Here is a 72,089-nt window from a genome sequence, read left to right as displayed (position 1 = left end):
GACTTGTAATTTACATTTGTAAAAAAAAAAAAAAAAAAAAAAGGAGGAAGGCTGGAACCAGGAAAGAAGGGTTTTTTTACATTCCTAAAAGAAACAATTTCACACATCATGGGGGATGAAACAAAAGGTAGCGGCCTGTGTTTGGAGACAGGATTGCTCCCCCTCCCGCCCCAAATCTGGCTAGAGAGATAGCAAAAACAGGATGGGAGTAGAGATATGGGCTAGTCTATGGATCAAAGGACCTGCCGCGGACTTAGTCAGGGTAAGAACTCAGCATACTGGGGTTCTGTGGTATTTTCCATTCGGATTGCCCCCCTGTGCCCATCTTCGGCACAGGGCTGTAACTATATCCTATATTTCTATCTTTTTAATAAGCTTCTTTAAATCTTCAGCAGCTGTCCAAGCGATGAATATTTATTCTTAGCTTAGGACAAGAATCCACAGTTTTTCTGTTTGTTTGTTTGTGTGGTGGGGGGGAATTACTCCCCCCCCCACACACACACACCAAACACATTTCATCCGCAACACAAACCTTAAACTTTTTGGCCAGTCAGGGATATAAAGTGTCAAAATCCAAGACCCTACTCATACAACAAAAAAAATCACTTATTTGGAAAAGATAATAACACCTGGAAAGAGGATGTCATTCCCCAGAAAGACTACAGGGCATCCTACAGCTGCCCTCACTAGGCACACCAACAGCTCAAGGGCTATTGTTGACTATGGATATTAGGTTATGGGGAAATAGCTAAACTTTTGTATGAATCCTATAATGGAGGAAAGAAAATGGGGCCCTTAGTGTGGGAAAAAGAATAGTAAGAAGCCTTTATTAAACTCAATCACTCTCCAAGTCCCAGCCCTTGCTTTACCTCAAATGGATAAGCCTTTCCAAATATACACAGAAGAGCAGAAAGGAGCTGCACCGAGAATGTTGATCCAATGCCTTGGACTGACAAAATACCCTATAGAATACTTATCTATAGGGTTAGAGTCTGTGACTCTGGGCTAGCCTTGTTGTCTAGGAGCCATAACTCCAATGGCACTCCTAGTGAAAGAGGTCTTTAAGATAATACTAGGAAGTCCCCTTGAGGTATATACCCCCACCAATCATGTGGCTTCTTTTCTGCAACTTAAAGGACTAACTGCAGGTTACTAAGATACCAAACCTTATTGCTTGAAAGCCAGATGTAACTTTGCATAGGTGCACCTATTTATTTATTTATTTATTTATTTATTTATTTATTTATTTTTGATGGTAATGAGGGTGGAACCCAGAGGCTTTCTACCTTTGGGCTATACTCCCAGACCTATTCTATATTTTATTTGGAAACAGGGTCTCACCAAGTTGCTGAGGGCCTCACTAAGTAGCTGAGGCTGGCTTCAAACCTGCACAATCCTCCTGTCCCAGCCTCCCAAGCACTGGGATTACAAGCATGCACCACCACACCTGGCTAGGTGCACCTTTTTAAATCCAGCCCTCTCCTCCTTCTTCCAGAGGATGACTCTATACTCCATCAACACTCCTGTGAAGAATTCCTAAGCCTCCCGCATGCCAGCAGAGAGGACCTCAGGGATCAGGCCTTACTTAGACAATCCTGACTTTGTTTGGTTTTACTGATGGCAGTTCTTTTGTGGATGAGGGAGTTAGCAAAGCTGACTATGACGTGGTATCAACCTCAGAAATAATTGAAGCTAAACCCCCCTCCCATCAGGAACAAAAATATGCACAACTGGCAGAGATAATAGCCTTTATATCAAGCAAAGAGAAGTGGGTAACCAGTTTTACAGATTCCAAGTATACCATACTGCTATTTAATACCCTTGCCTTCATCTGGGAAGAAAGAGGCTATTTAACCTCCCCAAATAGCCCAATTAAGTATGTCCCTCAGATACTAGAACTTCGCAAAGTGGTAAAGCTTCCCCAAGAAATTACAGTGGTTCACTGAAAAGAACAATGAAAAAGAACCAGTCAGGTCATACAGGGCAACCAGGCTGCTGATAAGGTAACCAAGAGGGCAGCCAAATAAGTCAACATGGAGCTGGCCTCAATTCTCTCCACACCCCCTGCCATATATTTCCCCACTTATATCTCTGAGGTAATGTTGTGGGTCAAGGAACAGGGATATATCCAAGAGGCAGATGGATGGCTCCAATTGGGTGCCATTATACATCTCCCACAAGCAATACAGTGGAATATTCTAAAGGGCCTACATGACTTTTGTCACTTTGGGAGGGATCACCTCTTCCCCCTTAGCCAAAGGCTATTTACTGGAAAGGGACTATATAAGACTTTATAAAGAGGTGTACAGACCTGTAAGACTGGTGCCATTAACAATCCCCAAGGAAGGAGGCCACCTCCCTTGAGCACAAACAAAGACATCCAGAACATACTCAGAGGAAGATTTGCTGGTAGACTTCACTCAACTACCCCTCCTTCCAGGGATTCAGGTATTTGTTGGTATTTGCGGATACTTTCACAAGCTGGGTAGAAGCATTTCCTATAAGGACAGAAAAGCCTGCTGAAGTGGCTAAGGCCCTTCTCCAGAAGATCATCCCCAGATTAGGACTTCCCCTGTCCCTTCAAAGTGACAATGAGCCATCTTTTGTCTCTGAGGTAACCCAACAAGTTGATGAAGCCCTGGGGATTAAATATTATCTACACCCCTCCTGGAGGCCCCGATCCTCAGACAAAGTGAAAAGAGCAAACCAGATATAAAAATACATCTTAAAAAGCTCGTCAGAAACAGTCTAACTGTGGAAAAAAGTATTTCCTTTGGTGCTCTTGTGGGTAAGGGTCTCATCAACAGCAACATTAAACCTTAGCCCTTATGAGACTATATAGTTGACCTTTCCTCTGGTGAGACCTCTTCCTAGATGAGGAACAGGTTACACTTATTCAGTATGTTATGGCCCTTGGTCAATACGAACAACAGGAACTTCACCTGGGAGTTCCTCAACTAAACCCCTCTACCAACCAGGGTCCAAGTACTAATTAGAACCTACTATGATAGCCAGCCAAGTTATCAACTGGCCCCACTTTGGAAAGAACCCTTCCTTGTTCTTGTGTCCACTCCTATAGCCATCAAGGAACCTGGAACTGCCAGTTGGATCCACCACACCAGGGTCAAGCATTGGACTACACCAGATAAAGCTGTTCATTCCTCAGAATTGCCCACAAATAGCTATACCTGTATACCCATAGAAAACCTCAGATTCCTTTTCAAAAAAACAAATGGATAAGTAGATCTTCTTAAATATAACATCCCTTGATTCTATCGTCCTTGTCTTCTTATAACACAAGCAGCTCAAAGGCTAATACAAGCTGTTAACGCCTCCTTTGCCTATGCCTGTTGGCTTTGATTAAATCATGAGCACTGGACATGCTTACAGCGGCCAAAGGGGGGGTATGCATTATGCTTCAGAAAAAACATGCTGCTTTTATGTCAACAGATCAGGTCAGGTACAGGAAAGTATCTGGCACTTAACAAAATGGGCATTCAACCTGAGGAAGCAAGCTACTCAAGGATGATTATCATGGAAAAAAAAGAAAACAACCTAGTCCTTATTTTCTTGGCTCTTCCCCTTCATGGAGCCTTTAGTCACGATATTCCTAATCTTACTCTTTGGTCCTTGTCTCCTAAACCTGTTAATGAAGTTTGTTTCTTTTCTACTCCAGCCTGTCAAATATCAAATGAGACTCAGTCTTGGCTGCCAACTCCTCTCTACAGTAGATGCTGACTACTGTCAGGGACCCCTGGACCAACACACCTTCCAGGAGATTATCCTGTCCCAACAGGCCCTTCCCTGACAGGCAACAAGGACAGGAGGTCCTGACATGTCTACATCCCTATCCAGCTTGAAGAAACTACAGAAAATGGACCATTGACTCTGTTCCCTAAATGATTTCAGGGCTTCTAGCTGTTGAGGGGGGAATATTAGGTAGATAGCCATAAAAGAGCAGGACATGGAAAAGAAATGGGATAGGGAGGAGCCTTCCTGAGAAGAAATATGGAGATTTCCCCTCCAGTTGTGGTCAGAGGCTCTCAGCCTATTACATTTCAGCTTTAGAATCCCATATGACACAGTTGTGCGCAGTTACACTAAGCTGTGGCATGAAACCTAAAAGTAATCATCCCAAATTACTATGCATTCAGAAAAGTGGGATTTCTGGGTAGTATTAAAAACTCACCATGCAGCAGATTCTCCCCTTCTCTTAGCTCCAGGTCCAGCCAGCTCTGTGACCTTCCTGTTGAACCATCCAATAAAGCCCTTTATGCTCACCCTATGTGTGTCCCCCAAATAAAATCTTTCTTTTGAGGAGAAAAGAATTGAGGGAAATTCACAGGCCCGTGACACCCACCATGAAAGCAAACATGGAAAGAATGAAAAGAAAAAGTGATCCTGGACCCCAAAGCTCTTATGAGTAATTCTATCAAACCTCTATGCCACATACCACTTTCGTGTTATTTAAATTATTCTATGGCATAGAAAACAACTGATTCCCAACCATGATTTCAGGAGCCATAACCATGATGCCCAAACCAAGCAGAAAACATAAAAGATCAATGTTTTCTAATGTGTTTCTCATTGAACAGTTGTCATTAAAAATGTTCCAGAAAATATAGGTGAATTTTGCCATATGAGTTGAGGGGATACTGTATACAATTGTCTCAACAGAGAGCTCCAATATATAAATCTAGTCCAATACAGCAATTTTCCAAATGTATTTGATTGAAGATGTTTCCAGCCTCCATATTCCTCTTAATTTCCAGAGAATACATTTCTGGAAATAATATTAGCCAATGTCAAACATGCATATGAATGCAGGCATCCTAAAATATTAGTAAATAAAAGAGCAGTTATTTTAAGGTATACCAAGAGTCAGGCATGATGGTGCACATCTGTAATCCCAGTACTTAGGAGGATGAGACAGGAGGATCTCAGATTGGAAGTCAGCTTCAACAAAAGTGAGGCCCTTAGCAACTTAGTGAGACCCTATTTCAAAATAAAAATAAAAGGGGGCCAGGTGTGGTAGCACATGTTTGTAATCCCAGTACTTGGGAGGCTGAGACAGGAGGATCCAGGTTCACAAATAGTCTTGGCTATTTAGTGAGGCTATCTGCAACTTAGTGAAACCCTGTTTTAAAATAAATAATAAAAAATAATAGGTTTTGAGGTATGGCTTGGAGGTAGAATGCCCCTGGGTTCAATCCCAAGTACTGCAAAAAAGAGGGGCCTGAGAAAAACACCCCTGATTTCCATTCCCAGTCCCATGAACACATACACACACAAAAATCAACTAGAAACAAGTAGAGTTTGTCCTAGCAATGTGAAGGAATATGGTTAAACATAAACAGATTTATTAATGTAATTAATTTTAATAGGTTAAGAGAAGAAAAACATTTCAATTTTTAAAGGTAACCAAAAAGTTATTTGAGAATATGCAACATTTGTCCTAAAAGCAATTCGTAAAATAGTAATACAGTGAAAAGGTCCATCACAGCCTATTAGAGATAACTTAAGGTTAAAATGCTAGAAGAAGGAATAAACAAAGACACTTACTATCACTAGTTTATTTACCATTTTACTCAAAAGTTCTGAAAGTCAGTGTAAATAAATGAGAAAAAATAAAATACAAATATTAGAAAGACAAAGCATTATCATTATTTATAGATTATGCTATCTACCTGGAAAACAGAAAAGAGCATTATAAAGATATTTCAAATAATAAGAGAGATTAGTAAGATATCTGGTTACAAGATATTAAAAAATGACTGGGCTTGGTGGCATATGCCTGATCCCAGTACTTGGGAGGGTGAGACAGGATAATCTTATGTTCAAAGCCAGTCTGGACAATTTAGCAAGACCTTGTCTGAAAAAAACTTTTTAAATGAGTGTAGAGGTGCATATCTGTAATCCCAATACTTGGGAGGCTGAGAAAGAAGGCTCTTTCATTGCCACCCTCAACAATTTAGTGAGGCCCTCCTTAACTTGGTGAGACCCTGTTTCCAAGTAAAAGAATAAAATAGATTTGGAAGGTTCAATACCCAGTATGATAAATAAATAAGCAAGCAAATAAATAAATAAATAAATAAATAAATAAATAAATAAATAAATAAATGGGCTGGGGGTATAGTTCAGTGGTATCACACCCCCAAGGGTTCAATCCATAGTACTGCAAAAATAAATATGAATAAATTTAAACAAATGTGTAGATTTCTTGCACATTAGCAATGACAAATTAAAACATATAATGAGAAAAAGAACCCACTCAAATAATAGCAGATGTTATAAAGTGTCTATGAATAAACATAAAATGGCTAAACTTGTAATAAAATTATAAAAATTTACTGGCAATAAGTGATCAAAATAATGGAATGACATATTATGTGTAAATTGTAAAGATGTTTGTTTCTACTATATATCTGTTGGTAAATTAATGCAATTTCAATCAAAGTCCTAAGCCTACCTCATGGGATATGATATTTATTCTCAAGTTGTAATATACTGCAAAAGAATAGCAAAGACAATTATTTTTTGCAGTACTGGGAATGGAATCCAGGGGCATTCTCCCTCCAAGCTACACCCCAGCCCTATTATTTTATTCTCTTTTTTGAAACAGGGTCTCACTGAGTTGCAAATGACCTCACTAAGTAGCGGTGACTGTCCATGAACCACAATACTCCTGTCTCAGCCTCCCAAACGCTGGGATTACAAGCGTGCGCCACCACGCCCACTTAGCACAGACAATTTTGAAGAGACAAAAGATAATACAAACATACTACAGAGTTACCATAAGAAAAACAATGCAGTACTAGGGCAGGAGTAGAAAAGCAGATTAATCAACTAAAATAACCAAATATTTGAAAAGAGTAGAATTTCCAATCATTAAGGAAAAGGGTAGTTTATTTTACTGATGGTTCATGGACAAACAGATGTTTGGGAAAAATAGATGTTATCCATACCTCCACATACAATTAATTTAAAGGAATCCCAAGTTCGTTATAGGAAATCATAGGCAAACAATTTTTTAGGTTGGGGACAAAAAACCTATGTAAACCTAATGCTGTTGCCACAAAACAGTAAGACAACATACTGTATGAGAAGAATGATGTAAGGTACATGGTACAAAAATCAAACCCTGAGCCAGGAAGATCACAGGCCAGTGATCTCATCTCAGCAACTTAGCGAGACCCTCAGCAATTTAGTGAAAACATGTTTTAAAATAAAAAATAAAATTAGGCTGGAGCTGCAGCTTGGAGTTATAATGTCCAGAATCCCCAGTAACACACACACACACACACACACACACACACACACACACACACACACACACATCAAATGGCGGAAAAGCTTATCCAGTGAAAATATGTCTTCTTCAAACTGTATTCTCTAGTCACTCAGTTACCCAATTCTGAAAAAAAGACTGTTTCCAGTTTCTTTTTTTTAATCATAGATTCGATCACTAAGAATTAGGGACTTTATTGCCCAAAACAAGAAAATTCCAAAGGTCAGAAAGGCTGAAAAATATTTGTAATGTATGTGATGAATGAAGAACTTATTTCCATATATAAGGAAATCTTACTAATAAGAAAAATGTCACCACTATCTTATTAGGAATACTTTCACCTGTATGCAATAGAAAAACACTAAAGATATGCACATTTAAAATATCAATGTATTATTCATCTCTCAAGAGTTAAAATTAGTAATAATATCTAGTGAAGACATTATTATACACTCTTCACGAGTGTTCTAGTAAAACTTTTCTGAAAAACAATCTAATCAGTTTTATCAAATATTTAAATGTGTATACTTTTATTGTGTGGCACTGGGGATTGAACCCAGGGGCATTCTGCTTCCAAGCTATATCCCCAGCTCTCCTTTTTTCATTAATTTGAAACAGAGCCTCACTAAGCTGCTGAGCCTGGCTTTCAAACTTGTGATCCTCCTGTCTAAGCATCCCAAGTATTGGGATGACCGGTGTGCATCACTACTAAATGTGCATACTTTTTGATTCATAAATTCCATTTATCTGATCTTGACTTGAGGATATAATTGGTCCAATACACAAAGATATATCTGCATTGTGGAATTGCAAAAGCAATTTATAACAGTGAAAATATTATGAGGGTTGATTAAATAACTTATTGTATAAACATACAGTGGAATGCCATTATATTACTTGGCAGAGTTTCAGCTACAAGTGGGTAAAAACAACCTAAAAAGGAACTTATTATCTCCTTACAAGGAGTCTTAATATAGGGTGGCTCCAGCATAGTTAAATCTATAGCTCAATGATATCATTAAAGACATAGTTTTCTTCAGTATGTCAACTAACTCCTCCTGATCGCATTCACTGAATACATACAGGCACTGGCTGATTTTAGTTATATAATGATTCATGGGGGGGCATGCATCAACCCTAACCTCATGTGTTTACCAAAAAAAAATTGTATGTAAAAAGGTAACAGCACAGTTTGTGTTACATGATAGCATTTATTTAAAATATTCATTTTAAACTTTCTCTGTTACTCCAAAACCCATACTCATATTCATTCTGTTAAACAAACATTTGAAAAGCGAAATAAATCTAGAAGGAGCTGGGTGTGGTAGTGCATGCCTGTGATTCCAGTACTTGGGAGTCTGAGACAGGAGGATCATAGGTTCATGACCAATCTCAGAAAAGTAGCAAGACTCTCAGTAACCTAGTAAGACACTGTTTCAAAGCAAAAAAATTCAAAAGTGCTAAAGGTGTAGCTTGGAGGTAGAATGTGCCTGGGTTTAATCCCAAGTCTCTCTCTCTCTCTCTCTCTCTCTCTCTCTCTCTCTCTCTCTCTCTCTCTCTCTCCTCTCCCTCTCCCTCTCCCTCTCCCTCTCCCTCTCCCCCTCCCCTTCCCCCCCACAGACACAGAAAAGAAGGAAATAGATCAAACTTTTAATAATAATTTTCTTTAGGGGATTGAAGGTAGAATCCAGTTGGCTACAAAATGTAAGAAAAGAAGAGAAAGAAACAAAGTCAACAGCTACCTTGGTAGACTGGCAATGAGCAATATGGTTGATTGTCTGCAGATACTAAAGAAATTTATAACAGGGCTCATGGAAGACAACGGACAACCAGAGCATGTGATCAGAGCAATCTTCAGAGGCTGTATAAAATTTGATAAATGCTTCAGGACAGAGCCATTTTTATTTTACTGAAGCAACGAGTCAAGGTCATTGTGCTAAAGTAGGGCAAGAAAATATTTCATGTGTGTATTTATTGATTATTCAAGCTCATATCTATCATATATGTTGGAGCAAGAGTCCTACTTTTATAGAACTCACAGGTGGCAAGGCCAGATAATGAAGGGCCTTGTAGCCATGTTAAGAATTATAAGATTCATTTGAATTTTATCCAAAATGTAATGAGAAGCCACTTACATAGTAAAAAAAAACACTTTGGTTGTTATGTTGGAACAATATCTTGGATATGGGAAGAAGAGCCAAAATGGGAAGATGAGGTAATAAAATATTGAAGTACTTCAGGTAAGAGTTGATAGTGGTGTGGACAAAGGTGATAGTAATGAAGATAGAAAAATAGTGGGCAGATTAATCTGCATTGAACAAGGCTGTGAATGATAAGAGAGGGGAATAGAAGTGAGGAAGACTGAAGTAGAGGAAGCACAATTTGATAGCTGTTGATTTTGGCATTGGATAATTGGGCTTGACAAATTGTGCGTTGTGTGTAGTAGGCAAATGGGCTATAAACTTTGTTGTTCTCCAGGAAAGACTATAGAGCAAGACTCCAACTTGATCTGTCAGTAGTGACTTCTGGAGCTATAGCTTCTCTAGGATTTGGAACTTGTTGGCTTCGGAACTTGATGGATGTGAGGGAGAAACCCATGCAGATATGTCAGGAAAGATAATTATAAACAGAGGGAAGAGTAAGTGCAAAAGCCCTAACATGGGAAAAGTGTTTGGTGTGTTTGAAGGACAAGAGAGGAAACTGTAGCTGGGATGAAACAAAACAAGAAATATGCAGTATGAAATGAGGTTTACAGAGTAAATGGGATGGATTTGGGAGGACAAGGGTGGCTTCAGAGAGACCAACCATCACAATAACTCAAATAAGATATGATGGTGGCCAATACCAGTGTTAGCAATGAACTTGTTGAAAAGATTATGTTTATATTTTTAAGGCGGAGCCAGCATAATTTCCGGATGTATTAGATGTATGAAAGAAAGGAGTCAAGGGTGAATGGCTCCAAGTTTCTTTGCAGGAATGTATGGAAGGATGTTATTGCCATTGCCATTTACTGAGAAGAGGAAGGCTATTTGAGGAACAGATTTGTCAGGAATATTAGAGACCTGATTTGGGACATGTTAAATTTGTGATACTTAATAAACTTTCAAATATTCAAATGGATATGTCAGATAAGCAGTTAGTTTTAAGGGTCTGAGGTCTATAGGAAAGATACTAGCTGGATATAAAAATTTAGGACTTACTGGCTTACAGATGGTACTGACAGTCATGCAACTTAATGAAGTCAGCAAGGGAATTAATATAAGTGAAGATGATCGAGCCCTGGGGAGCATTTTAAGAAGAAAGAGAAGCCAGGCATGGTGACGCACACCTGTAATCCCAGTACTTGGGAGGAGAGAGAGAGAGAGAGAGAGAGAGAGAGAGAGAGAGAGAGAGAGAGAGAGAGAGAGAGAGAGAGATTATATCAAGTATAGTTTTTTATCTTTCCTTCCTCCTTCCCTCTCTCCCTCCTTCCACTCATGACTATAAAAATAATAAAACTGTGAAGAACTTAGGCTACCCATAACTAGACTCAAAATCAAACATAATTTCATTTTATCACCCCCCACACATACATGTGTATTTTTAATCCTGGGAAGTGTCCTAAACTATTGTGCTCCAATCTGGGTCCCATACTCCAATTGATCCTGACATGTGAAGCATACCATAGTAGGATTTGAAAAGGGTGAGGTAATTTAGCCTGGAGAAAAGAAGATTTTTCATGGAAGACAGTAATTGCAATTGACTGCCTGGCAACAGAATTGAGGTCCTTGATTAAAAATTGCAATGATGAAGTTTTAGTCTTGATGGAAACAACTTTTCCCACAGTAGCATGGGACAGCAGAAAGGAAGGTTTTGTGACTTTTGACATGATGGTCATAAAACTTTCAAAAGACATGTTCTCTTTCTGGCTTTGAGATACCGGTAAATAGTGTGCAAAGGATATGTCATATCTTATGGATATCCTTGCAGTGGTTGCTGTGCTGAAGTGACAAATTCTGGAAATAGCTACAACACACACTTGGAATCTCGCAGTCACATAATCAACCATTTTACTAAATACAAGCATATTTTCATTCACATACAACTAAATAAGGAATTTTTCACATTTCATTACAGTGCACAACAAAATGAGGAAAAGTATACAGTACATTTTATTTTGGAATATAAGACAATCTAATCCAACATGCAGTTGTGGTCTTTGTTACAAGTTAGTTTATCTTTTCTTTACCTATGTAGTAAAATAGCTTCTAGAGCTTTATCCTTAGTATTATATTAACACCTGATTTTTCACACTTATTTTCTAAAACCCACTTATTGCAGTGACAATAGCACTGAATTCTACTAAAATGATTTTAAAGTTTCTAGAACTTGTTTAAGCAATTAAATTCAGCCACCTCTGCTGGATCTATGCTGAGTATTTTTAAACCTGCTTTTAAAATTCCAGGAATGGGAACGTATACACATATTGTGATTTAGTCAAGAAAATTGTAGAGAAGTTTTGTTTCTATTTTTTTAACTGACAAGAATCCAGTCAACTCTCATTTATCCACTGGATAATCTTGCTTTGGGATCTTCTAAACATAAGTATAGTAGTTGAAATTTTGTGTTAAACCAATTAACCATCTTTTATTTATTCACCTTCTACAAAAGAATCTGACAATTTACTTTGCCCAAGCCAGGTTGTGTGAAATGAATACAGTGAAAATTATCAGTTCACTTGTAGTTGGTGCTGCAAATTGGTCCAAGATGGTTTTCTCATCCAAGTTGTAGCACAAGTAGCAGAATGATCTTTCATAATTTCATCATTTGGCTTCATGATTCTGGCTGAAGAATATTCCCAAACTTTTAAATTCAGTCACATTCATACTGGAGTTAAATATATCTCAATGTGATTTGCCATCCTTAGGCTTTCTTACCACAATGGATATAAGAAACCTGATTCTAACCAGAATTGTGTTCTTACTCTGAAAAGTATGGCTTTTGCCTAACTGAACTGGCTACAATCCAAAACATAATTAAAGCATCACCTCTCTTCAGGAAGATAATGGAATCGTCGAGCCAGCCATTCCAATTTGCTGATGTACTTAGCTATCTGTTCACCTGAGAATTAAAGAGATGACTTTCTAGAGTAGACAGGAACCAGTGTAAATATATGGCAGACAGATGGCCAAGGTCATTGTGGGGCGATTATTTTCTCCTCATCCCACTACCCATTGCTGTATTTTGTTCCTTTCAATAAAATATCCATTGTGTTTCAGTGCTAAGAACACTTATAGCCCACACAATTGTAATGTGTTTTCAGTTGTGCAATTAGTCACTTGTTTAAAGACCTCTTGTCAATACCTGAATAGGCTTTATCTTTGTATTTTCCCCCAGGTTCCCTCAGAATTATAGCTGAGTTATAATTAATAAGGAAAACATCCTAACATGAAGAGAACATTTATTTACAGTCATGTCTTCCAAAATAAACAAATTATAATTGTGTATGCATCTGTCAGATACAGTGAAATGAACTAGGAGCCAGGAGTCCTTGATCTTGGCCAAGTGAGTATCCTAGCTCTTAGTTTACTATTCTGAAAAATGGAAACAAAAACCTCACAGGGCTATTATGATGATCAAACAAAGAGTCTAAGTGACTGTAATGTGTTTGTAAGGGTTAACAGTGCCTCCTGTTGAGCAGGTATTCAGTACAGGTTTGACAAGCTAGGGTTTGCCTCAGGGCACTTTTCACAGGCAATCCCTCAGCATCACTCTCAGATTCCTGAAGAAGCAGGCAGATTGTTTACTTCCAGATTGCAGTTGCCAATGCAGTGAAATCCCACGTATGGTCAGGCGTGAAAGAGGCCATGTTGTTTGAGTTACTGTGTTTTCTGTTCTATTTAAATGGCAATTGGCATAGAATAATTTCTTTGACACAACTGGTAACTCTATCACAAGGCTGTACATTTCGTCAAATGTATAATAAGTGTGTAAATGACCTCCTTTTTCATACTCACATCATTTTTCCTAAAACACCAGACCTTGAAAAGGCCTTAACAAACAGCTGGTCCATGTCTCTCATTTTACAATTGAGTTGTTAAAACCCAAATGGCACCTTTGAACCAAACCTAGCACACATATTTGGCATAAAATATTCTCATTGAATAAGGTCATCTCATCTTCTTTTTAGTTATGTTAGTTGTTCCCAATATGATACTTTCTTCTCTTCAAATCATTTTTTTTAGTTTGTTTTCATGACCTATGACCACGTTAAATGCCAAGGAACAGTGGTCCTCTCTTTAAGTATGTTTCCTAGGACCTAGATCCCTAGGACCTAGATTCCAAACCCTGGGCTTTTAACACATGGTCCACAAAGGGCACACAGAGTAGCCATCATCAACATGAGCTACCAAACCCTGTCTAGCCCAGCCCATGACAGCAATTTAGTCCCTCAGTCACAGCACCCAGGTGTTCCAGACACCCTCACATGAGTCTGCCAGCCCCCCCACCCATTCCCCAAGAAGGAAGCTCACTTGGTATCCAAAAGTTGAGTTCTCTTCAGTCACATAAAGATTCTATTTGTTTTCATTACGTTTAAGTTCAAATGAGAAAGCATGTTTTGGAAATAAAAGGGCCAACTAGCACAAACATCTCCTCTCTGATTTGACAACCTCTTCTGAAGAGTGAACCACGTTTGGTACAAATCCACTCTTCACCCCTTCCCAACCCTCCTGGATTGTGATCTCCCCTCGTTTAACCAGCTCGTATATGTCTCTGGTCAGGTCTGTGAAGGCTTTTTCCACATTAATGGCATCTCGGGCTGACGTCTCAATGTACTTCATGCCGTATGCAGCAGCCAGTTTCTCGGCCTCGTGGCGAGTCACTTGCCTCTGTGTATCCAGGTCACACTTGTGACCCACCAGAACAAATACAATTTGGTAGGGCTGAACGTGTACTTTGGTCTCTTCTAACCACTCATGGACATTCTGGAAGGACCTGCGGTTGGTAATGTCAAATAAGAGGAGACCACCTACTGAGTTCCTGTAGTAGGCGCGAGTGATGGATCTAAAACACAAGAAAGAAGTAAAGAATAAAGGTTGTGCCCAAACGTCCGCACTCCAAAGAACTCAGTGTACTCTAAGGTATATGGTTACTGATACAGTCCTTTAGTAAAAATTCCTTTTTAACAACAGTATACAAATGTCATTCCATAATAATGACAAAAGAGTTTTCAATTTGATTAAATTTGGAGATAGCATTTTCTATAAATGAATGTTTATGGTCTTTCAAACATTTTCCCTTGATCTGGCCTTGGGAAATGACCCTGGGAGGTGACTGAATTCTACTTCCTGCCTTCAGGCAGAACCACAACTAACTCTTCCACTTTCAGATATGAATAACTGACAGAGACTTCCTCTTCTGCAAAATAGGATACCTAGGTCACAGGGTCATTTCAAGCAAAACGAAATAATGGGTGCTGAAGCATTCTGTAACACGAAGAGGTCATTACAAATGTTAGTAGCTGAAACAGGATTTTTCAAGGATAAAAACAAATTTATGATAGCTAATAGGAATGATTTATAACTATATAGATATCTTGCTCAGCTGAAAATAACTGCATAAATAGTGAAAGCTTCTCCTTAACATTACATTATTTATTTAAATCATTGTACTTTAAATACTCCAAAAACCTGTTATACATTTGTTGTACTTCTTTTTTTTTTTTTTGAGGTACTGGGGTTGGAACCCAGGGTCATTCTACCTTCAAGCTACACCCCCAGGCCTATTTTAATTTTTTATTTTGAAACAGGGTCTCACTAAGTTGCAGAGGGCCTAATTAGCTGAAGCTGGCCTCAAACCTGGGATCTCCCTGTCTCAGCCTCCTGGTTTGTACTGGGGTTACAAGTGTGCACCACCACAGTTGGCTTACTGTACTTCTTTATTTTTTTGTGTGTGTGGTACTGGGGGTGGAACCCAGGGGCTTTTCTACCTCCAGGCTATACGATCAGACCTATTTTATACTTTATTTGGAAACAATGTCTCACTAAGTTGCAAAGGGCCTCACTAAGTAGTAGCTGAGGCTGGCTTCAACCTGTGAGATCCTCCTGTCTCAGCCTCCCAAGCGCTAGGATTACAAGTGTGGGCCACCACACCCAGCTCTACTGTACTTCTTAAACAGAAGAAACCTCAGATTTTGACTTTTTAATTTGATCAACCTCATGATCAATACACATTATAATACTTTGCTTACTGTGTATGAGCTTATTATATGGTATATAACCATCTGCTTCTAAAATCACTTGCTTTAGATTACTGTGATTTTTTTGTGTGTGGTACTAGGGATGAAACCCAGGGGGCATAGTACCTCTGAGCTACACCCCAGTCCTATTTTTAGTCTTTTTTATTTTTGAAACTGGGTCTCACTGAGTTGGGAAAGACTTCGCTAAGTAGCCGACACTGTCCTCTGGTCTCAGCCTCCGGAATGATTACTGTGATTTTTTAAATTTAGGAATATTCATAGGTTTTCTGTCTTCTTGAATAAGGAAGATAAACAATGAAAGACTAGCTTAAAGCTGAGGGGAAATGGCTCAATGTTATTAGAACAAACATTGTTCAGGCAATTATGGTCCAAGGTGATGGTGAGGGCAGACCTTACAAATGAGTTCAAGTCTCCAGAATCAGGCAAAGCATCCTTGGGAAATGAAAACATTTCTAATTGCCTTATATTCGAGAATTCATGGAGGATAATAAGTATACCAGAAAATTAGACATGATCAAAGGTTCTGATTTGTAAAAAACTTAATAAAAAAATAAGCAAGCTATAGATGCCTGTCAAAATGATACAATCTAGCTGAACATAGTGGCGCACACTTACAATCTCAGTACTTGGGAGGCTGAGACAGGAGGTTTGCAGATTCGCGGCCAGCCTCAGCTACATAGTGAGGCTCTCTACAACTCAGCGAGACTCTGTTTCAAAATAAAGAATAAAAAATAGGAACGAGGTATAGCTCAGAGGTAGAATGGCCTTAGGTTCAATCCCCAGTTCCACACAAAAAATCTACAATCTATTATTGGTGATTTGTATTTAACAAAGAAATTTACAAAATACTTTCTAAGCACAACATGAGGCTATATAACTTAAAATCTTCCCTAAAATCTTAAAGTGAAGCAATAAACAACGAACTGGAAAATATCTTACAACATACATAACAAAAAGGGGTTAAGTTTCTTAATATGTAAAGTGCTCTTACAGATTGATATTCCCCAGTAAACAATGAGCAGTAAATATGAAACAGGCTGTCCATACAGAAATTCCAACAAACATATACAAGTTACCTTTCTTTTTATGTGTGAGAAATGCAATTAAAAGTTTAAAGTGAATTTTTACAAGAATATTTGCCACAGTGTTGTTTTTAGACATGGGAAACAAGAGACAATTTAAGTATTATAATTATCTCTTCACTCTACCCCTCTACAGTTACCTAACCAGTACCTTCTATGCTCAACTAGTGTTTAGTAGGTAAATAAAATAATTATAAACATGGTATATTGAAGCCTTTAGATCTGGTTCCTGCTGCTCTACCTGACTAGTTCAAATTGTTCTCTGCAAAGTTTTATGTAGACATGTGTTCTCTCTCACTTCTGCCTTTATATATCCTGTTTCCTATCCCTGGGCATTTCCTGTCTTTGCTTGGGCCTTATCTTCTCCAGTTAACCTTCCCTCTTCTGCATTCATACAAGTAGTATGTGCTACAAAGGAAAAGCAAAGGGTTGTGAAAGAGAATTAAATGTATTCATTGATTGCTCATCATGAACCAAGTATTACAGTAGGGAGTGGCATACAAATACAAACAAGACACCTTTCTATGAAATTTCTGATTATTTTCCCCCACTATGCTAGCACAGAAGTTCCAAGAGGCCAGGGCTATGTTTTTATTACATAGCATTCTCTTGTGTGAGTCTCCTCACACTGTTTCCCAAAAACAAGTCCAATATCTGGTACGTAGTATATGATCACTAAATGCTTGCTGCTGCAAGAAAAATCAATCAATTCATCAGTATCGATTTTCTTTATATTAGGACATATATATCAGCACACAAACACACAAGCACACATACATATACAAACAGATATAGAAATAAGACATTATCTATCATCTATCTATCTATCTATAGCTGTCAGTTATGTTAAGATGATCTAGGAACATTTTTGAATGTCTGTTACATAGGACAGGTTAATGGAGTTATGGTGTAAGCAATATGTGTTACTGACTGGCCTTTCCTGCACGAACTCCTGGCTAGCTGAAGGTGGGCTGGAAGAGAACCCCCAGAACCTTGGCGGTCACCCCTGCCCACGATTAAAAACAGGAAGTCCTCTCTCCCCAGGGGCTATGCAAGCCCCAAAGACCCTCCCACTGCTAGCAGGCCCGGACTGCGTTCCCACCTGAACCTCTCTTGACCCGCGGTATCCCAGATCTGGAGCTTGATGCGTTTTCCTGGCTCGATCTCCACCAAGCGAGAGAAAAAATCCACCCCCACTGTGGGGTCTGAAACTTGGGCAAAGCGGCCCTCGGTGAAGCGGCGGATCAGGCAGGACTTGCCCACCGTGGAATCCCCGATGACAATGAGCCGGAACTGGTACAGCCAGATGGCCTCCATAGCCGCGACTTGACAAGTCTCCTTGGCCCGGGCGGGGGCGGCGTGACGGGGTGCCCCGCCGAGGCCTGGGAGAGCGCGGCTTGGTCCGGACCTAGCTCGGCCCGGAGCGCATCGCTGGCCTGGGAGCCCTTTGCGAGGTAGGCCCAGGCGCAGAGAGAGCGGAGGATGGATGCTGCGCTCGCAAAGGTGATGAAATGGCAGCAGCATCAGCACCACGCACTCTGACTCATCACTGACAACCGGGTTACTGTAATCTCTCTTGTAGACGCGAAGCTTGGGCCACCGCACTCTCTCTAAGAGGAGCGCACACAAAACGAACTGGGGAACAGCACGTTCCCTTCCTTTGTAATTATACAATTTTCTCTATCGTTCAAATTGAAAATCATAGGATGCCTAAAATAATGCAAACAAATGTTCTTTTATGCATTTCTGGCTAGAATTTAAATTACTAAATATTTTTGGAAAATATAATACTCATAATTTTCTCTCTCTCTCTCTCTCTCTCTCTCTCTCTCTCTCTCTCTCTCTCTGGATTGAACCCCTAGGGGCATTCTACCTTTGAGCTAAATCCTCAGCCATTTTCTATTTTTATTTTGAAACAGAGTCTTAACTTGCTGAGGCTGCTCTCAAACCTGCAATCCTCTTCTCTTAGCCTTCAAAGTACTGGCATTACAGGTGCCCAGCTCTGACCTCTCTTTTAAAACTAGCTCATAGGAATAAAGTATGAGCAGCAGTACTTAAAAGAATTTTTATTGCAACATTGTTATTGTAAAAGGAACATGAGTTGAGAATGGAGAGATGTCTGTGGAGTTTTTTTAATTGTAAAAAACAAATTTCAGAGTGTCCAGTTTGATCCAATTTTAGCCAAATCAAACACCAATAAATGTTTTCATGGAAATATATGTAGTAAAACATGCACTTAGGGACCTTTGTGTGCATTTTTGAAATGTGTTGTAGTTTCAGTGAAAGAGGCTTTTTCTTAGTTTTTGCCAATCTGCTATAATGAGGTCAATACCCTGTCTTGTGAATTGACTATTTGCATTTCTTTATATCCTTTCTGACTTTATATGCAATTCCTTAACTTTGCCATATATATATACATTTGTGTGCGTGTGTGTGTGTGTGTGTGTGTGTGTGTGTGTGTGTGTGTGTGTTACTGTGTTTTGAACCCAAGGGTGTTCTACATCTGGGTTACACTTTCTATTTTTTACTTAAAAACAGGGTCTTGCTAAGTTTCTGAGCATCTTGCTAAATTGCTGAGACTGGTCTGCTACCTGTGATCCTCCTGTCTCAGCTTCCCAAATGCTGGCATTACAGGCATGTGCCACCACATCTAGCTAACCCCCAATTTTTATTTTGCAGTACTGGGGGTTGAACCCAGGGGCATTCTACGTCCAGGATCCACCCCCAGCCCAATTTTTATTCTTTGTTTTGAAACAAGGTCTCACTAAGTTGTGAAGAGCCTCACTAAGTAGCTGAGGCTGACCACAAACCTGTGATCCTCCTGTCTTAGCCTTCCAAGTACTGGGATTACAAGTGTGCGCCACCACATCTGGTTTAACCCAAACTTTTAAGCCACCATTCCATCTATCTTGCTTCCCTCTAGCCTCATGGAAACCTCTAATGAGCCTAATGGAAACCACTAATTTACTTTCTGTCTCTATAGATTTCCCCATTCTGGGTATTTCATTTGAATGGAGTTATATAGCATGTAGGATTTTATGACTGGCTACTTTCAGTTTCTTCATGTCTTCAAGATTCATCCACTTTGCAGCATGTGCCAGTACAGTCAGACCTCTGTATCTGTAGCATGAATGGTAATAATGGTATTTGCATTCTTGTCAATCTTCTCTAACCAATGTAGCATCACAAACAATTTAAAAAGAATTTACCTTATATGTGGCATTATAATCTAGAGATGATTTTACCTATATGGGGCAATATACATTGGACTTTTCCATCTTTTAGCCATTGTAAATAGGTCGGCTATAAACATCCATGCACAAGTTTTGCTTGAACACGTGTCATGAGTTCCAATGGCAACTCTGTTTATTGCTTTGAGGAAATGTTGGCTGTTGTTCACAATGTTTGTACCATTTTACACTCCCATTTGCAGTTGTATGAAAGTTCCAATTTCTCCGCATATACTCAGATACTTGTTATTATCTGACTTTTCTCTTTTGCTATTTGAGTCATATCTTGAGTTTGCGGCACTATCTCATTTTAGTTCAATTTGCATTTCCCTAATAACTGATGATGTCAAGAATATTTTCATATTCTTATTGGTCATTGGTATATTTTCCTTGGAGAAATGTTGACTATGGATGTTCATCAAGTTACAGTGGAGTTATGTTCCAATAAGCCCGTCAGAAATTAAAAGTATCACCCCCAGTGTGGTGATGCATGCTTGTGTTCCTAGTACTTGGGGGCTGAAACAGGAGGAGCACAGGTTTGTGGCCAGTCTCAACTTCTTAGTGAGGCCTTCTACTTCTTAGTGAGGCCCTATTTTAAAATATGGCTGGGATATAGCTCAGAGGTAGAATGCCCCTGAGTTCAATCCCCAGTACCACACACATACAAAAAAAAAAAAAAAAAAAAAAAAAGAACTGGTGATTTAGCTCAATGGTAGAATGCCCCTGAGTCCCATCCTCAGTACTGCAAAAAAAAAAAAAATTCATTGTCCATGTGAAGTGATAAGAAAAGGCTCCTTGGAGGAGATGACAATTGAAATTAGGTTTACAGAGTAAAGAGTGCTACAGGCTATGCTATGGAATGGAGACATGAATAAAGTTATGAAGTAGCTGGGCGTGGTGTTGCATGCTTGTAATCTCAGTACTTTGGAGGCTGAGACAGGATGATCATGGTTCATGGACAGCCTCAGCTACTTAGCGAGGCCCTTTGAAACTCAGTGAGACCCTGTTTCCAAATGAAGAATTAAAAACTAGGGCTGGGGCTCGGAGGTAGAATGCCCCTGGGTTCAGTCCCCAGCACCACACACAAAAAAAAGAAATTGAATATATCCTAAGTTAAAAAATGAACAGAATGCACCTAACCTACTTAACATCATAAAACACAATATATGACTTCCGGGAAGATGGCGACTGAGAAAAGCAGCATTTAGAAGTCCTGCTAAAACTCGATCTCTATTGCCACAAAATGAGCGCTTTTCATAGCCAGAAAACACTAACAACAGAGAAATAAAAAATGTAAACACAAGGGACAGAGAAAAAAAAAGATTAGAAGAACAACCAGAGACCAGAAAAGAAATCAAGCCAGAAATGCGGCAGCGGAACCACACCAGCACCATCTTCCCTCACAGCACCAGGCTCTAGAGAGGAAAGGTAAACAAGGAGCTGAAGAGAGAAGCTGCGGACCATTCAGGCGTAATTTGGCAGTTCTATCAGTGCAAAGAATGCCTAAAACTCCCAGTGGCCAAGCTCATCACGCCTTCCAGGGACTCAGAACGGAGCTCAAAACCAGAAAAGAAATATGTCAGCCTCACGGCTGAGGGCATGGCAGCGGTGCCATATTGCCAGCAGTGCCAGCCTCACGGCCGAGGAAATGGCAGTGGCACCATATTGCCAGCAGCGACAGCGAGTTAACCATGCCCGCGACAGCTCCTGATCAGCACGCACAATAACGGTGAGTAAAATTGCGGCCCCTAAAGGAGAAATCCCTGTACTGCATGCCCAGGGACTTGCAGAGCTTTGATAATCTCCTTGGGTCTGAGATTTTGCAGTCCAACCCAGTGAAGGAGTAGCGGTGGCAGAGATATCACATCCTAGTCACAGCTGCCCGTGGGAAAGCGCCCAGCCTGGCACCCCCACGGTCTCGCGCAGCCTCGATTAACTTCCTGGGTCTGACACTTTGCGATACAACCTAGTAAAGGAGTAGTGGCGGCTGAGATTACCACAGACTTGAGATACAGAGCACCCTAAGTGAAGTCATACTGGCCCAGAGAAGGCACAAAATTCTGAAATCATGGGAAAGAGGAACAACAATAGAACAATGAATGCCCACAACCCCATATTATCAGAACCTGATAACCCAGAAATTCAGAGATCTCCAGAAGATCAAATCAAGGATATAACTGTAGAAATAATACAGGACCTTCAAAAAGAATTTAGAGAGAGTCTAAAAGATATAAAGGATGCAATCATTGAGGTAAAGGCCTCAATTCAAAGTATAAACAATAGATTAGACCACATGGAGAATAGAATCTCACTCCTAGAAGATGATCACTCCAAAAACGAACGCATAATTTATAACTTAGAAAAAAATCAGACAGCAGGAATCTGACATTGAAGAAATATGGGTCCATTTTAAGAGAGCTAACCTAAGAATAATCGGAATAGAGGAGGGAAAAAAAGGTGAAACCAAAGGAATCAAATAATAGCAGAAAATTTTCCAAACATAGAGCAAGAGGTCAATACACAGGTCCAGGAAACTTATAGAACTCCCTTTAGACACGATCAGAGAAAAGTTCCCCACGCCACATAATTGTCAAGATGACCAATGTAGAAGCCAAGCAGAAAATCTTAAAGGCAACAAAAACAAAGGGCCAAGTGACATTCAGAGGCAAGCCAATTAGAATCACTCCAGACTTCCCAAACCAAGTCATGAGAGCCAGAAGGGCTTGGAGTAAAATATTCCAAACTCTGAAAGAAAACAACTTCCAGCCAAAAATTTTCTACCCAGCAAAACTTTCTATCAAATTAGATGGAAAAATAAGAAGCTTCCATGACAAACAGAAACTGAAGGAATTTATGTCTTCAAAACCAGCACTAGAGAAAATACTCAAAGAGATTAACTACAAAGAAGAAATAGGTAACACACACCAGAACCAGAGAAACAAGATTTTCCATCCAACAAACAACTAAGATTGGTTATCTGTGGAGATTCATTATTTATGTTAGTCTTTTACCTATCTCTAAAGGGTATTGTTTGCCTTTATTGTTGTTAATTTTTAGGATTTCTAGTTGGAACATCAATATACCTTCAGATAGAGCATTTGGAAATATTTTATCCAATTCTATTAGTAACTTTTAACTCTGTTTACATTGTCTTTGGATATACAATATTTTTTTATTTTTTAGGGAGTTTGTATACTCTTCTGTTGCCTGTGCCATTGAAATCATATCCAAGAAATCAATGCCAATTTCAGTGTTGTGAAGTTTTATGACCCAGGTTTTATTCTAAAAGTTTATAGTCTTAAGATTTACATTTACGCTTTTTATCTATTTTGAGTTAATATTTGTATATGGTATTAGGTAAGGATCCAATTTTATTCTTTTTCATGTAATTATTATTTTTCAACAATATTTAGTGAAAAGATTATCATTTCCTTCACCAAATGTTCTTGGAAACTTTTTCAAAAATAACCTGACCCTATATGGAAGAATTTATTTCCAGGCTTTTATTTTACTCCACTGGTTTATATATCTGCCTTTATAGCAGTACTACACTGTTTCAATTATTGTAGCTTTATATGGTTTGAAATCAGAAAATGTACATCTTCTAGCTTTGTTCTTTTTCGAGATTGTTTGGGGTATTTAGAGTTCATATTTCATGTTAGGATAGATTTTTTATGAAAAAAGTAAATGCATAATAGTTTCACCTTTTAAAAAAAGGGAAAAAATCCTCTTGTAAGAAAGAAAGAAAAAAGAAATATTGAAATGTTATCTCTAAGTTATCAAAAGCTTGATATCAGACAAATGAATCTGTTATATGAGATTATCATTGTTAATTTCGGATAAAGTGCTATAATATTGGATTTCAACCACTAAGCCAATCATGGGAAGGAGGGATGGGGAGAAAATGGGGTGGGGATTGGATAGGGACTAATTGGGTGATGTGTGCATGTATGTCTACACAAGTTTTTTGTCCCATTATGATGTATACAGTGCACCAATAAAAAAATTAAAAAACACAATATACAGTAGAGATCATTATTTCCCTTTATGATTCTGTGACTAAATGGAAGCTGCGCTTCACTCTCATTGCATAGCATTGTGATAGAGTAGTCATATTACATTTTTCAAGCCCAGGAAAAGATTAAACTGCAAAATTCAAAATATTCCTGTTGCACCACCATAAAGAAAAAAATAAGCTCAACCATAGTAAGTTGGGATCATATATAGATTAATTGTACTTCATCAAAATTTAAAGTTTTGTTTTTCAAAAGACCGCCTCAAAAAAGTGAAGAAGTCAGGTGTGGTGGCTCACACTTGTAATTCCAGTATTTAGAAGGCTGAGACTGGAGGATTGTGGGTTCCCGGTCAGCCTCAGCTGCTTAGTGAGGCCCTCTGCAACTTACACCCTGTTTCAAAATAAAGAGTAACAAAAAGGGCTGGGGTGTAGCTTGTAGGTAGAATACCCCTGGGTCCCATCCCCAGTACCACAAAAAAAAATGAAGAAAGGACATGTAAAATGGAAGAAAATATTCGAAAGTCTGATAAAAACACTTTTATTTAGTATACATAACTCTTGCAATTCAATAATACATTTAAGTCTGATTCATTTTGAGGCTTGGGAGTTGGATTTTTGTTGTTGTTGTTTTCTTGGACCTGGGTTGAATCACCCAGGATCATTCTACCTCTCTGCTACACCCTCAGCCTTTGTTATTTTTGAAACAGAGTCTTGTTAAGTTGCTGAGGCTGGCCCTAACCCTGTGATCCTTCTGTCTCAGCCTCCCAAGTACAGAGATTACAAGTATGTGCTATTAGCCTTTTTTGGTGGTACTAGAGATTGAACTTTGGGGCATTCTACTTCCGAGTTACACCTCCGAGCCTATGTTTTATTATTTATTTTTAAAAAGGGTTTCACTAAGTTTAGGTGGCTCTCACTTAGTAACTGAGGCTGTCCATGAACCTGCAATCCTGCCAAGTACTCGAATTACAAGCATACAACAACACACTCAGCTTGAGAATTGCCTTTAAAAATAGGAACAAGACAATGTTGCCCACAATCACCATTCCTTTTCAATATAGTACTTGAGGCAAGAGAAATAAATAAAAGAAATACAAATAAGAAAAGAACTGAAAATATCCCCATTTGAAGATCACATTATATCTAGAAGAATCAAAAAAGTCAACCAAAAGACTTCTAGAGCTGATACACAAATTCAGCAGAGTCAGGCATGTTGGCATACGTTTGTAATCCCAGCATTTGGAAAGCTGAGACAGTAGGATCCAGGTTCACAGACAGCCTCAACTACTTAGTGAGGCTCTTTTTAACTCAATGAGACCCTGTTTCAAAATAAAAGATATAAAAAATAGGACTGGGGGAATAGCTTAGAAGTAAAATGCACCTGGGTTCAATCCTCAGTACTGCAAAAAAAAAAAAAATCAGCAATGTAGCAGGATACAAAATCCATCCAAAAAAATCAGTAGTGTTTCTATATGCCAACCATGCCATTAAAAAAGAAATCCAAAAAACAATTACATTCACAATAACCTCAAAAACAATAAAATAAGCCAGGTGTGGTGGCACATGCTTGTAATACCAGTATTTGGGAGGCTGAGACAGAAGGATTGTAGTTCAAAGACAGCCTCAGTTACTTAGTGAGGCCCTTTGCAACTCAGTGAGACCCCGTTTCAAAATAAAGAATTAAAAAAATAGGTCTGAGCCGGGCGTGGTGGCGCATGCTTGTAATCCCCGCGCTTGGGAGGCAGAGACAGGAGGATCGCGCAGGTTCGAAGCCAGCCGTGCGCGCTGGCTTAGGAGACCCTGTTTCCAAATAAAAATATAAAAATAGGTCTGGGAGTGTAGCCCGGAGGTAAAAGGGCTTCCAGGAACCACAGTACCACCAAAAAAAAAAAAAATAGGTCTGGAGGTGTAGCTCAGAGGTAAAATGTCCCTGGGTTCCATCCTTGGTACCAAAAAAAAAAAAAAACCCAATAAATAAGCTGGGTATGGTGGTGCACATATGTTATCCCTGTACTTGACAGGCTGAGGCAGGAGGATTGCAGGTTTGAGGACAGCCTCAGTAAATTGTGAGATTGTCATTAACCTAAAGAGATCCTGTTTCAAAATAAAATAAAATAAAATAAAATAAAATAGGGTTGGGGGTATATCCTAGTGGAGAATTTCCCTGGGTTCAATCCCCAGTGTCACCAAAAACATCAATAAAATACCTAGGAATAGCTGGGCACGGTGGCACTCGCTTGTAATCCCAACATTCAGAAGGCAGAGACTGGAGGATCACAGTTCATGGAAAGCCTCACCTATTTCGTGAGGCCCTTCGCAACTCAGTAAGACCCTGCTTCAAAAATGAAAAGACTAGAAAGATCAGGGGCCAAGATGGCAGCAACCACTGTCGCAGCAACAATAGCTGGCAGCAGCCAAATAGGACATGTATTCCTCTGAGAAACCCTGGACATCAGATTTTGGTTTAATATCTGATTGGGACAACAAATAGAGACATTGATAGCCATGATTTCCTACCTAAAATATAAGAGAAAAGACAGACCTAGATGGCAGAGATGGCAGCGGTGGTGGCGGCGGCCAATATTCTGGAGAGGTAGATAAATCCAATCCAACCTGCCTTGAACTGTTGAAGAAATCTCCCCCAAAAAAGACTGTTCCTGCCCCACATGCCCAGGAATTCTGGACAACATACTATGTAAGAAAAATGCTCGGGAGGAGGGCCAAGATGGCGGTGGCGGCAATGGCCAATATCAGGGAGAGGCAGGGAGAGTCATTCTAATCCACCCTGAACTTTTCAGGAAATCTCCCCAAAAGTAGACTGCACCCACATGCTCAGGAACTCTGGACAACATACTATGTAAGAAAAATGTTTCAGGCGCCTCAGGTGGAGCCCGCATAAGTGGGTCAACCGGTGCCCTGCATACCTGGAGCCAAGGGCACTCCTGGCCACCATGCTCCTCTGTGCAATGCTGGGGCTGGGTGTGCTCAGAGCAGCAGAACCTGCTCTCCATTGTGAAGCTGTGGGCCTCCGCTCTTGACTGAGAGATAAAACATATTGCTACTAAGTACTTGGGCCCCCAAATCCTGCAAAAGACACATACTATTTTCTTTTATTAAAAAATATTGAAGAGGAAGGAAGATGGCAGCTGTAGCGGCAACTATGGCCAAAGCGGTGTAGGTTGGCAGCAGCTGAATAGGACATGCATTCCTGTGAGAAACCCTGGACAACAGATTTTGATTTAATAGCTGATTGGGACAATACACAGAAACATTTCCAGTCATGACTTCCAATCTGAAATAGAGGAGAGAGAATGGAAAATGGCAGAATTAGAGAAAGACTGCAGCGTGGCACCACAACTGCAAGAAAAGTAATTTTTTGAGGGACATTTCAGAAGAGATCAGAAAGCAGACTGCTCCTGCCACAGAAAGTAGACTGCTTCTGCCACACATGTACAGAAACACTTAACAAAAACATACTCTAGGAAAGACCAAGAAGGTGGTGGCGGCAGCCAGTATTCAGGAGAGGCAGACAGATCCAACCAAATCCACTTTGAATTTTTGAAGAAATCTCCTCCAAAGTAGACTGTTCCTGCCCCCACATGCTCAGGAACTCTGGACAACATACTATGTAAAAAAAGTTTCACGGAGATGGACCAAGATGGCAGTGGCCAGTATTCAGGTGATGCAGACAGATTCAATCCAATCCACCTTGAATTTTTGAAGAAATCTTCCCCAGAGTAGAATGCTCCTGCCGCACATGCGCAGGAATTCTGGACAACATACTATGTAAGAAAAATGTCTGGGGGCAAGTCAGAGGGAGGCCTGCCTGTATTGCTGGGCCAGATCGCTGTGCCGGGAATCCCGGGAGACCTCAGCTCATGGCCACCGCGCTCATCTGTGCTGTGCTGGGGGCCAGGGTGTGCTTAGAGCAGCAGATCCTGCTTTCTATGGTGAGGCTGGGAGCCTCCACTTTCAGTGGGGAGATAAAATCCATTGCTGCTAAAGAATTGGGCTCCCAGCTTCTGCAAATGACACGTGTTGTTTTCTCCTACTTAAAGAAATATATATAAGCTGGGTGTGGTTGTGCACACTTGGAATCTCCGCGCTTGGAAGGCTGAGACAGGAGGACTGCGCAGGTTCGAAGCCAGCCTCAGCTACTTAGTGAGGCTCTCAGGAAATTAGCGAGACTCTGTTTCCAAATAAAATATAAAAAATAGGTCTGGGAGTATAGCCCAGAGGTATAAGGCCCCTGGATTCCACCCCAGTACCACCAAACAACAAAAAAATTAAAAGAAAAAAAAATATCTGTAAACGTCCTGCCCACAGTGACAGGGACTGGAGCCCGCTACGGGGCAAGGCTGGGTCTGGAGCCAGTGAGGCTGGGCCAGGAGCCTGCCACACAGCGAGGCCGGGTCTGGAGCCAGCGTGGCCAGGCCTGGAGCCCACTGCACAGTGAGGCCAGGTCTGGAGCCAGCGAGGCCAGGCCCAGAGCCTGCTGCACAGTGAGGCTAGGTCTGGAGCCAGCGCGGCCAGGCCCAGAGCCCGCTGCACAGTGAGGCCAGGTCTGGAGCCAGCGAGGCCAGGCCCGGAGCCTGTTGCATGGCAGGCCTGGAACTGAGGCCTGCTCCACAGCATAGGGACAGCAGGTTTCTTCAGCTGCATAGCCAGGAAGCACTAGAAGCTGCCACTGACTCACCTAGTCTCTCAGCAGATTTCCAGATCCAAGTGACCTCTGTTAAAAAAAAAAAGTGGTTGTGAGTAGATCATCTTGTCAAAGTTACTCACCTTCTGGCTTCAAGATTTCAGTAGGTGGGGATAAGTGTGGAAAAATAGAAGCTATAATATATTGTTGGTGGGATTGCAAATTGGTGCAACCACTTTGGAGAATAGTATAGAATATCCTCAGAAGAAGGAAAACGAACTTACCATATGATCCAGCAATACCACCTCTGGGTATCTACCAAAAAGAATGAAAACCAAAATACCAAACTAATGCATGAACAACCATGTTCATAGCTGCACAGTTCACCATTGTCAAACTGTGAAAACAACCAAGATGTCCTTCAATGGATGAGTGGATTTCAAAACTATGGGATATGTACACAATGGAATTTTGCCCAGCCATAAGGGGAAAAAAATTATGGCATTTACAGTGAAATGTCACACAAAAAAGAAATCAGATGCTTTTCTTAATGTGCAAAATATTAGGGAGAAATGGGTAACAGGAGGAACTCTAGATGAAGAAGGGACCCTATAGAGGAGTAATTAAAGTGACATATCTGAGGGGATAATAGGATGGATAAGGGAAACTCTTTAAAGCACATGATGTACTTAAACATATCAAAGTCAATCAGGAAGCCAAGCATGGGTAGGAGGGAGGGGGAGGGAAGGGGTTAAATATTGGGTAGGGGCTGATTGGGTGATGTGTGCATGTATATCTCCACAAGTTTTTTATCCCATTGAGATGTATGACTACAATGCACCAATAAAAATTTTATTAAAAATAAAATAAATTATTTGTAAAATAAATAAAAATAAAAAGACTAAAAACTAGAGTTTGGTGTGTAGCTTGGAAGTATAATGTCCCTGGGTTCCATCCCCAGTACTGCAAAAAAAAAAAAGAAAAGAAAAGAAAAGAAAAGAAAAGAAAAGAAAAAAAAACACCTAGGAATAAAGCTAACCAAAGATGTAAAAGACCACTATAATGAAAATTATAAAACACTAAAGAAAGAAATTGAAGATATTAGAAGATGGATAGATCTCCCTTGCTCTTAGATAGGCAAAATATATTTTATCAAAATGACCATTCTATTGAAAGTGACCTAAAGAGTCAATGCAATCCCTATCAAAATACCAATGTCATTCTTCTCAGATCAAGAAAAATCAGTCCTAAAATTTATATGGAGAAACAAAGGGCTCAGAATAAAGTAGTTTTCAGCAATAAGAACCATGCAGAAGGTACCACAAATCCTGATTTCAAGTTATACTACAGAGCTATGGTAATAAAAACAGTGTGGCATTGACACAAAAGACAGACCAATGGAAGAGAAAAGAAGGTACAGAAAAAAATGCATACACCCATAGTCAATTAATTTTTCACAAAGGTGCCAAACACATACATTGGGGAAAACAGTCTTTTCAACAAATGGCATTGGGAAAACTAGTTACCAAGTTGCAAATAAACATAACTAAATCATTACCTGTCACCCTCCACAGGAGTCAATTCAGAATGGATCAAAGACATTATACCAGAATCTTTGAAGCTATTAGAGAAGAGCATAGGACTAATTCTTCTACATATAGACACAGGTAGAAACTTCCTTAACAAGAACCCCCCATAAATCAGGAAATTAAAACAATAATTAATAAATAGAATGCATTAAAATTAAAAAGTTAAGCTGGGAATGGTGGCACACACTTGTAATCCCAGTACTTGGGAGGCTGAGACAAGAGGATCACAGTTTGGCAGCCAGCCTCAGCTACTTAGACACTCTACAACTTAGTGAGACCCTGTTTCAAAATAAAGAATAAAAAATGGGGATAAGGGTAGAGCTTTGAAGTAGAATGTCCCTGGGTTCAATTTCCAGTACCACAAAAACAAACTAAAAAGTTTTTGCTCATCAAGAGTCTTAAAGAGAAAATCTACAGAATGAGAGATCTCTGCCAGTTATCTCTCTCTTAGAGGACTAATATCTAGAATATCTAATATCTAGAATATACAAAGAACTTAAAAAAACAAATAACCCAATTAAAAACGGTCAATTCAGCTAAAGAGACACTTCACAAAAGAAGAGATACAAATAGCCACTAAATAAATAAAAAGTGCTCAACATTCTCATCGTGGTAGTACACACTTATAATCCCAGTATTTTGGAGGCTGAGATGGGAGAATAGCAGTTCGAGGACAGCCTCAGCTATTACTTAGGCCCCTTTGCAACTCAGTGAGACCCTGTTTAAAAATAAAAAATAATTTAAAAATAGAGCTGGGAGTGTAGCTTGGAAGTAGAATGCCCCTGGGTTCCACCCCCAGTATCACAAAAAAAGTGCTCAACATTATTAGCAATCAGGGAGATGCAAATCAAAAAATACACTGAGATTCCATCTAACTCCAATCAGAATGGCAATCATTAAGGAGTCAAAATATAATAAATACTGGGGAGGATGTGGAGAAATTGGAACTCTTCTACTCTGTTGGTGGGAGTGCAAACTAGTTCAGCCGCTTTGGAGGTCAGTGTGGAGATTCCTTAAAAAACTGGGAATGGATCCACCATATGATCCAGCTATATCACTCCTGGGTATCTTTCCAAAGAGGCTGAAACAGAACTACAGTAATGTATACATATCCATGTTCATAACAGCACAATTCACAATAACCAAAATATGAAATCAGCTTAACCCAGGTGTCCATTAATAGATGAATGGATTACAAAATATTGGGATATAAAGATGATGGAATTCCACTCAGCAATCAAGAAGAACAAAATTATGTCATTTGTAAGAAAATGGAAGGACTTGGAGAACATTAGGTTGAATGAGATTAGCCAGTCACAGAAAGTGAAGGGTCATATGTTTCCTCTAATATACAGAAGCTAGAAAGTAATTAGAATACAAAAGGGGTTCCAGATCATGGAGGAGAAACCTTAGTGGAGCCAGGGAGGTGTTATAGAAGAAGTGAAGGGGAAAGAGTGAGGATCATAGGCTTAATGTACATTTGTGAAAATACTAATTTCAATCTTAATATTTCTGTATGGGGAAAAAGGAATGGGGAGAGATCTAAGAGATGGAGACCACCAAGTAGTGTCTTACTGTCAACATAATTTACATTATGATGTGAGACTATAATATGCCAATAAAAGCATATGAAAAATAAATATACTATTGACTTTTGCATATTAATTTTATATCATCAAACTTTGCTGAACTTGGCCATTAGTTCTAATAGTTTAAGTCTGTCTTTATGATCCTGTCAAATGCCTTTCTTCATACAAACTATCATGTGATTTTTAAATTATATTAATTTGATGTATTATATTAATTGAATTTTGGATATTGAACCAAACTTGCATTTCTGGAATAAATTCTATTTGGTTATGACATATAACTAACTTTTAAATTTTTTGTGGGATACTGGTGATTGAACCCAGGGGGGCTCAATGCCCCAGGGGGCATTCTACCTCAGAGTTATATCACCAGTGTTATCTTACTTTTTTGTTTTGAAATGGTCTCACAGAGTTTCTGAGAATCTCACTATGTTGCTGAAGTTGTCATCTAACCTGCAATCCCCCTGTCTCAGCCTCCCAAAACTAGGATAATAGGTGCACCACCACACTGAGCTAAAAATGTTTTTAATTAAGGTTTCTTAATTTGTTTGAGGATGTTTGAATCTATAGTAAAAAAAAAAATTGTTGATCTGTCATTTTCTTTTATTGGGGACTCTTTGATTTTATTACCAGGGTAATATTGGCCTTATAAAATCAATGGGAATTATTTCTGAAGAACTGGTGTATCTATCTCTCTTTCCTTCACATAGAATATATATGTATATGTTCTCAACTTAATCTCTGCAGCATGTAGATGAGGACAGGATGAGAAATTATGCCATACATCTCCCACAATTGGGAGCTGAGGAGACACAGAGCTGCAGCATCTGGAATTGTTTCATTATCTGGTTGAGTGGGAAAGGGTGAGAGTAAGTATTGTTTCAAATATCACAGACTATTTCCTTCCTTACCAATTTTTAAATGGTTGTTTTTGTTTTTGTTTTTGTTTTGCAATACAGGGGATGGAACCCAGGGACATTCTACCTTCGAGCTACACCTCCAGCCTTATTTTTTATTCTTTATTTTGAAACAGAGTCTCACTGAGTTGCAAAAGGCCTAAGTAGTAGCTGATGCTAACTGTGATCCTCCTGTCTCAGCCTTCCAAATGCTGGGATTACAAGAATGCACCACCATGCCCAGCAGTTTTCTGTTTTGTTTACTAGCTTGTTTATTTATTTTACTGCTGGAGATCAAACCCTGGGACCCATACATGCTAGGCAAGTGTTCCACCACTGAGTTAAACTCCCATTCTTTAAATAATTGTTTTATTTTTTTATGGTACCAGGTGTGGAACCAGGGGCTTTCTAACCCAGGCTATACATCCAGACCTATTTTATATTTTATTTGGAAACAGGGTCTCACTAAGTAGCTGAGGCTGGCTTCAAACCTGTGTGATCCTCCTGTCTCAGCCTCCCAAGCACTGAGATTACAAGTGTGTGTCACCATGCCCGGCTCCTTAAATGGTTGTTTATTAACAATGACTTGCAGCAGTTTCAATGTGAAGCAGGTCATCAAAGCATAGAAAAGTGATTCAACTAAATATTTGCTGAACAATTTCTAAACCTTGGGGAAAATATGGACATCCAGGTCCAGGAAGATCAAAGAATTGCTAATAGATTTGAACAAAAGCAGTCCTCTCTGAGCCATAACACATTCATTCAGGAGAAAAAGACTTCTAAAAACAGTAAGAGAAAATCATCAAATCAATTAAAAGGTAATCCTTATTAGACTACCAGTAGACTTCTCTGAAGAACCTTTACTGGCCAGGAGGGAATGAAATGATGTTCTGAATAAAAAGAAAAATTGCCAACCAAGGACAGTATACTCAGAAAAGCTACTTTCAAAATTTATGGAGAAATAAAGATTTTCAAGAAAAAAATCCTGAGAAATTGGTAACCACCATACCAGCTCTACAAGAAATACTTAAGTCCCAGATTAGAAGTGAAAGTATGATGAATACAATTGTGAAAACACGTGAACATCAAACACTCACTACTAGAGCAAATACACAAAAAAGAAAAAGAAAATGAAAATCTATCAATACATAAAACCAGGAGGACTTCCGGGAAGATGGCGACCGAGAAAAGCGAGGCTTAAGAGCCCCGCTAACAACCAATCTCCATTACCACAAAATCAGCGCCTTTCATAGCCAGAAAACACCATCACCAGAGAAACAAAAATATCACCAGACTCCAGAGAGAAAGCGTTCTGAGAACAGAGCTCAGAGCCACAGAGGAGATACACCGGCCTCACGCCCGAGGACACGGCAGCAGTGCTATACCGCTGGCGGCAGCGGCAACTTCACCGGACGGCTACAGCAAGCTGAGGTGAGCCGCTGCGGAACACCCAGGCAGGATTTTTCAGCGCAGGAAGCATCTAAAGCTCCCAGTGGCTGAGCTCAGCACACGCTGCAGGGACTCAGAGTGGAACTCAAAACCAAGAAGAAATAAGCCAGCCTCACGGCCAAGGGCGTAGCAGCGGCGCCATATTGCCACTGAAGGAATTTATGTCTTCAAAACCAGCACTAGAGAAAATACTCAAAGAGATTAACTAGAAAGAAGAAATAGGTAACACACACCAGAACAAGAGAAACAAGATTCTCCATCCAACAAACAACTAAGATTGGTTATCTGTGGAGATTCATTATTTATGTTAGTCTTTTACCTATCTCTAAAGGGTATTGTTTGCCTTTATTGTTGTTAATTTTTAGGATTTCTAGTTGGAACATCAATATACCTTCAGATAGAGCATTTGGAAATATTTTATCCAATTCTATTAGTAACTTTTAACTCTGTTTACATTGTCTTTGGATATACAATATTTTTTTTATTTTTTAGGGAGTTTGTATACTCTTCTGTTGCCTGTGCCATTGAAATCATATCCAAGAAATCACTGCCAATTTCAATGTTGTGAGGTTTTATGACCCAGATTTTCTTCTAAAAGTTTATAGTCTTAAGATTTATATTTACGTCTTTTATCTATTTTGAGTTAATACTTGTATATGGGATTAGGTAAGGGTCCAATTTTATTCTTTTCCATGTAATTATTATTTTTCAACAATATTTAGTTAAAAGATTATTATTTCCTCCACCAAATGTTCGTGGAAACCTTGTCAAAAATAACTTGACAATATAGGGAAGAATTTAGCTCTAGGGTTGTATTTAACTCCAATGGTTTATATATCTGCCTTTAGAACAGCACTACACTGTTTCAATTATTGTGCCTTTATATGTTTTGAAATCAGAAAATATATATCTTCTAGCTTTGTTCTTTGTCAATATCGTTTTGGATATCTAGAATCCATATTCCATATTAGGATAGATTTTTTTCTGAAAAATAAACATATAAATATATGATAGTTTCACCTAAGAAATAGAAAAAAAATATTCTCTGGTAAGAAAGAAAGCAAAAATAAATACTGAAATGTTATCTTTAAGTCATCAAAAGCTTGGTATCAGACAAATGAAACTGTTATGTGAGATTATCATTTTTAATTTTGGATAAATTGCTATAATACTAGATGTCAACCACTAAGCCAAGCATGGGAAGGAGGGATGGGGAGAGAATGGGGTGGGGATCAGTTGGGGGCTGACTGGGTGATGTGTGCATGTATGTCTACAAAAGTTTGTATCCCACTATGATGTATGAATACAGTGCACCAATAAAAAATTTAAAAAAATAAATAAAAAAATGCATAAAACCACCAAACCACAAAAATTTGAAAAAAGGGATATAAAAATAACCAGAAAAAAAATCAGCAGACTGAGAGGAGCGGGTCTTATCAATAATGCTACAGTTTGTATCTAATATGTCTCCCCAACCTCATATGTTGAAAGCATTGTCCTCAATGCAGCAAGGTTTAGAGGTGAGGTTTTAGGGTAATGATTGGCTTGTGAGGGTTATGACTGCACCATTGATTGATGAATGGACTACTAGTAGTCGAACCTAACTGGAGAAAGTAGGTCACTGGAGTCATTCCGGAAGGGCTTTTTTTTTTTTTGTCTCTGTTCCCTTGTTCTCTTCTTTGCTTCCTGGCTGCTATGGGTTGAGCAACTTTCCTCCACTATGCTCTTGTACTGTGAAGCTCTGCCTCACCTCAGGCCGAGTGATTTAGCCAGTTGACCATGGACTGACATCTCTGAAACCAAGTTGTTCTTGTCCAGCATTTTGGTCACAAAAGGTGACTAATACAAATAATAGTCTTGAATGTAAATGGATTAAATACCCTCATTGAAAGATATAGACTAGAACTAAATAGATAAGAAAATCAAACCTGATGATATGGCCTACAAAAAATTCACTCTGCCAGTAAGGATACACAATGACTCAAAGTTAAGGGGTGTAAAAAATATACTATGCAAACAGAACCAAAACTAGGCAGAAGGCACTATACTTATTTCAGATAAAACAGATTTTAAATAAAAAATTGCAAAAGAGACAAAAAGGTCACTTTATAAAAATAAAGGGATCAATTCAACAAGAAGAAATAATAATTATAAATATGTATTCACCCAATACTGGAGAACTCAGTTACATAATGCAAACATTATTAGATCTAACAGGAAAAATAGACTCCAATATAATAACAGGGACTTCAGGACCCTAATTATGCTTTTGTCTAAGAGGATAATTCTGATCTGTGTTAGTATTTACTTGTTACAAATGCCCATCTACTTTTATGCTGAAAATTAGTAGTGGCATACTTTTTCTTTAAAACTCTAAAAATTGCTTTGGTTAATAAATATATGTTTTCTGTCATATACAGAAGCTATGGAGTAATGGGGATACCAGAGAAACTTTAGATAATGAAAGAGAAACCCCAGTAGAGTGAGGGAGGTGGTTTAGGGAAGGGTGGGGAAGGAAGAATTAACGAAGGAGACATTTCAATTGATTCTATCTACATATGTGAGAATACCAATGCCAATCTCAATATCCTTGTATGGAAAAAGGGCAGGAGTGGGGAGGAAGCTGGGGAGAAGCTCACCAAGTGCTCTGTGCATGTATGTCCTTATCACCATGAACCACATTATGACCTGAGACTACAGTGTACCCATAAAAGTATATAAAAATCATTTTTCTTGAACAAAATTTACTCTTTGAAATCATCTTAATAAAATGGAAAGATTTGAACTGCTCAGAAAAGCTAAAACACAAATTGGCAAAGAAGGCATATCACATACATTTATCTTGACTCTGTGCCTAGACTTGATTGTAAGTCTTTACTCATTATCTTTACTTTGAATCTATTAAACATTCTTTTGTTTAAATTTTATCTAAACTCCATCCTTTGCTCAGAACCTATGCTATAACCCTGTGTTTTCCTTTTCTGGAGATGCACTTTTGCTTGTTTTTCTTCTTTAAAAGAGCAAGAATTAAGCTTGACTTTTGTTTCCAGATGTGAATAATTCAAGAGTATTTTAGCAAGTGACATATACATTTGTGAATCTCAATGCATATAGTTCATGTTCAGTTCCATAGTTTTGCGATTATCCTCTAAGAACTGAGTACTCTCACAGACAGCAACAAGACCTTTTGGTCAGTCAACATTCTTCCTTTCCTTCTTATTTATTTTCTTCCTTTTTTCCATCTTTTTTTTTTAACTTGGAATTGAACCCAGGGGTATACTACCTCCAAATTACACTCCCTGTCCTTTTAATATTTTATTTTGAAACAGGGTCTCACTAGGTTGCTGCAAGCCTTGCTAAGTTTCTGCAGCTAGCTTGGAACTTCCTAGGTCAATCCTCCTGTCTCAGCCTCCACATATTGTTATTACAGGTGTGAGCACCACGCCCAGATTCCTTCTTACTTCTCTGGAAAAAATCCAACAGATTTTGCAGCTTTCCTATGCATTTGCTTCTGATCTTGTTTTTAAATCATGTTTTATCAAATGAATATTTGTTTATTTAACAATAATGTAATCTAGTCACAAAAGTTCATTTTTATGAGGTTATCACATTTCTAGGTGTTGAATACTATTCTGAGACCAACTTGTCTTGATCTCTTTAATGATTTTACAAATTCATTATTTTAGAATTTGCTTCTCTGATATTTTCACTCTCTGATTTCATTATTCATATAAGAAATTAACTCATGTATGTATTAACAAAAATGTAAAATTATTTTGATTATTTTGATGGAATTGTTTCTAAGGAGCAGTTTGACAGTATGGTTCTACTTATGTAATTTGTAACTTCAGACATCTGTTCAGCTCATACATTATGCGTTCTAGAAACTAGTATGAAGGGCAAAAGATTTTGAGACTTTCCATGCCATTCAGGGTTGCAGTAGTTTGCCATAGGAATAAAGATGATGAACTGAAAATATGAAGATCTGTTAAATACACAGTGAACAGATTGTTTATGATTACCAAGATATAGAAAATACTGGGTTTGTTTTCATAAATGACTTGGATAGAGAAAACATTATTTTCCATATTCTTATATCCAAAAATTTCCTAATATGGTAGAAATTGAAATCTGATAACAAGTGCTGTTCTAGCTCTTCTGTTTAGCCACACTTGCATAGGTATTTTCAATTTCTTTGTCTTCAGGGCATGTGTGGGTAAATTCTTCACGGGCATAGGCATTGTGGAGATAGCGCCAGACTCCTGAGAATTCTGCTGGAATGTCAAAGTCACGATATTTCTTGGCAGCAACCTAGAATTTTGGGAAAAAGAAGTTGGTAGTAAAAGGCATCAGTAATGTGCCTACCATGTAGAAACACAGTTGAAGAATCAAGTACAAAAAATAAACTTAGAGAATCTTGGATTTATTATTTGAATATTTTATCTATAAATTTAGACAAAGCTATACATTTGAAATATATATATATATATTCTTCTCTGTGGGTGTGGTACTAGGAATTAAACCCAGAGGAATTCTAACTTTGAGTTATCCCTCCAGCCCTTTTTATTTTTTGTTTTGAAACAGTGCTTTGCTAAGTTTCTGAGGCTGGCCTCAAACCCTCCGTCCTACTGTCTCAGCCTACCAAGTACTGGAATTACAGGCATGTGCTTGAGATTATATTTAATTATGCATATCTTTATAGAAAAAAAGTACATATTACTCTCACTTGATTAAAGTTTATTTTGGATCCTGATTTTGTCTTATTTCTTTATGTACTCTGTGTGCCTGGCATAGAACAGTAAATTCTCTGAATTATGTTAAATTTATGATTAAATCAGCTTTTTCATATATATTTTTCACTTTCTGTGATATAGAGCACTCTTCTAATAATTTTACATGCTTTGTTGAATTCTCTTAACAATCCTGTGAAGGGGATGATGTTGTCATAATGCGTATTTTACAGACAAGACAGTGAAAACCACCTTTTGATTTAGGAAGAAGTTTTAATGTCTCCCAGAGAAGATCACACTGGAAGCTCATTGTACTTCATTCAGGTAACTCACAAACACCTCTCACACCCTGCAGCCTACCCATAAAGACTTACTTTAATAATGTTCAGTTTGGGTAGCAAGCTACAGTCAGCCAGTGTTAGCTGATCACCATCCAAGAATAATCTTCTGGAAACTGTGAGCTCCTCTGCACTGTCTGGATCAATTTCTTCCAGAAGTGGGGTGTTTAAGTAGTCATCCAGACGTTTAAATTCTCTGAGCAGAGATTTTTCAAAATCTGAGACAACAAAGAAACAAGGTTACTTATAGTTGTATTGTCTTTATAACTAAATATGTTCTAAATTTTTTTCACAATTTAGACATTTCTTTCTTGACATATTTTTCTATTTAGACATATTGTTTACACTGGCTCTTCAACATCTACTTATCTGTTTAGAATGTTCAGCTATCCAATAAGAGAGAATCAGATCACATGGTGAGAGGAAACATCGAGGATTTTTCATGGGAAGGTGCATTAGTATGAGAGTCAAATAAAAAGGAAAAGTTATATATATATTATCCAACACAGAAGATTCAGAAAGTTCAGAAATTTGGTAATTGCTATATTGAATCTTGTGTTCCAAATCTAATAAAAATGTAACGCAAAAGAATATCAGAGGTGAGAATAAATATGAAAGGAAAGTAGGGTGTTTGCCAACATATACTATCTATTCAAAAATATCATATTGTAGTTGAGTGAGAATGTGAGAGTGAGCAAATGAGAAAATAGAGATTTTTTGCAATATTGGGGATTGAACCCAGGAGCATTCTTCCTCTGTGCTATACCCCCAGCCTTATTTTTTATGTTTTATTTTGAAACAGGGCTTCCTATCTCAGCCTCTCAAGACCTGGGATTACCATGCCTGGTGAAAATAGAGATTTAAAAAAAGAAATTTGCTGGGCATGAAAATTTGTTTGGATACTGAGACAGGAAGATCACAGGTTCTAAGCCAGACTCTGCAATTTAGCAAGGCCAGCCTCAGCCACTTGGTGAGACCCTATTTCAAAATAAAAGAATAAAATAGGGCTAGGGATGTATCTTGGAGATAGAATTTCTCTGAGTTTAATCTCCAGTACAAATAAATAAGGAGATGAAAGGGAGAGAAGGAAAATAGAAGGGGGATCAGTAGAGAAGAGGAAGAGGACCAATCAGTGGAGAAAGAAAGAAAGAAAGAAAGAAAGAAAGAAAGAAAGAAAGAAAGAAAGAAAGAAAGAGAAGGAATGAAGGAAAGGAAGGAAACCTTACTCTTATTTGACTCTTTTTGTGTATTCTTAATGTATGCAGAAAATTTGGCAAAGAGGTTACAGCCCACATCAAAGGATTCCTTGTATTTGGGACTCAGGTGCGGATACCTTAAAAAGAAATACAAGTGAATTATTATTCACACATAGTAAGAGACCAGGTGTCCTAGCTTGTACCACATAGAGAGTAGAAGTTATAGAAGTTATGCTTCACAAAAAAGGTATTCAGAAATATATCAATAGAATCTATTTTCCCCAATCACAGAATACTTTAGTTTCTAAAATTCACTGAGAAATTAGTGCCTGGAAATCAAATCTCATTTACTTGTAGAAACAATGTTTAAAATGGTGAAGTTCCCATACTTGCTCCCCAAAACCTATTTGACAAAACATATGGTAATAATATAATATATTTTAAAATATGAGTAGTAGGAAATTTTGGTCCAAATATTGAAATTTATAAATCAAATGAAGAAATAAAGAGGATGGGGAAGATGGAAACATAGGTAAAATCTTTTTGTAATACAAATTTTATTTAGCATAATAAAATAAAATAATATAATTCACCATACTAACAATAGAATAAAATCCAATGACTATGAATAAACTTAGAAAAAGTATTAAACACAAAGTAAGCACCTTGTAGTGATATATGCATTCCCTTGTTCATTGGGAATTAACTTTATTCATAACCTAATCCACAAAGGCTATGATAACTAAGTGTCCATTGATAGATGAATAGGTAAAGAAATTGTGACATATATATACATATTTATAAAACAATTGAAATGAGAAAAGATACATTCTTTTATAAAAGAAATATATACAAATAAATTATTTGTATATAATATTTATTTGTAAATAATATATACAAAATAAATAAATATAAACATACAAATAAATAATGTATTTATTTGTAAATAATATATACAAATAAATATTATAAAAGAAGAGATCCTGCCATTAGCAAATACATGGATGGATCTGAAGGATATTGTGCTGAGTGAAATAAGACTGTCACAGTAAGAAAAATACTGCATAATTTAGCTTGTATGTGGTATCTAAAAAAAGTCAAATATATTGAAACAGTGAATAGACACTGATTAGCAGTGACAGTGGCAGGTGAAATAGGTAGATGTAGGCCAAAGGGTTCAATGTTAGAGTTATGTAGGATAAATAAGTCGAGAAGTGCATCTCCTAAGGACTATAGTTAATGTGTATTATCTACTTAAAATTTGCCAAGAGAGTAGATCTTAGGTACACTTATCATAACAGAAATTATAACTATGTAAGGTGAGAGATATGTTCATTTCATTGTGTATATATGTGATATATATTTTTTTTCTCACCTAAAATATAAACAGTAAAAACAAAGTTTAAAAATAAATAAAACCAGTAAATAAAACAAAAATTGAATTTCAATAATCTAGGAAAGAACAATTAGAAAATGAATTTTTTGGGGGGTACTGGAGATTGAACTAAGAGATATTATGTCTCCAAGCCATACCCCAACCCTTTTCATTTTTTAAATTTTGAAACATGGCTTTACTAAGTTGCTGAGGTTAATCTTGAACCTGTAATCCTTCTATCTCAGCCGCTCAATTAATAGGATTACAAGCATATACCACCATATCTGGCTGGCCTCAGTCTTATAGCTGGAAGAAATTGAATTCTGCCAAAAACATGGAGGCACATGGAAGAAGGTCCTGGGCCTGAGATGAGAAGAGCATCCCTGACCAATAGCTTGACTACAGTTTTGTGAGACCTGAGCTGAGGGTCCTATGGGTCATGCCCAGGCTCCTGACCAATTTAAACTATGAGATAATAGATGAGTGACATTTTAAGGCACTAAGTGTGTGGTAATTTGTTGCACACCAATGGACAGTAAATATAGCATGTTTCTTTTTTCTGTCTTCAGTGGGCAGACATAAAGTTTGTCATTCAAGTGTAGACAGGCAGTTCTAACCTCAGGCTATTTGCTTGAGATCTATTTCCTGCCCTAAGTATGTCTCCCCTCACTCTGTGGAGTTAAGTCCCAGACCTGACCAGTCCTCATGAGTTACACAGTAACCTTACCCACTCACTCCTGTCCCATTGAGTTTTTTCTCTACTTCAAGACCACAGAGAATTTACTTTCTTGTCTTAAAGAATGCTATACATTGAAAAATTATTTGAAACAATATATTTATTATATTCATGTATTTGAGGTTGGAGGGGAAGGTTTATGGATGTTTCTTACTTTAATATAAACTCAGAAATCCCAAAGTAATTTTTGTGTTAATTAACTCAATCATGATAATTATTTCACAATGTGAATATATATCAAATTATCACTGTATGCCTTGCATATATAATATATATATAACTTTTATTTATCAATTCCAAAGCATTTTAAATTACTAATATTATTCAATCTATAATAAATAGATTAACACAGTATATTATTTTAAGTATAAGAATATCCTATAAAATGCTGTACCTTGGAGGAGCCAGTGTCTGCTCTAGAAACTCCTCAATTTTAATAAAGTCTGTTTTCAACTCCTTGTTATACACCAGGAAGGGAGGATTGGTACCTGGGGCTAAGTCCTTTAGCTCTTCAGGCTTTCTATGATTATTGAAAATAAGCACAGTTAGGCCTCTAAATAAAGAACACATTATACAAACATCAACATTACATTGGTGTTTACCATTTTCAATCCCCAGATTTTAACATGCCCTGATTTCTCTTACCTGGTCATGTCAACAGTAGTCACATTAAATTTAACTCCTTTAAGCCAGAGGATCATGAAAAGGCGTTGGCAAAAGGGACAGTTTCCAATACTCTCCCCATCACTTCCAGCCTATGAAGATAGAAAGGCATCAATTAATTCATTTGTTCAACAAGTATGTATTGAGTGGCCACTAGGAAACGCACTAGTTACTGGAGACAAAGTTGGAAGTTCTTAATCTCATGGATTCTACCATCTATGAGCTGAAAGATCATGAATCAAATATTATATATAAAATGACAAGTGTGGTGAGTACATAAAAATAATTAATTTTATATGTTACTAGAATTTATATAACTATTTTCTTATTGATATATATTTAGGACATTCCAAAATGGGAAGAGGACGCCTGGGAGATGATGAAAAATAAGATACCTGGAGAAGAGGAAGTCAGGGTTCCAAGGTTCTCAGATTATTAAATCATCTGAGTAGGTGTTAAAATCACCAGGGATTATGATAGTGGTACCAGAAAGAGTGAAAATTATCCTTAAGAAATAAGGAACAAGCTGGGTGTGGTGATGCACACCTGTCATTCAAGTATTTTGAAGGCGGAGACAAGAGGATTATAGATTCAAGGCCAGTCTTGGCAACCTAGTGAAGCCCTCTTCCACTCAGCAAGACCTAGTTTCAAAATAAAAAATACAATAGGGCTGAGGCATAAAACCCCTGGGTTCAATCCCTAGTACCACACAATAAATAAATAAATAAATAAATAAATAAATAAATAAATAAATAAGCAAATAAATAAATGAACAAATAAATAAGTAAATGACAGGGACCTAGGGTTTAGAAGTCTATAATAATGGAGAACCATAGGTAGTTATTTTGATGATTTAAGACTCAATTTAGGTATTTCTCTGGTTGATGGTGGGATAGAATAGCCTGGAAATAGCAAGGAGAAGGATAGATACCTAAAGGACACCTACCCAATTATGCTTTGGGTATGGAATGTCCCCTCAAAAGCTCACATGTTAGCCAGGCGTGGTTGCACACACTTGTAATCCCAGCATTCGCGAGGCTGAAACCTGAGGATCGCGGTTCGCGGACAGCCTCAGCTACTTAGTGAGGCCCTCTGCAACTCAGTGAGACCCGGTTTCAAAATAAAGAATAAAAAATAGGGCTTGGAGTGTAGCTCAGAGGTAGAATGCCTTTGAGTTCCAGCCCTAGTATGGCAAAACAAAACAAAACAAAAACTCATGTGTTGAAAATATGTCCCCAATGCAACCAGGGTCCGAAGTTGGGCATGGCTACAGGAGGTACGTAGGTCTGGAGTTGTGGCCCTGAGGACTCTATATGTCCTGGCTGCCATGATATGAGAGCAGTATTCCTCCACCATGCCTTGCTGCTGTGATTTCTGCCTTGGTGCTAGCCAACTGTGGACTGAACCTCTGAAATTGTGAGCCCAAATGAACCTTTTCGACCGTAAGTTGTTCTTGTCAGGTATTTTGGTCACAAAGACAGAAAAAACTGACTAAACCATATCCCAGCTCCAGGCTCAGATAAGAGGAATGAGGAAGAAAAGGCAACCATTTCTTGAGGGGGCTAAAGTTGATGCAGTGTCCTCATGAGAGATTTAGGTTATCAGGTGCTTCACATTCAACATATCCCAAACTGAATTTCAACCTCATTTCTTTACTCCATGCACAACCCTGTTCTTTCTTTAGGGCTCCAAATTCATTGAATGCTTCTGCTCTCTGCTGTGGACTGAAGTATGTCCTGCCCCCAGGTCCACATGTTTGAAGGTCTAATCTGTAATGTGATAGTATTTGGAAATGGGGCCTTTGGGCAGTAATTAGATGAGGGCCTGTGAATGAGACCCTAATAATGGAATTAGTGTCCTTATAAGAAGAGACACCAGAGAGCTTGCTCTCTAACAGGTGAGGACACATAGAGAAGGTGGCCGTTGACAAGCCAGGGGAAGAGCCCTCATGAAAACCTGACCATTTTGGCACTATGATCTTGGACTTTTGTCCTTCCAAACTGTGAAATATCAATTTATGTTGCTCAAGCCACCTAGTCTGTGTTGTTTTTGTATGGCATCTCAAGCTGCCATCCACTCCGTTTTACAAGGTAGACAACTGAGAAGCATCTTTGTGCTCTACCTTCAAAATTGAATCCAACACTAATTCTTGTCAAATTTGCCTACTAAATATCTCTCAAATAAGTTCATTTTTCTTTGCTGTAGCCATTCATTTAATGTTTATTTAATAATTAGGATCTGTCCAGAACTGTTAAATGCTGGAAACCCAAGTCCAAGCTATCAGCATGTTTCATCTCTTAGATCCATTTTTTTACACGTAGATAGTAGATTGTAGCCTGTAAAAGAAAAAAGAGTATTTCGTGTGTGTGTGTGTGTGTGTGTGTGTGTGTGTGTGTGTGTGTTTCTGGGGATTGAACCCAGGGGCATTCTACCTCCAAGCTACTCTCTCAGGCCTATTTTATTTTTTATTTGGAATCTGGATCTCTCTGAGTTGCTGAGGCTGCCCTTTAACGTGCGATCCTCCTGTCTCAGCCTCCCAAGTACTGAGATTACAGCTGTGTGCCACCATGCCTGGCTGGTACTTCCTCTTAAAGCTGCTCTGATCTGTTATTTGTAACAATATTAAGGTCCCAAAAATCCTGGGCATGGCTTCAATTTTTGGCAATTTTTTCTTTTCTTGGCAGTGGGTGTGGCTGAGGAAATATTTACTGTTGCTCATTCCTGATGTCAGGGAGTGAATAGCTATGGAAAGAGTCAACCAACCTTGGCAACTGCATTTCTTTTGTCACAAAAGTTAGATCAAGGGTCCAATCAGAACTGGGTTTAGTGAATGGAAACAAGACTAAGGGTGGGAGTCAGGAAGAAAATTGAAGTCCGATAATAGGGCAGGAAGGGCGGATCTCTTTTGGCAAGAGGAGAGTCAAAACAATAACGTGTAGGGGAAATGCAGTGAAGTTTCACAGGAAAATTAAGTGTTTTTTTTCTGGTGTATGTTATTCTGATTTAAAGTGCCATCACATAAAATTTTAGGATATACATTCCCTAGCCTAATTGACAAATTACTTACCTCTTAAATATCTTTAACTGACAAAGACAGGATGTGGTCATTCACAAAACAGCTTTTTCGCCTTGTGTTTATGACCTAAGTTTCTACACTTGAATAATAATAGCAACAAGAGACAATATATATTGAGGGTTTATTATGTTGATAACTACTGTAATATACTTATGTGCTTCATTTAATCCTCACAAAGAGTAAAATGTATAGATAGTCTGATATATAGTCTTGATTGTGACAGGAAAGTGCTTAATTTCTTGTAGAGATTCTATCAGAAGTATAAGGGGAAAGTTGTGGTAGATTTTAAAGCACAGCTAGAGATACCTTCAATGAAAATCATAAATTCACTTAATCTTTACCATTAATAAAGAGCCTTTTTATTTTTTTTATTTATTTACTTATTTATGTATTTATTTTGCAGGTCTAGGGATGGAACCCAGAGGCATTTGATCTCCAAGCTACACCCCCTGCCTTATTTTTTATTCTTTATTTTGAAACAGGGTCTCACTGAGTTGCACAGGGCCTCTCTAAGTAGCTGAGGCTGTCCGCCAACTGCAATCCTCCAGGTCTCAGCCTCCCGAATGCTGGGATTACAAGTATGCGCCACCATGCCCGGCTATAAAAAGCCTTTTATATAGCATTGTTACCCTTCTCACCTCCTATGTCTCCTCCCATTATATGACATGAAATTTTTAAAGATCTGTGAACAACACCTTAAAGCAAAGCAAAACAAAACACCAGGACCAAATGTAACTCAAGATTCTTCCAGAAAATCTGTAATTTGTATCAGTGTCATGAGATAAGCTTACATCAAAGCATTCCATCTGAGGAAATTCTGGAAATTTTTACTAAGATGATTAGTCAATTGAAAACAACTGAAGAAGATTAGACATAACTAGTTTAAAGGATCAGAATCTAACTGTTCCACTTACTAGTTTATGTGATCTTGGACAGAGTTACTTAAGTTAGTTTAATCAAAGTTATTATTTATCAATTTTTAAAATTTTTATTCTACCAGGGATTGAACCCAGAGGCATTCTACCCCCAAGCTACACTCCCAGAATTTTTAAGTCTTTTCTTTGGAAGCAGGATCTTCCTAGGTTGCTGAGAGTCTCACTAAATTGCTAAGGCTGGTCTCAAACCTGTGATCCTCCTGTGTCAGCCTCCAAAGCACTGGAATTACAGACATGTGCCACCACGCCCAGTTAAAGTTATTTAAATCCTCATGTGCTCATTCATTCTGGGATTTGCCAACCTCTCATGTCCAAATAAAAGAAGTCTGTGAACATAAACAGATCAATGCCACCAACTGAAACAAGAAATCTAATTGATTTGAACAATTTAGAAAAAAGGACACTCATTTTTTGAATTGGCAGACATAAAAGACTAGTTAGAAAACTAATATTCATTTTTATCCTGTCTGAGTAGTCACATGCTTTGTTACAATCCAGAGATAGGAAAAGTAGCTCTTATGCTCGATAGTCTAGCAAACACTTATTTGGATTACCTTGCTGTGAAGGAATGCAAGAGTCTCTCTGTTATCATTTTGAAAAGACAAGTTGGTTATGTTCTTGAGGTATATATGTGACAATTTGTTAAATGATCTGATATGATTTTAAAAATATTACTTTGTGTTGAGTTTCTTGAGTTCTCTGTATATTCTAGATATTAGTCCTCTGTCAGAGATGTAGGTGGCAAAAATTTTCTCCCATTCTGTTGGCTCTCGATTGAGGTTCTTGAGATTAGTCAGTCACAAAAAGTAAGAAATCAGATGCTTTCCCTAATATGTGAAAGCTAAGGAGAAATGGGTCATAGGAGGAACTCTAGATGAAAAAGGAAATCCTATAGAGGAGCAAAGAAGACAACCTAAAGGAGGAGAAAGGAGGGGGGAAGAAGGAAAATCTCTAAAACACACAATGTACTTAAATAAAAGCCAGGGAAGGAGGGATGGGGAGGGAATGGGCTGGGAATTGGGTAGGGGTTAAATCAATGATGTGTACATGTATGTACACACAAGTTTTTTACCCCAATATGATGTATGAATATAATGCACCAGTAAAAAATAAATAAAAATAAAAATATTACTTTGCCCAATAGTGTAATAGTGTGTGTGTGTGTGTGTGTGTGTGTGTGTGTGTGTGTGTGTATGTGTGTGTGTTACTAGGGGTTGAACCCAGGGGCATTCTACCTCTGAGCTATACCTCCAGCCCTATTTTTTTTTTAATTTTAAACAGGGTCTCACTAGGTTGCTGAGGCTGGCCACAAACCTATGACTCTCCTGTCTCAGCCTCCCAAACACTAGGGTTAAAAATGTGGCCCGGCATGGTGGTGCATGCCTGTAATCCCAGCATTTGGGAAACTGAGACCGGAGGATCACAGTTTGCAGACAGCCTCAGCTGCTTAGTGAAGCCCTTTGCAACTCAGTGAGACCCGGTTTCAAAATAAAAAGTAGGGCTGGAGGTGTAGCTCCAAGGTAGAATTCCCCTTGGTTCCATCCCCGTGCCACAAAAAAAAAAAAAAAATGTGTACAACCACGCCTGGCTGGCCAACAGAAACATTTGATAAGCATACCTTATTGTATGCCTTATTTTATGATTTTGTAAGCCACCAAGAGGCTATGTAGTTTTAGAAATAAGTCACTTAAACTTTATTGTCTTAATACACTCTAGAAATGAAAAGAATATTATTACTCTAATATTATAATAACTTAAATTTTTTAAAGTTGCAATAAGTAATACTAACACTACTGTTTATGACAATACTAGTATGATACTATTAGTGATAATCTATCTCCTAAGTTGATGTAAAAATAAATGAAGTAATATATGGAAAGTATTTAGAAAAGAGCCAGACATAATGTTAGAGCTATTGTTATTATTATAATTATAATTGTTATTATTATTATTATTTCATTATCCTCAATACTTCCAGTAGTCAATGAAAATACATGAAAAACTAGATAGTGTAAGAAAGAATTTAGGAAACTATTTCTACTTGGAATAACCCATACAAGTTTTTGTTGGATAATCTAGTTTAGAAAAACATGTTTCTTTCTCCTGTTCTAGGGGTTTTCCAAAGTACTTTTCTGAAAAGTTAAAACATAGTTAAAAAAAAGTCCCAAGGCAGACCAAAAAGAGGAAGCACAGCATTCTAATAAGACTCCTCCTCATCCTCTTCATGTAACAGTCACACAGACTCTTGGTTTTTATATTTCACATTGTCCATGTGACAATACTGTGATGTTTGTCCATTGTGGGAGAACTTTAAAAAGTTTTATCTGGCGTGTGTGGAAATAGGGTTTTCAAGCCATTTTTGGTCCTCTTCTCTACTCATTTGGAATTTTCAAAACCCATCTCATAAAATACAGGCTGTGGGATTTGGAAAGCCCTTCAGAATCATTTTATCAGGCTCCATCATTGTATAATAGACGGAAAAACAGAGATCTGGAGGGAGGGAGGGATTTCTCCAATGTTCCTTAGGAAGTCATTGGAAATGCAGTTTAGTCCCTCCAACTACCAGCTGGTCTAGTGCTATTTCTACCCTATCATCTCTTTTGGATGAGATTTTTCTTGTAACGTAAAAACAATCGAACACCCAGGCATTTTTCTAGGACTCAAAATAGGAAAATAATTACAAAATTGTTTCCCATCTCTTGCCCAACTGTTGAGAATTTTTAGAAGCTGAGGTACAATGTAAAGAGATAATATATTCTTTATGCCATAGCTGGAAAACTTACCTTCACAAAAAGCTCGATTTCAGGGTCTGCTTGAGTGCTGGTCCCCAGGTTTGCCATCTTTCCTTTTTTATGGCCAGTTGTCAGCCCCTGCCCCCTGCAGAGGCAACTGTATTTGTGGAATCTTCTTCCAGGTTTATCCAGAAGCTTGAGGAATGTCAGTATTTTACGAGGAGAGTTTAGCTTGGAGTGGACTGAGTCAGACTTGGAGCCAGTCTCTCCTCTTTAGAAGTGGGACACAGAAAATTCTAGATGCTTAAGAGCAGCTCTTGAATTTGTTTTCCTTCTTCCTCTTGTTATAATATTTGAATCAAGGAGGAGCTCAAGGGGTGTGTGCAAACTGGCTGGCCAGAAGGGTGGGGGTGTTTCCAGAGAGGCTTCGATGCCATGAGTCAGCATAGGAGAAACACATACCCACAAATACAAACGTGCAGGGCTGGCTTCTATATATCAATCCAGCCAGATGTTCTCTAGAGCCTCCCTTTGACTACTGGGCTCCGTGCCCAGAAAAGGACTTCTTTTTGCTGTTCCTGAAAACTTGCAGCTCTTCCAGGAAAAGGGCCAGAAATGATTTGGAATTTTATCATTGAAAAAGGATGTTTATCTAATGATACTGTCTAAAACAGGGTTAAAAAAAAATTTGTACTTCATCAAATGTTTCCGCCCCTATTTCTGCTGCTCACAGGGCCAGATTTCTGTTCTGGGTTGCAAATTTCACTTCTGTTCTGTAACCTGGGAATGTTCACTGGAGTGGTAGAGTCTGGGGACTTCTGTTGTGTGCCCCTCCTAGTTCTTTATTTCTTGGAAGTGTACACCAAGATGGATCACTTCCTTGTTTTGGTATCTGTACCAGGAACCATAAGTAGTTCTGTATCTGTGCTTGTCAGCTCTGGGAACAGCAGTAAAATATCCAAACTGATCACTCTATGCCTAAGATATTTCTAGCAGCCGTGTTTTCTGCCTGCAGGAGTTTCGCGGAAGGGTTGGATGTGTGGGCACTGTGAGTCCTGGCCCGTGGAGACCAAGAACAAGAAAACCAAAGAAACAGCACAAAAACAGGGAGATACACCCTTAACCATCCCTCTGCCTCTAGCCCATAAATATACTAACTTTGACCCTGGTGTCAAGCCTATCACTTGGAGAAATACACCACTGCTTCTGCTCTCTTTCTCTTCCTCAGCCCCATAAAAAGTCCCAAGTCTGTGAGGGAGCGGGCTTCTGACTCTCACGGGTTCTTTCCCCAGTTAGTGGCTCTCTCCCAGGTTTTATGCCTGAATAAAGCCTGCTTCTTGATGTCAAGCTGTGTCTCTTTTGTCCCTATAATTCCCAACAGGATAAATAACCTAGATCTCCATCAACAGATGAATGGATTGCAAAATTATGGGAAATACACACAATGGAATTCTATTCAGCTATAAAGAAGAATAAAACAATAGCATTTGCAAGAAGATGGAAGGAACTAGAGAACATTATGTTAAGTGAGATTAGTCAAGCACAGAAAGAGAAGGGACATATGTTTTCTCTAATATGCCCAAGCTAGGGAGTAGTAGTAATACCAGAGGGACTCCAGATGATGGAGGGGAAATCTCAGCAAAGATAGAATGGAGGGATAGGAGAGGAAGAAAGCTGAGGTTGTTCAATGGAGGAGCTACATACTAATACGTGTAATGGCATAAATACAACATGGTTAACCTGGACACCCTCTATTGGGAGGGGGAAGGGAAATGGAGGGGGAAGGGCATGAAGCACAATCTAAATGCACACCACTTTCAATATGTTCCACTTATAAAAAATAAAAATTAAAAATTAAAAAATAACCTTCTTTGGAGGAAAGAGGCTCTTTCTGTCTGGAGCCAAACTAAATATATACCCTCTCTCTCTATAATACCAAACGCCCTCCATACTCGTATGGGCTGTGCATGAGCTTGAAATTGCCCTAAGTAAAGATTCACAGAATGAGAGGCTCTTGAGGAAACCCACCTATGCCACACCTTCAGGTTCTAGTCAAGGAGTGGCTGATATGAAGTGTGGGTGTTCTTCTGGGTGAGGGGGGGATTGGATGATCTCTCAAATGGTCTGAGTGAAATTGTGTTGGCCATCTGTAGAGCCAGCATTGAGGGTGAGTTCAGGACGGGCTATGTGGCAGTACCTAGTGACTGCATTGTTGAGTTGTATGTTACTCTGTTTATGTATTATTACTGTAGTTCTCATACTCTATTTGTCAACTCAAAGACAATCAATGAATGCCGACTCTGTGCAAGAATGCCTATCTTTCACTGTTATTCAGAGCACAGGAATAAGCAAGTTTGAGAGGACAACAGAAATTCAACTTTAAGCATGTGCAATATGAGGCATCCTCACTCTTTGCTGCCTGTATCAAATCAGTATATAATATTGTCACTTCCATATTCTGAATATTCAAGAAATTCATCCACTACTCTTTGCACCTCCTCACCATTACAAGTGTGTGTGTGTGTGTGTATGTGTGTGTGTGTGTGTGTGTGTTGTTGAGGATTAAACTCAGGGGCATTCTGCCTCTGTGCTACACCCCCAGCCCTATTTTACTTTTATTTTGAAATGGGGTCAAAGTTGGCTTTAAACATCTAATCCTCCTGTCTCTTCTCCCAAGTACTAGGATTACAAACTTGCACTACCACGCTCATCTATCACTCTATCACTCCAAATGTCAAGCCAGCAGTATTTTTCTCTTTCTTTCTTTCTTTCTTTCTTTCTTTCTTTCTTTCTTTCTTTCTTCTTTCTTTCTTTTATTCATTTTTTGTAGTACTGGTGATGGAACCCAGGGGCAGTGTACCTCCGAGCTTCATGCCCAGCCCTATTTTTTTATTTTTTTTAGTCTTTATTTTGAAACCGGGTCTCACTGAGTTGCAGAGGGCCTCACTAAGTAGCTGAGGCTGTCCACAAACTGCGATCCTCCGGTCTCAGCTTCCCGAATGCTGGGATTACAAGTGTGTGCCACCATGCCCGGCTGTAATATTATTTCTTAAATGTTTTACTTTAAAATACAGAACCATTGCTTGATCCCTGCACACCTAGCCTTCTTGAGAAAAGCACAAACCTTACCATCACAACATTAGACAATAGCCTACTGAACTCTGAATGACACCTAAAATATTGTCAGAGAGGTGAACTTTCTCCATACCTCTGGCCTACACCCCCAACCCTATTTTATTTTTTATCTTGAAACTGGGTCTTGATAAGTTGCTAAGAGTCTCGCTGAGTTGCTAAGGCTGTCCTTGAATCTGGCATTCTCCTCTCTCAGCCTCCTAACTACTGGGATTACAGGCATGCACATCCATATCCAGCTGAGCTTTCTTCTTTATATCTTGCTTCCTAGAAATTTTAAACCTTTTATTAAGATATCTTTTATATAACACAAAATTGGCCTGTTTTAAGTGTATACTTCAAGGATTTTTAGCAAATTTATCAAGTGGGACAATGGTCACTATAATCCAACTTTAGACATTTCCAACATCTCAGTGACATCTCCCTTGCCTACTTGCAGTCCATCCTCATGACACTCCCCCCACCCCACCCCTGGCCCTGCACCAGGCCTCTCCTAATATGCTTTCTGTCTCTATGGATTTACTTACTGTGGGTCTGGATTTCTTCACATCCTCATCAATACTTGTTATTTTTCCTTTTTGAAAAGGTTGTAAACCAGGTGCAGTGGTACATGCCTATAATCCCAGTGCTTGAGAGGCTGATACAGGAGGATCGCGGGTTTGCAGCCAACCTCAGCTACTTAGTGAGGCCCTATACAACTGAGACCCTGTTTTGAAACCCTGTTTCAAAATAAAGAATAAAAGTAGGTCTGGTAGTGTAGCCCAGAGGTAGAATGCCACTGGGTTCAATTACCAGTACTATACACACACACACACACACACACACACACACTCTCTCTCTCTCTCTCTCTCTCTCTCTCTCTCTCTCTCTCTCTCTCTATTTCACACACACACACATACACACTCACAGGTGTATCCTTGTGAGTATGAAGTAGTATCTCTTCATGGCTTGGATTTGCATTTTGCCAATGACCAATTGATCAGCTTCTCATGTGTTTGCTGGACATTTGTACATTTTCTTTGGAGAAATACCTACTCAACGTTTTGCCCATTTTAAAAGTGGGCTATTTGTCTCCTTATTGCAAAGCAAGTGTTCCTTATACATTCTGGCTATGGGTCCTTTGTCAGATAAGTGATCTGAAAATATTTTCTCCCAGTCTTTGGCTAGTCTTTCCTTTTTCCCCAGATCATGTTTTTTTTTGACATTTTTATAAATTAAAATTTATCAGTTTTTTACTGTTTCACATTGTGGTTTTGGGGTGTGGTATCTAAGAACTCTGCCTAACCAAAGACAATGAAAGTTTTCCACTAAAGAAGTTTTTCTACTAAAGTTTATCTCTTTGTGTTCCTAATACCTTGGACCATTCCATCATCAATTATTGCACAAAAAACCATCCTTTTCCTATTTTGTTGCCCTGGAAACATTTTTGAAAACCAGTTGGGTTCAGATGAACCCCATAAGAGTTCATATCTAAAATCTCAATTGTGTTCTATTAATCTATAATTCTATTCTCCTAATATCCCCATACTGTGAATACACTGTGTATAAATATTAATCCTTGCTTGTCAATTTCTAGACATGACCCTGCTTTTCTTCTGATGGAAATTTTACTAATTCTGAGAGAACATCCACTTTAAAATATTGTGATTTTAATCCATGAACTTGAAATGCTTTTACATATATTTACATCTTCAGTTTTCCTCCAGAATATTTTGAATTTTTTCAGTATAATGAGATTTCATATATAGGTGTGGTAACAAATAACTGTAATTTCAGGATTTGGGAAGATGAGACAAGAAGATCTCAAGGTCGAGACCAGAGTCAGTAAACTAGTGAGGCCCTCAGCAACTTAACAATACTCTGTATTAAAAAAGAAAGTAAAAAGGCTGGGTGTATAGCAGGTAGATAGAATATCCTGGGGTTCAATCCTCAGGATCACGAGGCACTTCTTTTGTTCATTTTATTCCTAAGTGATTTATTTTTATGCTATTGTGATTAATTCTCAATCACTATCTACCTTTTCTTTGCAAATATATAGAAGTACAAATGACCTTTGTGTACTGATTTTGTGTTAGGCGGTGGCACTGCTGAATGGAATTATTAGTTCTTGTAGCCTATCTTTGTGCCTGTGTGTAGGGAGCAATGGGGGAGTGACTGCTTAACAGGCAGCAGATTTGTCTTTGGGATGGTGAAAGTAAGTGCATAGGTGAATGTACTTGATGCCACCGAGTCCCACCCATCCTCCCCCAATCGGCTCTTGCTTCTCTCCCAGAAATAGATGGGCACAGTTCCCGCCAAAAGAAGAGGGTCCAGTGAGGAGGCCAGGAGGCCCAGCCTCCTAGGCACAGGCCTGCTCCAGGCTGCCCCGCTGCTGTGCGCCAGCCACAGCTTGGACAGCTTCGATAGCTTCGACGACTACGACAACGAGAAGATGTCACCGCCGAGGCGCGTGTGCTAGCGGGCCTGAGTGCACACGCGCTGGCGGGGGGCGCGGGGGAGCATCAGAGGCCACAGCGGGCCAATGAGCATCCGGCCAGGGGTTGCTAGGATACAGAGTACTGGTCCAGGTAACTCGAGGCCCAACTGCCTCCAGGTGCCGGGAAGGCAGCCAAACAAAATGGAGAGAGAAGAGGGTAGCAGCCACCAAGGGGCGCCGCAGCAGCAGCAACGCAGCCGCCGCCGCCGCCGCCGCCGCCGCCACCGCCGCTCTCGCACTGCTCGAGCTGGGTTGACCTTCTCCATCAGCCTTGTGGAGCGCCACCTACGAGAAGACCACTATGCCCAGCACCTGTCGGAGGCAGCTCTGGTGTTTCTGACAGCTGTTCTGGAGTACCTGACGGCCACAGTGCTGAGGCTGGCTGGCAACGAGGCCCGCTACTCCGTCCGGAGGCGCATCACACCGGAACACCTGGATATGGCCATTCACAACAACTCCTTGGTCAGCGCCTTCTTCGGAGACACCACCATCTCCCAAGTGGCCCCATTCAGGCGCTAGGTGTTCTCACCTGGCTCAATCTCCAAACCCCTCCCAAGCCCCGACCATCTTCCAACCCCTCAATCCACCCACCCGAAACTCAGAACCCCCTCCCCAGATTGCCTGGGGACTTCTTTGACTTTGTCATTCAATAAAAGTGTTTAAAGAAACTTGCTTCATTCACTTTGCTGTGGGAAAGGGGTGAGGGTGGTGAGGGATGCAGAGTTGGGCCTACTGACAGACGGTGGAGGGGGAGGTGGTGGTGGAGGTGGTGATGGGTGAGGATGAGGGGAGAGGGCCTGGGAGGTGATGATGGGTGAGGATGAGGAAAAGGGGCCTGGGAGGTGGTGGTGGGTGAAGATGAGGAGAGGGGGGCTAGGAGATGGTGGTGGATGAGGATGAGGGGAGTGTGTTCATGGGAGGTGGTGGTGAATGAGGATGAGGGATGGGGCCCTGGGATATGTAGGTGGATGAGGATGAGGGAATGGGGGACTGGGAGGTAATGGTGGGTGAGGATAGGTGATGGCACCTGGAAGGTGGTGTGAGGATGAGGGGAGCAGGAAGGGAGTTGGTGGTGGGTGAGGATGAGGGGATGGGGTCCTGGCTGGTGGTGGTGGGTAAGGATGAGGAGATTCGGTCCTGGCAGGTGGTGGTGGGTGATGATGAGGGAATAGAGGCCTGGGAGGTGGTGGTGGGTGAGGATGAGAGGTTGGGGAACAGGGAAGTGGTGGTGGGTGAGGATGAGGAGATGGGGCCCTGGGAGGTATGGTGGTGGGTGAGGATGAGAGGAGAGGGCCTGGGAGGTGAAGGTGGGTTAAGCTGAAAGGATGGGGTCCTGGTAGGTAGTGGTGGATAAGGATGAGGGGAGGGGGCCCTGGGAGGTAATGGTGGGTGAGGATTAGGGGATAGGGCCTGGGAGGTGGTGGTGGGTGAGGATTAGGGGATAGGGCCTGGGAGGTGGTGGTGGGTGAGGATGAGGGGATGGGGGCCTGAAGGTATTTGTGGGTGAGGATGAGGGGAGGGGCCTGGCAAGTGGTGGTGGGTGAGGATGAGGGGATGGGGCCTGGGAGGTGGTTGTGGGTGAGGATGAGAGGAGGGTGTCAGGGAGGGGGTGGTCTCAGAGGATGAGGGGAAGGGGTTCTGGGAGGTAGTGGAGACTGAGGATGAGGGGATAGGGGCCTGTGAGATGGTGGTTGGTGAGGATGAGGGGATGGGGGCTGGGAGGTGGTGGTGGGTGAGGATGAGGGGATGCGGGGCTGGGAGGTGGTGGTAGTTGAGGATGAGGAAGGGGAGGGTGCCTGGGAGGTGGTGCTGGGTGAGCATAAGGGGTGGAGGCCTGAGAGGTGGTGCTGGGTGAGGATGAGGGGAGGAGGAGCTGGGAAGGGGGTGGTTGATGATGAGAGGTTGGGGGACAGGGAAGTGGTGGTTGGTGAGGATGAGGAGATGGGGCTCTGGGAGGTGTGTTGGTGGGGGAGGATGAGGGGAGGGGGCCTGGGAGGTGTGTTGGTGGGTAAGGATGAGGGGAGGGGGCCCTGGGAAGTGTGTTGATGGGTGAGGATGAGGGGAGCAGACCTGGGAGGTGAAGGTGGGTGAGGATGAAGGGAGGGGGCCCTGGAAGGTAGTGGTGGGTGAGGATGAGGGAAGGGGGCCTGGGAGGTGGTGTAAGTTGAGTATGAGGAATGGGAAGGGGCCTGGGAGTTGGTGCCGGGTGAGGATAAGGGAAAGGTGGCCTGAGATGTGGTGGTGGTTGAGGATGAGGGGATGGGGGCCTGGGAGGTTATGGTGGGTGTGGATGAGAGAATGGAGGCCTGGCAGTTGATAGTGGGTGAGGTTGAGGGAAGGGGTCCTGGGAGGTTGTGATGCGTGAGGATAAGGGGATGGGTTCCAGGGCAGTGGTGGGTGAGGATGAGGGATGGGGTCTTGGGAGGTGGTGGTGGTTGAAGATGAAACGAGGGGGCCTTGGAGGTGGTGGTTGGTGAATATGAGGGGATGGGGTTCTGGAAGGTGGTGTTGGGTGAGGATGAGGGGAGTGTGGTTCTGGTAGGTGATGGTGAGAAAGGATGAGGGGAGGGTACCTGGGAGGTGGTGGTGGGTGAGGATTATGGGATGTGGTCCTGGTAGTTGGTGGTGGGTGAGGATGAGGGGATGGGGTTCTGTGAGGTGGTGGTGGGTGAGGATGAGGGGATGCAGGCTAGGAGATGGTGGTGGTTAGAATGAGGGGAGGGGGTTGGGAGGTGGTGGTGGGTGAGGATGTGAGGAGGGGTCCTGGGAGGTGTTGGTTTGTGAGGATGTCGGCATGCAGTCCTGGTAAGTGGTGCTTGGTGAGGATGAGGGAAGGGGTCCTGGCAGTTGATAGTGGGTGAGGTTGAGAGAAGGGGTCCTGGGAGGTTGTGATGCATGAGGATAAGGGAATGGGATCCAGGGCAGTGGTGGGTGAGGATGAGGGATGGGGCCTTGGGAGGTTATGGTAGTTGAAGATGAAATGAGGGGGCCTTGACGGTGGTGGTTGGTGAAGATGAGGGGGTGGGGTTCTGGGAGGTGGTGGTGGGAGAGAATTATGGGACAGGGGGCCTGGGAGGTGGTGGTGGGTGAAGATGAGGAGAGGGGGGCTAGGAGATGATGGTGAATGAGGATGAGGGGAGGGGGCCTGGGAGGTGGTGGTGAGTGAGGATGAGGGATGGGGCCCTGGGATATGTAGGTGGATGAGGATGAGGGAATGGGGGACTGGGAGGTGATGGTGGGTGAGGGTAGGTGATGGCACCTGGAAGGTGGTGTGAGGATGAGGGGAGCAGAAAGGGAGTTGGTGGTGGGTGAGGATGAGGGGATGGGGTCCTGGCTGGTGGTGGTGGGTAAGGATGAGGAGATTCGGTCCTGGCAGGTGGTGGTGGGTGATGATGAGGGAATAGAGGCCTGGGAGGTGGTGGTGGGTGAGGATGAGAGGTTGGGGAACAGGGAAGTGGTGGTGGGTGAGGATGAGGAGATGGGGCCCTGGGAGGTATGGTGGTGGGTGAGGATGAGAGGAGAGGGCCTGGGAGGTGAAGGTGGGTTAAGCTGAAAGGATGGGGTCCTGGTAGGTAGTGGTGGATAAGGATGAGGGGAGGGGGCCCTGGGAGGTAATGGTGGGTGAGGATTAGGGGATAGGGCCTGGGAGGTGGTGGTGGGTGAGGATTAGGGGATAGGGCCTGGGAGGTGGTGGTGGGTGAGGATGAGGGGATGGGGGCCTGAAGGTATTTGTGGGTGAGGATGAGGGGAGGGGCCTGGCAAGTGGTGGTGGGTGAGGATGAGGGGATGGGGCCTGGGAGGTGGTTGTGGGTGAGGATGAGAGGAGGGTGTCAGGGAGGGGGTGGTCGCAGAGGATGAGGGGAAGGGGTTCTGGGAGGTAGTGGAGACTGAGGATGAGGGGATAGGGGCCTGGGAGATGATGGTTGGTGAGGATGAGGGGATGGGGGCTGGGAGGTGGTGGTAGTTGAGGATGAGGAAGGGGAGGGTGCCTGGGAGGTGGTGCTGGGTGAGCATAAGGGGTGGAGGCCTGAGGGGTGGTGCTGGGTGAGGATGAGGGGAGGAGGAGCTGGGAAGGGGGTGGTTGATGATGAGAGGTTGGGGGCCAGGGAAGTGGTGGTTGGTGAGGATGAGGAGATGGGGCTCTGGGAGGTGTGTTGGTGGGTGAGGATGAGGGGAGGGGGCCTGAGAGGTGTGTTGGTGGGTGAGGATGAGGGGAGGGGGCCCTGGGAAGTGTGTTGATGGGTGAGGATGAGGGGAGGGGGCCTGGGAGGTGGTTTTAGTTGAGGATGAGGAATGGGAAGGGGCCTGGGAGTTGGTGCTGGGTAAGCATAAGGGAAAGGGGGCCTGAGATGTGGTGGTGGTTGAGGATGAGGGGATTGGTGCCTGGGAGGTTATGGTGGGTGTGGATGAGAGAATGGGGGCCTGGCAGTGCACGTGGGTAAGGATGAGGGGATTTGGGCCTGGGAGGTGGTGGTGGGTGAAGATGAGGGATGGGTGCCTGAAAAGTCGTTGTGGGTGAGGATGAGGGGAGGAGGCCTGGGAGGTGAGGATGTCGGCATGCAGTCCTGGTAAGTGGTGCTTGGTGAGGATGAGGGAAGGGGGCCTGGCAGTTGATAGTGGGTGAGGTTGAGGGACGGGGTCCTGGGAGGTTTTGATGCATGAGGATAAGGGGATGGGGTCCAGGGCAGTGGTGGGTGAGGATGAGGGATGGGGCCTTGGGAGGTGGTGGTGGTTGAAGATGAAAGGAAGGGGCCTTGGAGGTGGTGGTTGGTGAAGATGAGGGGATGGGTTTCTGGGAGGTGGTGGTGGGTGAGAATAAGGGGAGTGTGGTCCTGGTAGGTGGTGGTGAGAAAGGATGAGGGAAGGGTACCTAGGAGGTGGTAGTGGGTGAGGATTATGGGATGTGGTCCTGGTAGGTGGTGGTTGGTGAGGATGAGGGGATGGGGTTCTGGGAGGTGGTGGTGGGAGAGAATTATGGGACAGGGGGCCTGGGAGGTGGTGGTGGGTGAGGATGAGAGGATGGGTTTCTGGGAGGTGGTGGTGGGTGAATATGAGGAAATGTGGGCCTTGAGAGGTGGTGGTGTGTGAGGATGTGGTGATGCTGTACTGGCAGGTGGTGGTGGGTGAGGTTGAGGGGAGGGGTCCTGGGGGTAGTTGTGCGTGAGGATGAGGGGTTGGGTCCATGGGGGTGGTGGGTGAGGATGAGGGGATGGGGCCTTGGGAGGTGGTGGTGGTTTTTGAAGATGAGTGGAGGGGGCCTTGTATGAGTGGTGGGTGAAGATGAGGGGATGGGGTTCTGGGAGGTGTTGGTTTGTGAGGATGTCAGTGTGCGGTCCTGGTAAGTGGTGGTTGGTGAGGATGAGGGAAGGGGGCCTGGCAGTTGATAGTGGGTGAGGTTGAGGGAAGGGGTCCTGGGAGGTTGTGATGCGTGAGGATAAGGGGATGGGGTCCAGGGCAGTGGTGGGTTAGGGTGAGGGATGGGGCCTTGGGAGTTGGTGGTGGTTGAAGATGAAAGGAAGGGGTTTGGAGATGGTGGTTGGTGAAGATGAGGGGATGGGGTTCTGGGAGGTGGTGGTGAGGGAGGATGAGGGAAGGGTCCTGGGAGGTGGTGGTGGGTGAGTATTACAGGATAGGGGCCTGGTAGTTGGTAGTGGGTGAGGATGAGGGGATAGGTTTCTGGGAGGTGGTGGTGGGTGTGGATGAGGGGATGGGGCTTTGGGAGTTGGTGATGGGTGAGGTTGAGGGGATAGGGTCCTGAGAGGTGGTGGTAGTTTAGGAAGAGGAAGGGGAGTTGGCTTTGCAGGTGGTGCTGGGTGAGGATAAGGGGAGGGGGCCTGAGAGGTGTTGGTGGGTGATGATGAGGGGTCGTGGCCTGAATGGTGTTTGTTGATGAGGATGAGGGGAGCGAGCCTGGGAGGTAGTGGTGGGTGAAGATGAGGGGATGGGGCCCTAGAGGTGGTATTGGGTTAGGATTAGGGTGGGGCATGGGAGTTGGTGGTGGGTGAGGACAAGGGGAGGGGCCTGGGAGGTATTGTTGGGTGAGGATGAGGGGATGGGGCCTATGACGTTGTTGTGGGTGCGGATTAGTGGAGGATTCCAGGGAGGTGGTGGTGGCTGAGTATGAGGGAATGGGGTTCTGGGAGGTAGTGGTGAGTGAGAATGAGGGAATTGGTACTGGGAAGTGGTGTGTGAGCATGAGGAGAGGTGGCCTGGGAGTTGGTGGTGGTTGAGGATGAGAGGTTGGGGGACAGGGGAGTGGTGGTGGGTGAGAATAAGGGGAGGGAGCCTGGGAGTTTGTGGTGGTTGAGGATGAGGGGATTGGGGCCTGGGAGGTGGTGGTGGGTGATGATGAAGGGTGGGGCCCTGAACTGTAGTGGTGGGTGAGTTTGAGTGGAGGAGTCTGGGAGGTTGTGGTGGTGGGTGAGGATGAGGGGAGTGGGCCTGGGAGGTGGTAGTGGGTGAGGATGAGTGGAGGGGCCTGCGAGGTTGTGGTGGGTGAAGATGAGGGGATGGGGGCCTGGCAGTGCAGGTGAGTGAGGATGAGGGGATTCGGGCCCGGGAGGTGGTGGTGGGTGAGGATGAGGGGAGTGGGCCTGAGAGGTGGTGGTGGGTGAGGATGAGTGGAGGGGCCTGGGAAGTGGTGGTGGGTGAAGATGAGGGGAAGGGCCTGGGAGGTGGTGGTGAGTGAGGATGAGGGGAGGGGGCCTAGGAGGTGGTGGTGGGTGAGGATGAGGGGAGGGGTTCCTGGAAGGTGGTGGTGGGTCAGGAATTGGGGATGGATCCCTGGGAGGTGGTGGTGGGTGAGTATGAGTGGATGTGGGCCTGGGAAGTGGTAGTGAGTGAGGATGAGTGAGGGGACCTGAGAGGTGGTGGTGGGTGTGGATGAGGGGATGGGGACCTGGGAGTGGACAGTGGTTGAGGATGATGGGTTTGGGGACTGGGAAGTGGTGGGTGAAATGAGGAGATGGGGCCTGAGATGTGGTGGTGGGTGAGGATGAGGGGATAGGTCTCTGGGAGGTGATGGTGGGTGAGGATGAGTGGAGAGGTCCTGAGAGGTGGTGTTGTGTGAGCATGAGGGGATGGGGCCTGGGAGATAGTGGTGGGTAAGGATGAGGGGAGGGTTGCCTGGGAGATGGTGGTGGTTGATGATGCAGGTAGGGGGCTTGGGAGATTATGGATGTGTGAGGATGAGGGGATGTGGGCTTGGAAGTTGGTGGTGGGTGAGGATGAGGAAAAGGGGCCTGGGAATTGGTAGTGGGTGAGTATTATGGGATGTGGTCCTGGTAGTTGGTGGTGGGTGAGGATGAGGGGATGTGGTTCTGGGAGGTGGTGGTGGGTGAGTATAGGGGATGCAGGCTGGGAGATGGTGGTGGTTAGGATGAGGGGAGTGGGGCCTGGCAGGTGGTGGTGGGTGAGGATGAGAGGAGGGGGCCTGGGAGGTGGTGGTCAATGAGGATGACTGAATGGGTTCCTGGGAGGTGTTGGTTTGTGAGGATGTCGGTGTGCTGTCCTAGTAAGTGGTGGTTTGTGAGGATGAGGGAAGGGGGCCTGGCAGTTGATAGTGGGTGAGGTTGAGGGAAGGGGTCCTGGGAGGTTGTGATGCGTGAGGATAAGGGGATGGGGTCCAGGGCAGTGGTGGGTGAGGATGAGGGATGGGGTCTTGGGAGGTGGTGGTGGGTGAGGATGAGGGAATGCGGGCTGGGAGATGGTGGTGGTTAGGTTGAGGGTAGGGAGGCCTGGCAGGTGGTGGTGCATGAGGATGAGAGGAGGGGGCCTGGGAGGTGGTGGTGAGTGAGGATGAGGGAATGGGATCCTGGGAGGTGTTGGTTTGTGAGGATGTCAGCATGCAGTCCTGGTAAGTGGTGGTGGGTGAGGATGAGGGAGGGAGCCTGGCAGTTAATAGTGGGTGAGGTTGAGGGAAGGGGTCCTGGGAGGTTGTGATGCATGAGGATAAGGGGATGGGGTCCAGGGCAGTGGTGGGTGAGGATGAGATATGGGGCCTTGGGAGGTGGTGGTGGTTGAAGATGAGGGGAGCAGGCCTTATAGGTGTGGTGGGTGAAGATGAGGGGATGGGGTTCTGGGAGGTTGTGGTGGGTAAGGATGAGGGGAGTGTGTTCCTGGGAGGTGGTGGTGAGTGAGGATGAGGGGAGTGGTTCTGGGAGGTGGTGGTGGGTGAGGATGAGGAAAGGGGGCTGGGAGGTGGTGATGGGTGAGGATGATGGGATGGGGTTCTGGGAGGTGGTGGTGGGTGAGGATGAGAGGAGGGGGCCTGGGAGGTGGTGGTGAGTGAGGATGAGGGAATGGGGTCCTGGGAGGTGTTGGTTTGTGAGGATGTCAGCATGCAGTCCTGGTAAGTGGTGGTTGGTGAGGATGAAGGGATGGGGGCCTGGCAGTTGATAGTGGGTGAGGTTGAGGGAAGGGGTCCTGGGAGGTTGTGATGCGTGAGGATAAGAGGATGGGGTCCAGGGCAGTGGTGGGTGAGGATAAGGGATGGGGCCTTGGGAGGTGATGGTGGTTGAAGATGAAACGAGGGGGCCTTGGAGGTGGTGGTTGGTGAAGATGAGGGGATGGGGTTCTTGGAGATGGTGGTGAGTGAGGATGAGGGAAGGGTACTGGGATGTGGTGGTGGGTGAGGATTACAGGATAGGGGCCTGGGAGTTGGTAGTGGGTGAGGATGATGGGATAGGTTTCTGGGAGGTGGTGGTGGGTGAGGTAAAGGTGATGGGGTCCTGGGAGGTGTAGGTTTGTGAGGATGTTGGCATGCAGTCCTGGTAAGTGGTGGTTTGTGAGGATGAGGGGATGGGTGCCTGGCAGTTGATAGTGGGTGAGGTTGAGGGAAGGGGTCCTGGGAGGTTGTGATGCATGAGGATAAGGGGATGGGGTCCAGGGCAGTGGTGGGTGAGGATGAGGGATGGGGCCTTGGGAGGTGGTGGTGAGTGAGGATGAGGGAAGGGGACCTGGGAGGTGGTGGTGGGTGAGGTTGAGGGGAGGGGTCCGGAGGTAGTTGTGCGTGAGGATGATGGGTTGGATCCAGGGGGCTGGTGGGTGAGGATGAGGGGATGGGGCCTTGCGAGGTGGTGGTGTTTGAAGATGAGAAGGGGGCTTTGTATGTAGGGTGGGTGAAGATGAGGGAATGGGGTTCTGGAAGGTTGTGGTGGGTGAGGATAAGGGGAGTTTGTTCCTGGGAGGTGGTTTTTGTTGAGGATGAGGGGAGGAGGCCTGGGAGGTTGTGGTGGGTGAGGTTTATAGGATGTGGTTCTGGCATTTGGTGGTGGGTGAGGATTATGGGATGTGGTCCTGGTAGTTGGTGGTGGGTGAAGATGAGGGGATGCGGGCTAGGAGATGGTGGTGGTTAGGATGAGGGGAGGGGGGCCTGTTAGGTGGTGTGGGTGAGGATGAGAAGAGGGGGCCTGGGAGGTGATGGTGAGTGAGGATGAGGGAATGGGGTCCTGGGAGGTGTTGGTTTGTGAGGATGTCGGCATGCAGTCCTGGTAAGTGGTGGTTGGTGAGGGTGAGGGAAGGGGGCCTGGCAGTTGATAGTGGGTGAGGTTGAGCGAAGGGGTCCTGGGAGGTTGTGATGCATGAGGATAAGGGGATGGGGTCCAGGGCAGTGGTGGGTTAGGATGAGGGATGGGGCCTTGGGAGGTGGTGGTGGTTGAAGATGAAAGGAAGGGGCCTTGGAGGTGGTGGTTGGTGAAGATGAGGGGATGGGATTCTGGGAGGTCGTGGTGGGTGAGGAGGAGGGGATGGGGGCTGGGAGATGGTGGTGGTTAGGATGAGGGGAGTGGGGCCTGGCAGGTGGTGGTGGGTGAGGATGAGAGGAGGGGGCCTGGGAGGTGGTGGTGAGTGAGGATGAGGGAATGGGGTCCTGGGAGGTGTTGCTTTGTGAGGATGTTGGCATGCAGTCCTGGTAAGTGGTGGTTGGTGAGGATGAGGGAAGGGGGCCTGGCAGTTGATAGTGGGTGAGGTTGAGGGAAGGGGTCCTGGGAGGTTGTGATGCGTGAGGATAAGGGGATGAGGTCCAGGGCAGTGGTGGGTTAGGATGAGGGATGGGGCCTTGGGAGGTGGTGGTGGTTGAAGATGAAAGGGGCCTTGGAGGTGGTGGTTGGTGAAGATGAGGGGATGGGTTTCTGGGAGGTGGTGGTGAGGGAGGATGAGGGAAGGGGGCCTGGGAGGTGGTGGTGGGTGAGTATTACAGGATAGGGGCCTGGTAGTTGGTAGTGGGTGAGGATGAGGGGATAGGCTTCTGGGAGGTGGTGGTGGGTGTGGATGAGGGGATGGGGCCTTGGGAGTTGGTGATGGGTGAGGTTGAGGGGATAGGGTCCTGAGAGGTGATGGTAGTTTAGGATGAGGAAGGGGAGGGGGCTTGGCAGGTGGTGCTGGGTGAGGATAAGGGGAGGGGGCCTGAGAAGTAGTGTTGGGTGATGATGAGGGGTGGGGGCCTGAATGGTGGTGGTTGGTGAGGATGAGGGGACCGAGCCTGGGAGGTAGTGGTTGTTGAGGATGAGGGGATGGGGCCCTGGAGGTGGTATTGGGTGAGGATTAGGGTAGGGGCCTGGGAGTTGGTGGTGGGTGAGGATGAGGGGATGCGCCTGGGAGGTATTGTTGGGTCAGGATGAGGGGATGGGGCCTGGGAGGTTGTTGTGGGTGAGGATTAGTGGAGGGTTCCAGGGAGGGGGTGGTGGCTGAGTATGAGGGGAGGGGGTTCTGGGAGGTGGTGGTGAGTGAGGATGAAGGGATATGGTACTGGGAGGTGGTGTGTGAGCATGAGGGGTGGTTATCTGGGAGTTGGTGGTGGTTGAGGATGAGAGATTGGGGGACAGGGAAGTGGTGGTGGGTAAGGATAAGGGGAGGGAGCCTGGGAGGTTGTGGTGGGTGAGGATGAGGGAAGGGGGGCCTGGCGGTGCAGGTGGGTGAGGATGAGGGGATTGGCGCCTTGGAGGTGTTGGTAGATGATAATGAAGGGTGGGGGCCTGAACTGTGGTGGTGGGTGAGGTTGAGTGGAGGGGTCTGGGAGGTTGTGGTGGTGGGTGAGGATGAGGGGAGAGGGCCTGGGAAGTGGTAGTGAGTGAGGATGAGTGGAGGGGCCTGGAAGGTTGGGGTGGGTGAAGATGAGGGGATGGGGGCCTGGGAGGTGGTGGTGGGTGAGGATGAGGTGAGTGGGCCTGAGAGGTGGTGGTGGGTGAAGATGAGTGGAGGGGCCTGGGATGTGGTCGTGGGTGAAGATTAGGGGAGGGGGGCTGGGAGGTGGTGGGGAGTGAGGATGAGGGGAGGGGGCCTGGGATTTGGTGATGGGTGAGGATGAGGGGAGGGGTTCCTGTAAGGTGGTGGTGGGTAAGGAACTGGGGATGGATCCCTGGGAGGTAATGGTGGCTGAGGATGAGTGGAGAGGTCCTAAGGGGTGGTGGTGGGTGAATATGAGGGGATGTTGGCCTGGGAAATGGTGGTGAGTGAGGATGAGATTAGGGGACCTGAGAGGTGGTGGTGGGTGTGAATGAGGCGATGGGGACCTGGGAGTGGACAGTGGTTGAGGATGATTTGTTTGGGGACTGGGAAGTGGTGGTGGGTGAAGATGAAGAGATGGGGCCTGGGATATGGTGGTGGGTGAGGATGAGGGGATGGGTCTCTGGGAGGTGATGGTGGGTGAGGATGAGTGGAGAGGTCCTGAGAGGTGGTGTTGTGTGAGGATGAGGGGATGGGGCCTGGGAGATGGTGGTGGGTGAGGATGAGGGGATGGTTGCCTGGGAGATGGTGGTGGTTGATGATGCAGGGAGGGGGCTTGGGATGTTGTGGTGGGTGAGGATGAGGGGTTGTTTGTTTGGCAGTTGGTGGTGGGTGAGGATGAGGTGATGGGGTCCTGGGAGTAGGTGGTGGCTGAGGATGAGTGAAGGGGGTCTTGGGAGATGGTTGTGTATGAGGATGAGGGGTGGGGCCTTGGGACGTGGTGGTGGGTGAGGATGAGGGGAGTGGGCCTGGGTTGTGGTGGTGGGTGCGCTTGAGGGGAGGGCTTCCTGGGAGGTGGTGGTGGGTCAAGCAGTGGAGTTGGGTCCCTGGGAGGTGATTGTGTGTTTGGATGAGTGGAGTGGTCCTGGGAGGTGGTGGGTGAGGATGAGGGGAGAGGGCTTAGGAGGTAGTGTTGGGTGAGGATGAAGGTTGGTGTCCTAGGAGGAGTTGGTGAGCATGAAGGGATCGTGGCCAGGGAGGTAGTGGACGGTGAAGATGTGGGGATGCAGTACTGGCCGGTGGTGGTGGGTGAGAATGATGGGAGTGGGTTTGGGAGGTGGTGGTGGGTGAGAATGAGGGGTGTGTAGTCCTGGGAGGTGATGCTGGCTGAGGATGAGTGGACGGGCCTGGAGGTTGTGGTGGGTGAGGATGAGGGTATGGGGTCCTGGAAGATGGTGGTGGGTGGGGATGAGGGGATGGGGGCCTGGGAGGTGGTGGTGGGTGAGGATGAGCAGATGGGGTCCTGGGATTTGGTGGTAGTTGAGGATGAGGGGAGGGGGCCTGGGAGGTGATGGTGGGTGAGGATGAGGGAATGGGCCCTGGGAAGGGGTGGTGGGTATAGATGAGGGGAGGGTGCTAGGAAGATGGTGGTGGGTGAGGATGAGTTGAGGGGGTTCTGGGAGGTGGTGGTGGCTGAGGATGAGTTAATAGGGTTCTGGGAGGTGATGGTGGATGAAGATGAGGGGATGGGGGCCTGGGAAGTGGTGGTGGGTGAGGATGAGGGGATGGGGCCCTGGAGGTCGTATTGGGTGAGGATTAGCGTAGGGGCCTGGGAGGTATTGTTGGGTGAAGATGAGGGGATGGGGCCTGGGAGGTTGTTGTGGGTGAGGATTAGTGGAGGGTTCCAGGGAGGTGGTGGTGGCTGAGTATGAGGGTGGGGGTTCTGGGAGGTAGTGGTGAGTGAGGATGAGGGGGTATGGTACTGGGAGGTGGTGGGTGAGCATGAGGGGAGGTGGCCTGGGTTTTGGTGGTGGTTTAGGATGAGAGGTTGGGAGACAGGGGAGTGGTGGTGGGTGAGGATAAGGGGAGGGATCCTGGGAGGTTGTGGTGGATGAGGATGAGGGGAGGGGGGCCTGGCGTTGTAGATGGTTGAGGATGAGGGGATTGGGGCCTGGGAGGTGGTGGTAGATGATGATGAAGGGTGGGGGCCTGAACTGTGGTGGTGGGTAAGGATGAGTGGAAGTGTCTGGGAGATTGTGGTGGTGGGTGAGGATGAGGGGAGTGGGCCTGGGAGGTGGTAGTGGGTGAGGATGAGTGGAGGGCCTGGGAGGTTTTGGTGGGTGAGGATGAGGGGATGGGGGCCTGGCCGTGCAGGTGAGTGAGGGTGAGTGGATTGGGGCCTGGGATGTGGTGGTGGGTGAGGATGAGGGGAGTGGGCCTGGGAGGTTGTGGGGGTGGGTGAGGATGAGGGGATGAGGCCTGGGAGTTTGTGCTGGGTGAGGATGAGTGGAGAGGTCCTGGGAGGTGGTGGTGGGTGAGTATGAGGGGATGTGGGCCTGGGAGGTGGTGGTATGTGTGGATGAGTTGAGGGGCCCTGGGAGGTGGTGATGGGTGAGGATTAATGTAAGGGGCCTGCGGAGGAGTGCAGGTACAGGTTCTCCTTGTGAGTACAGGGGGTGGCTGGGGCTAGGAGGGGCCGGCCAGCCTGAGGTTACACAAAATGTTCCTCCTGGGCTCTGAGTAAGGAGTCACAGCTGGCCTGCCAACATGTCTCCTTGTGTATTGTGTCTAGAATGACGCAGCCATCGCACCAAGACTGTGGGTCGGCCGAGGACCCAAGTCTAGTAGGCGACCAGGGTGGCCATGGACAGGTGGACAGAGCGGTGGGCCTGGGCGCCAGTGGAGCAGGGGCTTCGAAGGGGCAATGGAGGTATGATATGGGGAACGATGAGCCAGAAGAACGCAAACATGAAACTGGGGTGGAGCAGGGTCATGAGTTTACTTTTGGTCCTGTTCAGATGGAGATGCTACTATGAGGCGCCCTTAGCAACCTAGCTCCCAAAACTGTAACTTAGCAACAGCTGGTGCCACGCCAGGCCAAGCCAGCCCAGGACTCTGCCTTTGATAAGGCCCCCCACCCACCCTTCCTGACTACAGCCCACGCCCCGCCCAGAAGCCAACATTTGCTTATGCCTCCGCTTTATTTGCATTAGCAGATCCCATCAGGCCAAAACCCTGGATTTGCCAAGGAAGTCGACCTCTTGATCCACATTAGGTGGTTTCCAAATGCAGCAGTCTGAGGTCTGGATTTGGGCAGGTGCAGAAGCCAGTTCGAGCTCCGCCCACATTTCTAATTTGCATACAGTCCAATCACGGCCCCGCCTCCCTTTCTTCTCTTTACATATCACCAGGGAAACGGAGAATACGGAGGGCACTGAACTGATGTGCGCTTCTGGTGGCCGGTGGCACATGCCTAGCCTACTGTGAGTTAAGGCGGGTTTATGCCCTCACGTCGTCTGCCCTCACATCGCCGGAATCACGTTTGTGGCGTGGTTACATCCCGAAATGCTCCAGTTGGCCAAGATGGCGGCCTCCACGTCCGGGCTCCGCGGCCGCAAGGCCCCACCCGATGCTGGGGACTTCCTGGAGCGATACCGCTTAGTATCGAAGAAGCTAAAGAAGCGATTCCTGAGGAAACCGAACATGGCAGAGGCCGGTGAGCAGTTCGGGCAGCTGGGCCGCGAGCTGTGCGCCCAGGAGTGCTTGCCCTATGCAGCCTGGTGCCAGCTGGCCGTGGCGCGCTGCCAGCAAGCGCTCCTCCACGGGCCAGGAGAGGCACTGGCCCTCATCGAGGCCGCACGTCTTTTCCTGCGGCAGGAATGCGACGCGCGCCAAAGCCTGGTCTGCCCCGCCGCCTACGGCGAGCCGCTGCAGGCGGCTGCCAGCGCCCTGGGCGCCGCGGTGCGCCTGCATCTCGAACTGGGCCAGCCTGCTGCCGCCGGAGCCCTATGCCTCGAGCTGGCCGCCGCCCTGCGGGACCTGGGCCAGCCAGCCACTGCCGCCGGCCACTTCCAGCGGGCCGCCCAGCTGCAGCTGCCCCTGCTACCTTTGGCCGCTCTGCAAGCGCTCGGTGATGCTGCCTCGTGCCAGCTACTGGCGCGAGACTACGACCGCGCCCTGGTCATCTTTACGCGCATGCAGCGCCTGGCGCGGGAGCATGGCAGCCACCCGGTGCAGCAGCCCCAGCCGCCGCCCCCGCCACTGAAGGGGCCGCTGTCAGAGTTGCCGGGGCCGCCGCTTCGTCCTGGTGCCACCCCTGCCCTGCCGGTGGCGCTGCTTTCTGCAAATGCCTGCTCAGCTGTGCTAGGTCCCGCCGTCCTGGGAGCCTTCTCAGACGTACTGGTCAGGTGCGAGGTGTCCCGGGTGCTGCTGCTGCTGCTTCTGCAGCCACCGCCCAAGAAGTTGCTGCCTGAGCATGCCCAAACCCTGGAGAAATACTCCTGGGAGGTTTTTGACAGTCATGGGCAGGAAAGCAGCGGCCAGCTGCCGGAGGAGCTGTTCCTGCTGCTTCAGTCCTTGGTCATAGCTACCCAGGAAAAAGACACGGAATCCATCAAGTCACTACAGGTTGAGATGTGGCCTCTGTTGACTGCTGAGCAGAACCACCTCCTTCACCTCGTTGTGCAAGAAACTATCTCACCTTCAGGACAGGGGTTCTGATAAAGCACATTAACTAAAGATCTCTGCCTGGTATATCCAAATGCACGCATCCACCTTTGCAGTTAGGGAAAAATAAAAGACCCTGATTCTGGTTCTGAGTTTTCTGTTATTCACATGGCCACCGCGATATATATATATATATATATTTTATTTTATTTTTTTTGCCCAGCATATTTCACTTAACATAATGTGTCCCAAGTGCATCCACGTTGCCACAAATGAGGAGATTTCATGCAAGAATGAATAGTATTACATTTGATGCATATGTATGTATGCATCACAGTTCATCCATTCATCATTTGGCAGATGCTTAGGTTGATTCTATTTCTTGGCTACTGTAAATAGTGTAATAAATAAGAAAGGACAAATGTCTCTTAGACACACTGATTTCATTTTCTTTGGATATTAGCTTTTTTATTGGCTATCTACAAAATACCTGGTAAGAGCAACTTAGAGAGGCAACAGTTCACTTGGGCTCAGAGTTTTAGAAGTTTGGTCTGCTGGCTGTAGTTAGGGATCACAGGAACAGGGTACCTGGCAGAGAAAAGCTGGACTCAGTTCTGACAGTGGCAATCATGAACAGAGGGAAGGGTGCCTAGAATACATATACATATGTACAAGAATACATATACATATGTATGTGTATATAAGGCCATGCCCCCAGTGACCTGCCTCTGAACCTTCCTGCACTGGGGACATGCTTTTAAAACAGCTTTGGGAAATATTCTAAATCAGAACACATACAAACCCAGTAGTGGTTTACACCAATCATTTAAAAGAGAAATGAAAAAAAATTTGCAGTACTGGGGATTGAACCCAGGAGCATTCATTCTACTTCTGAGCTACACACACAGCCCTAGTTTTTATTCTTTATTTTGAAACAGAGTCTCACTAAGTCATGGAAGGAATATAGCAATCTGGCTGTATTCCTACTCTGGACCTAAAACATTAGCTCTTCTGTTTTTAATGTAACATAGCAGGTGAAAAGGTGGGAAAAGAAATGAAATATAGTTGTGAT

The 72,089-nt window shown here is 43.3% G+C and overlaps 3 protein-coding genes across 3 annotated transcripts; 1 reads left to right on the top strand and 2 right to left on the bottom strand.

Moving 5' to 3' along the window:
- Positions 1–13,905: 13,905 nt before the first annotated feature.
- RAB39B (RAB39B, member RAS oncogene family) lies at positions 13,906–17,926 on the bottom strand (the record flags this gene model as incomplete). Its single annotated transcript, XM_080718339.1, has 2 exons — positions 13,906–14,332; positions 17,712–17,926. 2 exons carry the CDS (start codon positions 17,924–17,926, stop codon positions 13,906–13,908), a joined length of 642 nt encoding a protein of 213 aa, XP_080574465.1.
- Positions 17,927–38,168: 20,242 nt separating this feature from the next.
- CLIC2 (chloride intracellular channel 2) lies at positions 38,169–49,908 on the bottom strand (the record flags this gene model as incomplete). The annotated part of the gene is made up of 6 exons (XM_080718338.1): positions 38,169–38,330; positions 39,124–39,305; positions 40,314–40,420; positions 42,789–42,914; positions 43,040–43,149; positions 49,852–49,908. The coding sequence occupies 6 exons, from the start codon at positions 49,906–49,908 to the stop codon at positions 38,169–38,171; spliced, it is 744 nt and encodes a 247-aa protein (XP_080574464.1).
- A 20,026-nt stretch (positions 49,909–69,934) lies between these two features.
- On the top strand, positions 69,935–71,071 carry LOC308279003 (40-kDa huntingtin-associated protein-like; the record flags this gene model as incomplete). The annotated part of the gene is made up of 1 exon (XM_080718976.1): positions 69,935–71,071. The coding sequence occupies one exon, from the start codon at positions 69,935–69,937 to the stop codon at positions 71,069–71,071; it is 1,137 nt and encodes a 378-aa protein (XP_080575102.1).
- Between the last annotated feature and the right edge of the window lie 1,018 nt (positions 71,072–72,089).

This window comes from Muscardinus avellanarius, assembly GCF_963383645.1.
Source record: "Muscardinus avellanarius genome assembly, chromosome: X".
NCBI classification, from domain to species: Eukaryota; Metazoa; Chordata; class Mammalia; order Rodentia; family Gliridae; genus Muscardinus; species Muscardinus avellanarius.
This window is presented reverse-complemented; position numbering and strand designations above follow the sequence as displayed.